This window comes from Plecotus auritus (assembly GCF_963455305.1).
Source record: "Plecotus auritus genome assembly, chromosome: 4".
Classification (NCBI taxonomy): domain Eukaryota; kingdom Metazoa; phylum Chordata; class Mammalia; order Chiroptera; family Vespertilionidae; genus Plecotus; species Plecotus auritus.
Genome location: NC_137775.1, coordinates 111,658,498 through 111,730,291, shown reverse-complemented (window position 1 = coordinate 111,730,291; position 71,794 = coordinate 111,658,498). Strand labels below are relative to the sequence as shown.

At 42.9% G+C, this 71,794-nt stretch overlaps 2 protein-coding genes across 7 annotated transcripts in view; one reads left to right on the top strand and one right to left on the bottom strand.

Annotated features, from left to right (window-relative positions):
- Positions 1 to 4,047, top strand: part of LOC308247157 (GTPase IMAP family member 5-like) — a 52,399-nt gene extending 48,352 nt beyond the window's left edge. For all 3 annotated transcript variants that reach the window (XM_080665816.1, XM_080665815.1, XM_080665814.1), the window contains 2 exons: positions 1,744 to 1,792; positions 2,997 to 4,047. In XM_080665816.1, the coding sequence (XP_080521942.1) occupies positions 1,783 to 1,792; positions 2,997 to 3,883 (897 nt within the window). In that variant the 5' untranslated portion in view covers positions 1,744 to 1,782 and the 3' untranslated portion in view covers positions 3,884 to 4,047. The remainder of the gene's footprint in view (positions 1 to 1,743; positions 1,793 to 2,996) is intronic.
- A 44,265-nt stretch (positions 4,048 to 48,312) lies between these two features.
- Positions 48,313 to 52,568, bottom strand: LOC308247406 (GTPase IMAP family member 1-like; the record flags this gene model as incomplete). 4 transcript variants are annotated; one of them, XM_080666441.1, is made up of 3 exons in its annotated part: positions 48,313 to 49,992; positions 51,441 to 51,489; positions 52,370 to 52,552. In XM_080666441.1, 2 exons carry the CDS (start codon positions 51,481 to 51,483, stop codon positions 49,115 to 49,117), a joined length of 921 nt encoding a protein of 306 aa, XP_080522567.1. In that variant the 3' UTR covers positions 48,313 to 49,114. The 4 variants fall into 4 exon arrangements, with proteins under 4 accessions (XP_080522567.1, XP_080522568.1, XP_080522569.1 ...); XM_080666442.1 differs by having other exon boundaries at positions 48,747 to 49,992; positions 52,457 to 52,568; XM_080666443.1 differs by having other exon boundaries at positions 48,747 to 49,992; positions 52,183 to 52,552.
- Between the last annotated feature and the right edge of the window lie 19,226 nt (positions 52,569 to 71,794).

The following is a 71,794-nucleotide window of genomic DNA, read 5'->3' as shown; positions in this document are numbered from 1 at the left end:
CAGGAGAACTACTACCCTGCATCGTGGCTAATGTTACCTGAATTTGATTAACTTTTCTGTGTCAGGCAACTCGCTCCATTTGGATCACACTGATAAGTCAGTTAAACACCAGATTGTTTTACAATGAAGTGTTCAAATTCAGAACAACTCCGGCCCCCTACTGCCTTTTCTTTGAAGAATCTTTTTTTGGAAAAACATGTACTGAAGATTTTGCAATACAATTTTCTTTGATGATTTCAGGACAGGTTTACAGCATGTCACCTTTAATTTATGTCCTGAACATGAGATGGCCACATTGAATGTGTGACACCAAGAGGCTGTGGACTTATTTAGAATAATCAGCTTTCTTTCTGTGGAATAAAGGAGAAAACACCAGCAAAAAGAGCCTCTTTTTTGGTCTTAGCTCCATGGCGATTCTGTGACCTTGGGTAGATTATTTGTTGCTTAGTTTCTAAACATTCTAATCAAAATTTTAAGATTTACCTTAATTATGGAGAACAATTAAAATAATGTACATGAAAGAACTTAGAAAGCTATAAATGGCCACACAGAGAATTTCGACAACAATGAAGTTCACAATCAACATGGTCACCACTGTCATTATCATCTTTTCCACATCGATAGATTGATTCCTACATATTATCTGAGGTTTCCAAATCTCACAAAAGGTCATCTAAAATAGAAAAGGTGTCACAGAATTTGAGCAGGTTTAGCAAGATCTAGAGTATAATTTCCCAGAATCAAGGACAGCATATGGAAGAGGGTGGTGCTGAGCTTAAGAAAGAGAGGAAGGATTGAAAGGGAAGGAAAAGCAAAAAGAGAGGATGAAAGGAAGGAAGGAACTTGTCTTAGTATATTCTAATAGTGTGAAAATTTGAGGTTTTCTTAAAAAGGGCCAAAAAAAACCTCATTAAATTAATAGAAAAATGTCATGTCTATATAACAGAAGCAACCTGCTTAACAAACAAACTATAAAAACCATTCTTGAATTCAATGCTAGTCAGTAAAATGAAGTGTAAACCATTTAAGACATCCATATTTATGCCCATAAGGGTGATGAAAACATGGAAAGTCCAATATCACCAAGTGCAAGTGCAGATTTGGGGACTTCTCACACATGGCTGGTGTTAGCAAGAATTCACACAGTGCTCTTTAGTCACATGGGACCTGTCAATATCTAGTCAGATGGGACCTATCACAGATAATTCTTGCACATGCGCACAGAGACATACAGCATATGGGGATTATTTTGCAACAACCATGTATTTGAAACGGCTTAGATGTTTGTTAATAAATAATTGGAGCCTGGCTGGTGTGGCTCAGTGGTTGTGCACCGACCTATGAACCAGGAGGTCATAGTTCGATTCTGGGACAGGGCACTTGCCCTGGTTGCAGGCTCGATGCCCAGTAGGGGGCATGCAGGAGGCAGCTGATCAATGATTCTGTCTCATCATTGATGCTTCTTTCTCTCTCTCCCTCTCCTTCCCTCTCTGAAATAAATAAAATTGTATTTTAAAAAAACCCAATTGGACAGAATGTTTACTCAAATAATGTGTTAGGATCCCAAGGTTTGCTTAAAATTATTTATAGATGTGTGCAGGTATAATGTGAGTTAGAGATTAGCCACGGAAATGACTTCTCAATGGAGCATTAGTCTTATGAGTCTGAACTGGAGGTGTCCTCAGGCCTTATCAACTCCCATGTGGACACTTACTTTTTATTCTTTTCCTGTTTTTATTCCAGAAGAGAATAGAAGAACTTCCAAAGACCAGATATGGAACTATGACTGAAGGTAAGAAAGCCTCATGTTCTTAAGAGACACTGTCCCTCACCTCAAACACAGTCACATAAACCTAGTGATTTTAAACTGAAGAAGAAAAAGAAAGTGCTCATTTGTTCTTTACTTTCCCCACCATCATCACGTCCCCACCCAACTGACACCTACAATATGATGCTCTCCGTGCATGTGATGTGTGGAAATGTGGAAATGAAACTTCAAGTCAGAAGTTGGAGGATTTTGAACTGAATTATGAATAAAATTTCTGTTTCCTTGTCTGCTCTCAGCTGAAGAATAGAAAAGTTCCCCAGAGAGATTTAGTAATTGTGTTTGCTGCAAAACTTTCCAGAATACTGCTGGAAAGGAAGAATCAACACAGAGTAGAAGGGTTAAAATACTACATTTTAGGAGCCTACAATGAACTTGGAATCCATTTGGGCTCATAAGGACTCTAGGTCTCCTCAGGTTCTCACCCTCTAATGCTTGACAGCTTTAATTCTTGGGTCAGTGTCATTCTCTTCAACACCAGTTTTGTTAACTTCCCGTAATTCAATCAGCCAAGTAGGTGAACTTTTCAACACATGTACTACTAATATTCTTAAATTCCAGTCCTCTTCAGCCACACATCCAGGATCATCTCCTGTACTTTACCTTTGACGTTAACTATGACTTTTCTGTTGTCTCAGTTTCAGGCATCTAGCTCCCCACCCTAAGAGCTGTGACCCAGGGACCCTCAGTTGACATTTCCTTTTCTCACAAGGTTTAGGTGAATGTGTTGAGCACTTCTACACATGTGTGCCTGGGAAGTTGTCAGTGAAAAAGAGGTGGTAATATTTTCCCACGTGTGACTTCTCATTCTCTGCCTCCTTCTAATCTCACATTTATTTAGCATGAAACTGGCCTAAGCACCATCCCGGGAAACATACGGACCACTTTTCTTTCAGAAAAACTGTATATTCCCTCATCTGGGTGAAGGACTTGGATCATCCTCTTCAGTGTAGCAGTTCTTTCTCTTGACTATGTCTCTAAAATGGGATTCTGATGTGGATTTTCTGACTCATGAACCTCCTGAGGTTGCCAGGCAAACATTTGTATGTATTTAGATACGACTGTTTCCTGGGAGGGAGGTCCATGGCTTTTATGAGATATCATGAGTGTCCATGACCAAAATATCTTAAGCATCACTAGCTTAGTAAGATACACAATTTTTCTCTTTCAGGCAGTGTAGAAGATAACCGGTTTGCATCATCCTCCTCACTGAGGCTGGTCCTGGTGGGCAAATCTGGCTGCGGGAAAAGTGCCACTGGAAACAGCATCCTCTGCCAGCCTGTGTTTGAGTCCAAGCTGGGGGCCCAGACTGTGACCAGGAAGTGTCAGGTGGCCACAGGCATGTGGAATGGCAGGAACATACTGGTGGTTGACACACCCTCTATCTTTGAGGCAAAGACCCAGGACCAAGAGATGTACAAGGACATTGGGGACTGCTACCTGCTCTCAGTCCCAGGGCCCCACGTGCTGCTGCTGGTGACGCAGCTGGGGCGCTTCACTGCCTGGGACACAATGGCAGTGAGGAGGGTGAAGGAGGTCTTTGGGGCAGGAGCCATGAGACATGTGGTGGTCCTCTTTACCCACAAGGAGGACTTAGGGGATGGGTCCTTGGATGAGTACGTAGTCAACACGGACAACCACAGCCTGAGGAGCCTGATCCAGAAGTGTGGGAGGAGGTACTGTGGCTTCAACAACCGGGCCACTGGGGAGGAGCAGAGGGAGCAGCTGGAGGAACTGATGGCTGTGGTCGAGAGCCTAGAGAGGGAGCACCAGGGTGCTTCCTATACAAATGACCTCTACTTTGATGCACAGATGCTCCAGGAAGGCAAGGGAAGCACTCTTGGAGAAGAGCACAGGTGCTACCTGGCAAAGGTGCAAGCATACATTGAAAAGCAAAGGGGAGACCTGAAGGAGACCCGGAGCCACTGGGTGTGCAGGGTGCTCCTCAGAGTCAAAAGGTGGATGCGTTCTCACATTGGGTTAACTGCCTTTTTTGTGATATGCATTCTGATTTTTCTTGCTGTTTTAATTAATGTGTGTATTACTCATGGATGCTGAGCACTTTCAGCTGACTTCTACAATGGTTTCTCACCCCCCACCCCAGAGTCACCATCTTTGTATGTTTCCAAGGTACTTGACTTGATTTTTGCTTAGATTCAGTTTCAGTTTCTCTCCCTTGTATCAGATATGTCATATGCTTCTAGATAAATAAAATCTGAAGGAAAAATATTTATTTTTTGTGTGTGTTCTGTTAAAAATCGTGGAGGTAAATAAACTAACTGGATACCATCCTGAAATCTCTTGAGTGGGGTTGCAGAAGGAAGGTGAGTGGACTGTGCTATTACACATTGAGGGAAGGAGAATGTTCTATTAGAAGCAGGCAGTAGAATTCCTTATTTTATTAAAAAGGGGCTCTGATTTCATTGTAGGATGTAAGGATGACACCCTGAAATGTTGGTGAGGATGTTCTGGGGGTAATTCTGGAGGTGTGAAGGTGCTAGAGAGGAAGGTGGGAGGGGAAATGGACATGTGGGACGTGAGAAAACAGGCCACAGAGGTGGGATGGGGTGAAGCCTTCAGGAAAGCAGAGTTAGTGGCTGGGAAATAAAGGAAATGGGATTCCATAGAGCAGAGCCAGATAATGAATTAGCCTCAGCAAACTACATGATTTCAGTCACTGTAAGTGACTGAAAGGACAATACATAGTGATGTGCTGTATTCCCATAAAACTTTGTGAACACTGAAATTTGAATTTCATAAATGGAGATAAACATTATTCTTTGATCCCTTTAACCTTTTATAACATAAAAGCCCTTCCTTCTTAGCTGGGAGGCTATAAAACTGGCGGCAGGCCAATGTTGTCCCACTCCCTTTACAATAAATTTCTATTGTTGGTTGAGCTGTGTTGTAACGCAGCCTCTTTAGTCCCAAAGTCAGCACAATCATTTGTGATGTCTTCTGGGAAATCAGGGAGGGAGGGGTGTTTCATACCTCCATGGCAGCAAAGGGAAGAGGGCAGGCATTGGGATGGCATCTGGGTAGAGGTCATGAAGTCAGTGGAAATGGGAAGCCAGATGAAGTCCTCAGGTGGCCCCTGCTCCACCATCTCCTTCTTTTGGTAGCTGTCCCCGCTTCTCTGCTCATTAGTACCCTGTAAGAGAGAGCTGCAGTTGTCCCAGGCATCCTGTGACTGGGTGGGTAAATGACTAAATCGGGGGTCAGTCTTAGATAATCCAGATGATGAATCACCTTTGATATCAAGGGGGTGTCAAGCTGGAGAGTTTCCCAAAGATGTTTTATGGCAGAGGAGAAAGGGTCACATTAACCCTTTACTCACACATGAATGTTCCCCTAAGTAATTCCTTGGAAAATGTTGAAACATGAGCTCTATTTCTCTGCTGAGCAGAACAGAAGTGCAGACACCTGCCTGGAGATGATCACCTTTCCTCCACCCTTGCTCACTGTCATTCTTCAATAATAATGCCACTAAAAGATTCCATTTTATTCAGGATTCAGTGAATGTCTCCTATGCAGTAGGCACTTTAATAGTAGAAGGTGGTCTTTCCTAATTCATGGAACAAGAACAGAGAAATCATTTATTCTACATGCCACTTCCTCAGAGTATTCATGTAATGAGCACAGGGAAGTCCTGGGAAAGTTAATAATTTTTTAAAGGAATATGAAGAGCACTTCACTAGTTCAAATGTTTTCAAATGCAGTGAGAAAAGACTGTAAACTCAAGTTGCTTAAACTGCTAGGGAGGTCACTGGCTGAAGGCTAGAGATGGGTAGCCTTCTGGGCTGGGTGATTCAGGGGCTCATCTTTGTTCCAACTCTGCTCTGAGGCTGGTGGCTGGAAGGTGGCTTGAGTTCCAAGCACCACAGTCAGACCCAACCATGGCCAGAGGAGCAGGGGAACTGTGTCTCTCTGTGGATCTCCCAGGAAAGCAGAAACCTCTGCCCCCACCTCTGCAGACCTGGACGCCCTTCTTGTTCTTCCTGTTTCTATCACTAAGGCTGCAGACAAAGTGCACACAGCAACGGTTCTCACTCAGAAAGCCCTGGCCCTGATGCTTCCTCCCACTTCTTGCTTCTCCACCCACAGCAGACATCTGCTTTTCCTAGAGAAGTTCTTCTCTGGGCTTTGGGTCACATTTTGCTGAAAAATAGCAAGGTTCTCTTTCTCTTCCAGGGCCTACAGTGGTTTCTTCCACTTCTTCTAATCAAAGTCCCCAGATGTCTATATCCATCAGCCCCCAAAGGAGAAACCAAGAACTCACAGGAGCCTATGGTGCTGGTAGGCAGGGAACATGGCAATTACTCTTGTCCAACAGCCAGTAAGTGGGTTAAGTCTAAGAGTGTGGGTGAGTGTGTCCTTATGTGTTTATTTGTGTTCTGTTTGCATGTGTTGTTCTGTATGTATGTTTGTGTATATGTTATGCTTATGAGTATATGCTTGAGAAGTATGTTTTGTTTGTGTATTTGTTATGTTTGTGTGTTTCTATATTTTAAGTGTGCATTGTGTGTGTATTTGTGCTTGTGTGTTATGTTTTTGTAAATGTTGTGTATGTCTGTTTTTATGTTGTCTTTCTGATTGTATGTCATAATTGTGTGTATTATGGTTTTGTATGCTATGCTTGTGTGTTTGTATACACGTGAGTGTGTGTGTTGTGTTTGAGTGTATATGTGTGGACAGTGTACAGTATCATGTTTTTGTGTATGCATATGTGTTGTATATATGTGTTTGTATGTTTGTGAGTGTGTGCTGTGGATGTGAGCCTACTGTGTGAGTGGTGTGTTTTGTGTGTGTTTAATTTGTGTGTATGTGTGTATATATGTATTTGTTTTTTTGTGTTATGTTTGTGCATATGTTGTGTGTGCCGTGCCAGCACAGCCAAGGGTTTGGTGAGCCTGAGGGAGGGTGGCGAAGGATGTAGAAAAGACAGACAAAGAGAATAAGCTGGGTCCAGGTGGATCTTCCTGTGCCTGGCTGAGGCCACAGAGAGAGATCCAGAAGGCAAGCTGATGCTTTATTTTATAGTCAGAGGTAAACAAGGTAGTGGTCAACATGGTTACAATGTTCTTGTGAGTTTCACTTGTTTTGGCAGCACTTGCTGCACCTCCCACAGCCCATTAGCTACCCAAGAATGATCTAGGGAGTGTCATAAGGTCAAGCTTAATTATGCTAACAGGGCTGTGCCCTCTAAGCTGGGACTTGTTTGTAGCTTTGTCAACAGGTCAGTCTGAGGCTTAACCCTACAGCTGCTCCCTACAGTTGTATATGTGTTGTGTTTGGAAATATGGGTGCATTGTGCATATTATGCTTTGTGTGTGTTATGTATTTTTATGTTTGTGAATGTATGTGTGTATTGTGTGAGTGGTGTGTGTGTCATATGTGTATGTTGTGAATATGTATGTTTGTTGTATATTAGAATGAGCTGTGACTAAAAAATCAGGAGAACTTTGTATGCTTTGTGCCCTGCCTCAATCTCCCAGTTTAAATTGGGGAAGATTTGTCCATGAGTTTTACTTTTTTCCAGAAAAACATATCAGTGCAATGTGCCTACTCCATGTTGTATATTGGAGACAAAATTAAAAAGTCTGGCAAAGGTGTGAAGCACTGCTCAGGGCAGGATCTACAGAGGGCACAGGAGTCAGGTGTCCCCACACCCCAGAGCCTTCATCTGGAGATGGTCCTGACTGTGAATGTCTCAGAGTGTCCAAGTGTCCTGCCAAATAGTCCTGGGGCCTTTCACTTTCCTTCCCAACCCCACAGACCAAGATGGACTCGAGGAACAGGGAACGATGTTAGTCTGCGAGGTGAAGCGGTGCAGGTGGTAGAAGGGTGCACTGCCCTCTCGCCAGAAGGATGAAGGGAGTTTCTCACCACAGCCCTCACCACAGTTTCCTGCCCCCACCCTCCTGAACACTCTACCACATCCTTCCACTGCTCCCAGGACACAGTATCAGACCTGCTTCTGTATCTCTGCTCCTTTCCCGTCACATGACAGCTCCAGGACCCTCACCTCCAAATGCCATCTGTTCCTCAAGCTAAAGGCTGACTGCACTTTCTTCATGAAAGTGGGCTGAGGAGAGCATGGTGAGGACTTTCGATCTGGATGTGCTGGCCTCGATGCCTCTTGGGTCATCATCCTGTCCTCCAACAGGCAATGGGTGAGCTCATCTCCCTCCAGGGAAGGCATCGGACAAGCCATAAACTTGGACCAAGAAAGTTTTAGGGAGCAGGGCTGCAGGAAAGCTCCTTCCAGGTATGCAGGGGGGCCAGGCCCAGTCCTCCCAGTCGGGTGCAGAGTACCAACAAGGAGTCTCTTTCACCATGAGCAGTGTCACCTGGTAATCCAGATGGCATTCCCCCTTCATCAATGTAGAGGGGAGGCAAGCTGGGGAGTTACCCAAGGATATTTTAGGGTAGAAAAGGAGAAAGTGTCTTGTAAGCCCTTTACTCACACATGAATGTTCCCCAAAGTTATTCCTTGGAAAGTGTTTGAACATGAGCTGTTTCTCCACTGAGCATGAAGGAAGCACAGATACCTGTCTGGAGGCAGTCACCTTTCTTCCACTCTCTCTCACTGTCATTGTTAAAAAAAAAAAATAAATAAAAAATAAAAGCCAGTAAAATATTTTCCTCTTTATTGAGGATTCAGTGAATGTCTACTATGCAGCAGGCACTTTAGTAATGGAGGGTGGTCCTTCCTAATTCTTGGAACATGAATGGATAAATTATTCTCCATGCCACTTCCTTAGAGTATTAATGTAATGAGGGAAGTTCTGAGAGAGTTAAGGATTTTTAAAAAAGAATACGGAGAACTAGTTCAAATCTTTTCAAACCCAGTGAAAAGAGACCTCAAATTCAAGTTGTTTAAACTGTTATGGAAGCCACTGTCTGAAGTCCAGAGTTGGGGTAACCTTCAGGGTTGGATGACTCAGTAGCTCAGGTTTGTTCCAACTCTGCTCTGCTTTGAGGTGTTGCTGTCAACCTGAGGCTGGTGGCTTGATGGTGGCTGGAGTTCCAAGCATCACACTCAGATCCAACCATGCCCAGGGGAGCAGGGAAACTGTGTCTCTCTGTGGGTCTCCTGGGAAAGGAGAAACCTTTGGCCCCACCTCTGCAGACCTGTACTCACTTCTCTTTGGCCTGAATTGGGTCTTGGGCTCATTTCTGAACTAGTCACTGGCAGAAAGAATGGGATTGCAGTCATACTCATCAGGTGTCCCTGTCACTCAGCTACTGTCACCATCTCCTGAGGCCCATGGCTTCATCAGACAGGTGAAGGTCTGAACCAAACAAGTTGATCTATAGAAAAGAAGAGATAGGAGCTCATACACACCAAACTGTGTCCTCTAGACCTTGAGAATTTATATCTGAATTGAGGACCCATAGAACAATGAATCCATGAGGTGATACTTAGGAAATACTCTGACATATAGACAACACATAGAAGTAAAGATGATACCAGATGACTAGTAATATAATAAGAAGTAAGCTGCACCCAACTGGACTAACACAGAGCTCATAATGCAAAAGGATTCTACTTTTTTTACTCTGAGGAGCACCTTGGACACACAGTGACTCTGTGTCTCCTTCAGGTCTCGCCTTTGCTTTTCAATGTGAGCTTGCACCTTGGCCAGGCAGCACCTGTGCTCTTCTCTAAGGGTGCCACCTCCACTTCCCTGGAGCATCTGTGCATCGAACATGAGATCTTTTGTGTAGAAAGTGCCCTGGTGCTTCCTCTCCAGGCTCTGGACCACAGCCATCGGCTACTCCATCTACTCCCTCTGCTCCTCCCTGTTGGGCCAGTTGTTGAAAACAGTACCTCCTCCCACACTCCTGGACCAAGCTCCACAGGCCGTGGTTGTCTGTGTTGACTATGTACTCATCCAAGGACTGCCCAAATCCATGTGTCTCATGGCTCTTTTGCCAAAGATCTCATTTATCCTCCTCACTGCCACCATGTCATGGACCCTTGTGGTATCTCATAAAAGCCATGTAGCTCCCTCCCAGGAAACAGTCATATCTAAATTCATACAAAAGCTTCCAACAACTTTACGATTTCTTGGGTCATAGGAAGTCTACATAGGAAGTCTACTCTGGACCCATAGTCAAAAGTAAGAACTGCTACACTGAAGACAATGCTCCAAGCCCTTCATCTAGACCAGGGAAGAAACAGTTTTTCTGAGAGCAAATTGTCCCTGTGTTTCCAGGGTTGGTGCTTAGGCCAATTTCATGCTAAATGAATGTGAGATTAGAAGGAGGCAGAGAATGAGAAATCACACATGGGAAAATATTGCCTCCTCTTTTTCACTGACAACTTCCCAGGCACACATGTGTAGAAGTGCTCAACACATTCACCTAAACCCTGTGAGGAAAGGAAGTCTCAGCTGTGACCTCTACCTGAAAACTCTTGGTGCATTGGAAGATGCTCAAAAAACTGAGCCACTTTATTAACAAACATTTAAGGTGTCTCAAAATGCATGCTTGCTGCAAAATAATTTGCACTTACTGCATATCTCTGTGCAGTAATTGATCTGGTATTGACAGCTCCTATCTGACTAGATATTGCCACTATTACTCTAGAGCACTGTGCAAATTCTCACTGGCACCAGCTATGTGTGAGAAGTCTCCAAATCTGCACTTGCATTTGGCGATATTTTATTTTATTTTTTTAATACCCTATTGGGCATACAAAAGGATGTCTTCATTCATTTACACTTGCATTTTACTAATAACCACTGAATTAAAAATGGTTTTCATGGTCTGTTTGCTATGCAGGTTGCTTCTGTTTTATAGAAAGAACTAGAGGCCTGGTGCATGAAATTTATGCATGGGGGTGTGTGTCCCTCAGCCCAGCCTGCACCCTCTCCAATCTGGGAGCCCTCAAGGGATGTCCGACTTCCCGTTTAGGCCTGATCCCACAATCCAGGACTGTTGGCTCGCCTGCCTGCCTGCCTGATTGCCCCTAATCGCTTCTGCCTGCTAACCTGATCACCCCCTAACCACTCCCTGCCAGCCTGATCGATGCCTAACTGATCCCCTGCTGGCCCAATTGCCCCCAACTGCCCTCCCCTGCTGGGCTGGTCACTCCTAACTTCCCTCCCTTGCCAGCCTGGTCACCTCTAATTGCCCTCCCCTGCCAGCTCGATTTCCCCTAACTGCCCTCCCCTGCCAGCCTGGTCACCCCTAACTGCCCTTTCCTGCCAGCCTGGTAGACCCCAACTGTCCTCCCCTGCATGCCTGTTCCCCCCCAACTGCCCTCCCTGCAGGCCTGGTCACCCCCAACTGCCCTCCCCTGCAGGCCTGGTCCCCGCAACTGCCCTCCCCTGCTGGCCTGGTTGCCCCCAACTGCCCTCCCCTGCTAGCCTGGTCCCACCAACTGCCCTCCCATGCAGGCCTGGTTGCCCCCAACTGCTCTCCCCTGCTAGCCTGGTCCCCCCCAACTGCCCTCCCCTGCTGGCCTGATCATCCACAACTGCCCTCCCCTGCTGGCCATCTTGTGTTCACATGGGGGCAGCCATTTTTGACCACATGGGCGTGGCCATCTTGTGTGTTGGAGTGATGATCAATTTGCATATTACCTCTTTATTATATAGGATTATTATATAAGATGTTTGCATGCATTTTCTATTCATTTCATGAATTTTTTTGGTCCTCCTTAGGAAAACCATCCATTTTGACATCATCAGAATATACTAAGAAACTCCCTTCTTTTCTTCTTTCCTTCCTTTTTTTTCCCCTTTCTTCCCACTTCCTACCTTACTCCCTTCATTTGCCTTAAGCTTAGAGAAGAGCATTTCCTCACCACTCTCTTCCATATGCTGTCCTGGACTCTGCGAAATTATACTCTGGCTCTTGCTAAACCTGCTCCAATTCTCTGATACCTTATCTATTTTAGATGACCCTTTGTGAGATTTGGAAACCTCAAAAATATGTTACAATCAATCTACTGATGTGGTAAAGATGATAATAACAGTGGTATGAACTTCATCATTGTGATAATCCTCTGTGTGGCCATGCATAACTTTCTAAGTTCTTTCATGTTCATTATTTAAATTCTTCTAAATTAAGGTAAGTTTTAAAATTTTGATTAAAATATATGAAAACAGAGCAACAAATGACACACCACATTTACCATGGAGCTAAGATCGAAAGGCAGCTCCTTTTGCAGGTGTATTTTTCTTGATTTTGCAGGAGGGAAGGTGATTATTCTAAATACATCCATAGCCTCTTGGGCTGCACATATGTGTCTGTCCCATGGTAAGGACCTAAACCTACATAGACAGGCTGGAAGCCTGCATTGAAACCAACATAGGCAATTGTACTGTAAAATCCTGAGTGCATGTTTTTCATGAAAAGATTATTCAGAGAAAACTGCAGGGAACAGGAGTTGCTCTGCATTTGAGCATTTCATAGTAAAAACAATCTGGTGTTTTACTGACTTGATTATCAATGTGACCCAAATGGAGCAAGGTGCCTGACACAGAAAGTCAATTAAACTCAGGTTACATTAGCCAAGATGAAGGGTAGTAGTTCTGGAGCATCTTCTGAATGTGTCAGGCATCAGGGGAGACATATGTCCACAGGGGAATGGGCTTTCAGGCAGATATTAACAAATAACAAAGTCCTGGGAGAATGACAAAGAATATTGATGGAGATGCTAAAATGAGTCACAGACAAAATATTAACAGGACTGAATAAAGCCTAGGAAAAGACTGGGGGAAGCATGGCAGACCTGCAGGAATGTGGTGCAGGGTCAATCTCAGAGCAGGCAAAGGTGACAGAGTAGGCAAAAATGTGAGGATCAAGAACGGAGGCAGATTCCTTCTCTAAAAGGAAAATTTTACTAACCTTCTCCGAAATGGGGCCAAATATCACGAGAGAGTGGCAGGCGAGCTGATGTTGGAACAGCATTGGCAGGACAATAGGGGGGTCTAGTTCAGGCAAGGGGTTGAAGGAAATGAATATAATGTACCTTCTGATTTTACATGAGCCTGATTTTATCATGATGATAACTTATTTTATCAAACCATGAGAAAGCAGGCTCCCTCCTGCTGTTTTAGGAAAATCAAACTATTTCTTGTCTGCCGTGTTCATAAGTGTCTCCTTCACTTATCTGTCACAGTTTCCATATATCCTGGCATTATGGTCCCTTGTTTTGTAGTTTAGTTCTTATGATTTCTGGATACTTCTCTCACATAAGGTTCAGCAGACAGAGAGATTGTCCTCATGCCTGATCATGAGTCTGTTTGCTATTCAGCCAAGCCCTACGTCATGTCAGAAGTAAGGATGTGGGCTACTTGGGGGAGAATGGAGTGGTTTCCAGAAGGACAAGGTCATGAGACAATGTGTACTCAGGGGTCTCTGGTGGAACAGGTGCACAGTGGGGTGATGTTAAGAAGTTAAGATGGACAAACTGAGAATCTCCCCTCCTTCCCCCAGCTGGGCACCTGAGGGGGCTCAATTTTCTCATCCATCAAATGGCAGGAATATTCCTGCAGCTGCATGAAACCTGTGAGACTCCAAGAAGATCCAATGGGCTAAGCAGTAGGCAATTAGTTGGAAAGCCCTGAGCACTGTGGAATGTGCTAGGCTGTGGGCTCAGGACTAGTGCTTCCTATATCTGTTTTTCTCACTATATACTAGGTGTTGCCCCAGCAACACCATCATAGTCCCCTTTATTCCATGGGTGAGCCCAGAAGTAGGGTAACCTGTGTGAGGTCACACCAGCAATGAGTGGCTGTGACTAGGCCTGTGTCCTCTTACCTGGAGTGGTGCTGTGGGTGTTGGGTGGCCTTGGGAAGGTGGGATCTGGCCTCTGGAAGTATGAGCTTTCTGTACAGCTGGAGCACAGGAAGCCAGGTGGATGCAGTTAAACAGGAGCCCACTGGAGGCCTAATGTTCCAGGGAAAGGGACTTCTGAGAAGGAAAAAGACAGGGGAGTGCCAAGCGAGCCCTGTGCCCCACCTTCTGCAGATTGGGTTTACTGTCTTCCAGGGGGTGGACAGTAAAAGTGCTGTAAACAGGACCCTGAGATCAGCAGGGGGTGGTGTGCTGTGTCCCATTCCTCTGTATTGTTATGCCCAGATTTTGTGATTCCCCAAAGACCACCAGGGAGCCGAGTCCGATGCAAAAGCAAAGAGCCTTTATTCGAGCTAGCTCGAGCTCAGTCCCACACACACACACTGGCGCAGCGGCGAGGTGGAGAGAGAGAGAGAGAGCTTCAACAGGACAAAGGTTTTATAGGGGTCTGGGGCAGGGGGAGGGTCCCCTGAGTTGGCTGACCCCGGTTGGTCAGTTCCAGGTCACCTGAGGGGACTAGCAAGGCTGTCCCCTACCCACACAGTTTTCCCAGGCTTGTTTGGATGGCAGTTATCAGTAGAATGAGAGAACATTTCATAGCTTACCAAGAAGTCTGTAACTATTTACTGAGATTTGCTGTACTGAGAATTTGTCCTTCTGCTCTGTATCTCCCTTAGATATTAAGAGGAACAAAGAATACATTCCTCTTGACAGACCTCCTAGTCAGTGTTTTGTGCACAAAAGGCATTACGCAGTTAATAAACTTGCTGCAGTCTCTTGATGACCTGTAGTCCTCCCGATCCGGCTCTCCTGTCTTTCTTTCTTTTCTCAATTCCCACATCCCTACCTCAGCCCGGTTCAACCTGTCAGGCTGGCCCTGGCACCTGATGGGTGAAGGAGCATGCTACGGTATAGCCCAATTTGGGCCTAGCTGCTTTCTTGTAGTTTTTCTCGGAAGGGAGGTTATTCTGGGGACAGGATGAAAGGCCTAGCACAAAAATGGAGTCTCTGCCCTTTCAGTATGACTTGTTAAAAGAAGCAATATTTAGGGGAAGAGGCTATGCAGGCAGTGATGGGCCCCCCAGATTCAGAAACAGCCCCTGTGACACAAGAAAGTTCCTATGGCAACAGCCACCCCCCTCAGCACCCATTTCAGAAGCACCTCCCTAGCCCTACTCCCCAGGGCCCTTCTCTAGGCTCTGCTTCTAGAATGTTCCTGCTTACTTGGTACAGACAGGCACTGCTGGTTCACAGAGGGCCTGGCAGACGAACTCTAAAGACATGACTTTGATGGGCAACCCAGTTGTGGGTGCTGGCTGCCCCTTCTGTGTCATTGAAACTGTGTCCAAAGCTACAGGATTCCTTAATGAATGAGGTTTTATTTCTGTTCAGCTCCACAATTCCTTTCCTGCCAGGTTACTTGCATTGTAGACCTGTGCTGTGGGGCCTGAGCCTGGGAGCAGGAGGCAGAGCAGGACCAGGGCTTCCAGCAGCTGGGCCACACACCATCCACTCTTCAGCCGGCCCAGCAATCCCAGGTCCTGTTTTGCCTGGCCATCTAGGTTTTTGATCAATAGGTGCCACAGCTCCATCTGGCAGAGGAAGCCTCAGACTTCCCTACAGATCAGACATTTGAAAGGGAAAGAGAAGAGGGGGCTGGATAGACAAAGAGATCCTCAGACCTGACAAAGTCTGTGCCAGCTCAGCAGAGAGTTCTGGGTACAAAGACTGACCCATAAGCCATGTTCTGCTGGGGCAGACACTGGGAGCTCTGCTGAGCTGGGCTTGGGAGGGCATGGCTTTGGCTCAAAAGCTAAGGTGGGTTCTGACAGTGTTGCCGCTGAAGGCTGTGAGCCAACTGTACAAAAAGCCAAATTTTCTTTTCTTCTTTTGCTTTTTATGCTGTACATTCAGTTCCTAGAAGGACACAAACTACTGAAAATGACTCAAACAGAAATAAAATCTGAATATACATATAACAAGCGGTTACATTAGTAATTAAAATAAAATACTACCACCAAAGTAAAGTCCAGTGCCAGCTGGCTTCACTGGTGAATTCTACTAAATTTTTAAGGAATTAATACCAATTCATTGTAAATACTTTATAAAAATAAGTAAGATGGAAGTATTTCACCATTCATTCCATGAGATCAGTATCCGTCAAAGATATTACAGGAGAAGAAAACTTCAATTGATATCCTTTATGAATATAGACATAAAAATTCTCAACAGAACACTAGCAAATTGAATATGGTAACTTATAAATAGAAGAACATATGTGAGAACTACTATGTACCATATATAAGTATAGATATCTGGGATTTATAATATAGTTTACTTATTGAATTGCATCTCGATAATCATTATGTCCAAGGCCCTCAATGTATAATTTGTCAGTCATATGTCAGTTGAGTGTCCCCCATTCCTTGGTGACTTGGTGAAATTGGTCCAAACTATCATTACACACCATGGAAGACTTCATAGTCCTCCCCCCTGTTTATAAGAGTTCCCTTTCCTTTCTCTCAGCCTTTTCTGTTTCCTCGTTCCTGTGACATTGTTTCTACTTCAGCCTGTGACTCTGAAAGCCCCAAATGCAGCAGTTTTACTCTTTTTTAAAAACTTGTATTTATGCTCAATTATTTCTTTTTAAAATCTTTATTATTGAAAGTATTACACAAGTCCTCCTTTTTGCCCCATTATCCTCTTCCAGCCCACTTTGACCCCCATCCTGAGGCCTTCACCACCCCATTGTCTGTATCCACAGGTTATGCACATATGCATACAAGTTCATTGGTTGATCTCTGCCCACTCATCCTCTCCTGCCTTCCCTTTGAGGTTCAACGATCTGTTCATGCTTCCAGTTTTTCTTTTCTTTTCTTTTTTTTTAGTTTTAGAAACTTGACTGGAGATGCTGCAGAGTACAAGAATTGGCACAAAGACTTCCTTTATTTTAATCACTCTCTTCTCTTTGCTCTTCCCTCTTTATTTTTTCCTAAACTTTAAGATGCTTTTATTTCTGTATATGAAATTCTGTCCCTTAGTGGATAAAAATGAGATCTCTCTTTTAGATTGTTCAAATTTGGTTTAAACATCCCCCCACAAAAAAAAAACAAAACCAACAACAACAACAGCCTTACTGCTCCTCCTCACCACTTTTCATTGAACAGTAGGAATAGTAAATTTAACAAACATTTTAAATTTTCCCACATATTCAGATTATTGGACAAAGTAGAGACAAACATCAAATATATTTGTGCTTATTTGCAGCATCTAGTTTGTTTTCTTCTTCTTTATAAAATTGATGTTAGAAAAAAGAGGGAATATGGCTGCCAACGGAAAGGCAGGCTGCAAGATAGTGTGTGAGTGAGAGAATGAAAGGAGAGAGTGTGGATGTGAGGGGAGTGTCTGTTCATGAGTGAGGGACAGCTGTGTTCCAAGGGACAGTTGGGGACTGCCAAACCAGGCTCCCCTGACTGAGCAGCCTCTACTGCTGCTGAAATCTCTCCCAGTGCGGCCAGCTCTACCACAGAGATCGTGCTATCATGAAGGAGAGAGTGGCTGTGTTTGGAAGCCTAGCCTTACCTTCAACCTGGAAGAACTCGGATACCTTCCGGGACCCTACAACCACAACACCCAGGGACCAGCTGCAAACCCACAAACACTAGGTCTCAAGCAGTGTGAATACGCGAATGCAGATGAGCCTTGCACCTTCTCACAGAAAGGTCAGATATTGCCAGAGGTCTGTGATCCAGGCAGGAGGAAGAAACGTGCACAGTGGGATCTAGAGTTTCAGAAGAAGTCTGCGCCCCACAAAATCCGCAGCCATTTGGGTCAGCATACCCCACGAATGTGGAAGGGGGTCCACAGGGTTGCTGGCAGAAGGGAACTCTAGAAATCAAGCCATAGCTGGGCTAGGTATAGAAAGGCAGCCTGAAGTTCTACCAGTATACCAGCTGCGCAGTGCCCGGGGAAAAAGATGCGCTCAGAGACATGTGCAGCGTTGCATACAGTGCCGAGGAGAAAAAGTCGCATGTTTGTGCACTTACTCTGGCTCTTTTTTTTCTCTTTAAATCCTTGCTTTTGATTACTAAGCCCAGTACATAGGATCTCCCAATTGAAAAACAAAAACAAAAACAAAAACTCTCAGAGACTGCAGGGGAAAGTTGTTTTTGTAGAACATGGGAATCAGAGTGGGGAGAAAAAATCAGCAAACCAGCTCTGGTGCAGTCCATTCAACCAACCCAGTATTAAGTTCAGCAAGGAAAATAAAATCTAAATACTGGGTAGAGAGGACTTATAGCCACAGATGTCAATACAGAAACACTGCCACCCAGGGATGAATCACAAATTGACTCTTGTGTAAATATAACTAAAGGCAGGCTGAGAAACAAAGAAATACAGCCTGCTTGAAAACAGGATTGTGGCTTATGACACAGAGGAGTAGTGGAACGCAGGGAACTTCAATACTGTCCTGAATACCTGACAGGAAACAGGCCTGCCAAGCAGAATAGTAGAGGAAGAGAATGACCTTCACTACTGCACATTTTTATTTTTTATCTTTTACTCAATAAATTAATTTTTTTCTTCTTTTCTCACTTGATTTTATCTTTTTAATTATTATATTTTTATTTTTAATTAGTATTATTACTACTATTATTTTACATTTTTTAAAAGTTTCATTTTATTTCATTTTATTTTGAGATTAGTGTCCTACATTCTATTTTCATTTTTCCTCTGGCCTCATTTTACTCTATCTCAACTTTACCTTTATGCCAACACTCTCTTCCTCAATTTCCCCCTTTTGTTGTCCTGTTTCTCTTACCCTATTCCTGCTTTAGATTTTCCCCATTCTTTCTTTTTACCCTCTGTTAAAAATTCATCCTACTTATATATCTAATTTCTGCTCCCCTGCTCCAAGTCCATACACACTTCTCTCTTTTCTATCTTCATTATCCATTTTTTTTCTCTCTTCCCTTTTTACTTTTTGCTTTTTTGTTTTATTTTGCCCTTCTTTTTCTCTGTCCTATTATTATTGTTGATTAGTATTTTTTTGTTTGTTTGTGTAATTTTTTTCTCTATTTTTGCTTCTGTTTTCCCTCTCCTTGCTGGTTATTAGTTGTTGTTTATAGTTTGCATTCATCTCTGGGTGTTTGTTGTTTGCATTTTTTTGATTAGTTGTTATATTGGAGTTTTCTGCCCATATAAATAGTCCCCCCCCTTTTTTTTATTCTATTTCTTTTTTTCTTACTTTTTTCCTTTTCTCAATATCATTTTTGCACTTTTGTTTTAAACCCCTAATTCTCTTTTCTCTGGTGGTCACCTATATTTTCAGTTATTAGTATCATGAATACATTTGTGTTCAGTGCCTTGTGCATTGTGCCCTGTTGTGTTGTATTGTGTGCCTTTAAGTCAACACAGGAGAGAGGGAGCTACATACCAAGACACCTAGAGAGGAGCTATCATGGGGAGACAAATAAATAGGCCGCATACAAAAGAACAGGCATCACCAGAAAAGGAAACAAAAAAAATGGCGGCAAGCAATATGTCATAGAACGAATTCAGAGCAATGGTCATAAGGTCGCTGAAAAGGTTGGAAGACAAATTCAACAATATGTGTAAGAACCAAGAGGAATTGAAGAAGAACCAAGAAGAAATGAAAAATGACATCCCTGCAATAGAAAGCATCAAGAGTAGACTAGAAGAAGTGGAAGACCGCATCAATGAGCTAGAAGAAAAGGTAGGAAACAATACCCAAGCAGAGCAGCATCTAGAAAAAAAAAACTTAAAAAAACAGGAGCAGAGCCTAAGGGAACTTTGGGACAATACAAAACAAAACAGCATCTGCAAATAGGGGTACCAGAAAGAGAGGAAACTGAGCAAGGAATATAAAACCTGTTTGAAGAAATAATGACAGAAAACTTCCCTGATATAGGGAAGAAAAAACTCACACAAGTCCAAGAAGCTCACAGAGTCCCAAACAAAATGAACCCCAAAAGACTGACACAAAGGCACATTGTAATTAAATTGGCAAACACCAAGGACAAAGTAAGAATCTTAAAAGCCACCAGAGAGAAACAGAAAGTTACCTACAAAGGATCCCTCATCAGACTATTGACTGATTTCTCAACAGAAACACATCAGCCAGAAGGGAATGGAATGAAATATACAAAGTCATGCAAAGGAAGGGTCTGAATCCAAGAACACTGTACCCAGCAAGGCTATCAATCAAAATTGAGGGTGAAATCAGGAGCTTCATAGACAAAAAAGGACTAAAGGAGTTTATTACCACCAAACCAGTGATGCAAGAAATGCTAAAGAGTCTGATGTAAAAAGAAGAAATATGAAGTGAAGAATAAAAATGGTGACAAACAAGAACTTATCAATAATAACTTTAAATGTAAATTGATTAAATGCCCCAATTAAAAGACATAGGGTAGCTGAGTAGATAAGAAAACATGACCCATATATCTGCTGTCTACAGGAAACCCACCTCAGTAAAAAGGACTCACACAGACTGATGGTGAAGAGATGGACAAAGGTTTTTCAGGTGGATGGAAATGAAAAAAAGGCTGTGGTAGCAATACTTATATCTGACAAATTAGATCTCAAAGTAAAGGCCATAACAAGAGATAAAGAAGGCCACTTCGTAATACTAAAAGGAGCAATTCAACAAGAAGATATAACTCTGGTAAACATATATGCACCCAATACAGGAGCATCCAAATACATAAGAAAACTTCTGGAGGATATTAAGGGAGAGATTGAAAGCAATACAGTCATAGTAGGGGACTTTCATATCCCACTAACAACATTGGACAAATCCTCTAAGCAAAAAATTAATAAAGAAACATCAATCCTAAATGACTCACTAGATCAGATGGAATTAATCAACATCTTCAGAACATTAAACCCCAAAACCACAGAATATACATTCTTTTCAAGTTCACATGGGTCATTTTCAAAGACAGACCACATATTTGGACACAGGCAAAGTCTCTTCAAATTCAAGAAGTTAGATATCATTCAAGCATCTTCTCAGATCACAATGGAATAAAACTAGAAATCAACTACAATAAAAGCAATAAAAAATTGAAACACCTGGAGGCTAAATAGCATGCTATTAAACAATGACTGGGTTACCAAAGAGATCAAAGAAGAAATAAAAAAGCAACATGGTAACAAATGACAATGAAAACACAGCAATCCAAAATCTATGGGACACAGTGAAAGCAGTCTTGAGAGGCAAGTTCATAGCTCTACAGGCCTAGCTCAAAAAACAACAAAACATGGTAATAAATTATCTAACCTACAACTCAAAGAGTTAGAAAGAGAGCAACAAGAAAAGCCCAATGTTAGAAGAAGGAAAGAAATAACAAAGATGAGAGCAGAGATAATGACATAGAGACAAAAAAAAAAAAATATGCGAAAGATCAACAAAACCAAGAGCTGGTTCTTTGAAAGGATAAACAAGATTGATGAAACTCTAGCCAGGCTCACCAAGAAGCAAAGAGAGAGGACCCAAATAAACAAAATCAGAAATGAAAGAAGTGAAATAACAACTGATCCCACAGAAATGCAAACGATTATGAAAAAATACTATGAACAACCTTATTCCAACAAAATGGACAACCTAGATGAAATGGACATATTCCTAGAAAAATACAAGCTCCCAAAACTCAACCAAGAGGAATAAAAAAAAACTTGAATAGGCCGATAACTACCAAAGAAATTGAAAGAGCAATAAAAAATCTTCCAGCAAACAAAAGCCCTGGTCCGGATAGCTTTACAGGGGAGTTCTACCAAGCATTCAAAGAAGAACTAAAACCTATCCTCCTCAGACTATTCCAAAAAATTAAAGAGGAAGGCACATTTCCAACCTCTTTCTATGAAACAAGCATCACCCTAATCCCAAAACCAGATAAAGACACCACAAAAAAAGAGAACTAGAGGACAATATCCTTCATGAACATAGATGCTAAAATCCTCAACAAAATCCTAGCAAATCGGTTTCAGCAATACATTAGAATGATCATACACCATGACCAACTGAAACTTATTCTGGAGATGCAAGGATGGTATAATATCTGCAAATCAATAAATGTGATACATCAGATAAACAAACTGAGAGACAAAAATCACATACTCATATTAATTGATGCAGAAAAAGCATTTGACAAAATCCAACACCCTTTCTTGATAAAAAAAACTCTCAGCAAAGTGGGAATAGAAAGATCATACCTCAACATAATCAAAGCCTTATATGAAAAACCTATAGCCAACATCATACTCAATGGGCAAAAATAAACTCATTTCCCCTAAGAACAGGAACAAGACAAGGATGCCCACTTTCACCACTCCTGTTGGACATAGTACTAGAAGTACTAGCCATAGTGATCAGAAAAGGAAAAGAAATAAAAAGCATCCAAATTGGAAAAGAAGAAGTAAAACTGTCCTTATTCACAGATGACATGATACTATACACAGAAAACCCCAAAGACTCCATCAAAAAACTACTAGACCTAATAAATTAATTTGGTAATGTAGCAGGATACAAAATTAGCATCCAGAAATCTATGGCCTTTTTATGCAGCAATAATGAACTCAAAGAAAGAGAAATGAAAAAGACAATCCCATTTACCATTGCACCAAAAAATTAAGATACCTAGGAATAAACTTAACTAAAGAGGTAAAAGAACTGTACTCAGAAACTTCAGGACATTGAAAAAGGAGATAGAGGAAGACATAAACAAATGGAAGAACATACCATTTTCATGGATTGGTAGAATTAAAATCATTAAAATGTCCATACTACCTAAAGCAATCTATAGATTCAATGCAATACCTATTAAAATACCAACGGCATATTTCAAAGATCTAGAACAAACCCTCCAAGAATTCATCTAGAATAAAAAAAGACCCTGAATAGCCACAGCTGTCCTAAGAAAGAAGAACAAAGTTGGCGGGATCACAATACCAGATATCAAGCTATATTACCAAGCCACAGTTCTCAAAACTGCTCGGTACTGGCACAAGAACAGAAATATATACTAATGGAACAGAACAGAGAACCCAGAAATCAACCCAAGCCATTATGCTCAATTAATACTTGACAAAGGAGGCAAAACAGTCTCTTCTATAAATGGTGCTTGGAAATTTGGTCAGATAGATGCAAAAGAATTAAACTAGACCACCAACTTAAACCATACACAAAAACCAAATCAAAATGGCTAAAGGACTTGAATGTAAGATGGGAAGCCATAAAAATCCTACAAGACTCCATAGGCAGTAAAATTGCAGACATACAGTATGCCATAGCAATATCTTTACATACACAGATCCTAGGGCAAGAGAGACTAAGGAGAAAATAAACAAATGGGACTACATAAAAAAAAAGCTTCTGCACAGCAAAAGAAACGATCAACAAAACAACAAGAAAGCCCACTGCATGGTAGAACATATTTGCCAATGTTATCTCCGATAACGGTTTAATATCCAATATTACAGTGAACTCATACAACTAACAAAAGGAAGATAAACAACCCAATCAAAAAATGGGCAAAGGACCTAAATATACACTTTTCTTTTTTTTTTTTTTTTGGCATGCTTTTATTTTATTTTATTTTATTTTTTTTAAATAAATCTTTATTCAGATTACAATTATTTCTCCTTTTTTCCCCCATAGCTCCCCTCCACCCATTTCCCACCCCACCTTCTGCCCTTACCTACCCCCCACTGTCCTCATCCATAGGTGTATGATTTTTGTCCAGTCTCTTTATGAACCCCCCCATACCCCTTTCCCCCTGAGAATTATCAGTCCACTCCCTTTCTATGCCCCTGATTCTATTATATTCACCAGATTATTCTGTTCCTCAGGTTTTTAATTCACTTGATTTTTAGGTTCACTTGTTGATAGATATGTATTTGTTGTTCATAATTTTTATCTTTACTTTTTTCTTCTTCCTCTTCTTTAAGAATACCTTTCAGCATTTCATATAATACTGGTTTGGTGGTGATGAACTCCTTTAGCTTTTTCTTGTCTGTGAAACTCTTTATCTGCCCTTCAATTCTGAATGATAGCTTTGCTGGGTAGAGTAATCTTGGTTGTAGGTTCTTGCTATTCATCACATTGAAAATTTCTTGCCACTCCCGTCTGGCCTGCATAGTTTCTGTTGAAAAGTCAGCTGACAGTCGTATGGGTGCTCCCTTGTAGGTAACTATCTGTTTTTCTCTTGCTGCTTTTAATATTCTCTCTTTGTCTTTTGCTCTTGGCATTTTAATTATGATGTGTCTTGGTGTAGTCCTCTTTGGATTCCTTTTGTTTGGGGTTCTGTGGGCTTCCTGGACTTGTAAGTCTATTTCTTTCACCAGGTGGGGGAAGTTTTCGGTCATTATTTCTTCAAATAGGTTTTCAGTATCTTGCTCTCTCTCTTCTTCTGGCACCCCCATAATTCTGATGTTGGTACGCTTGAAGTTGTCCCAGAGTCTTCTTACATTATCTTCAACTTTTTGGATTTTTTTTTTTGCTTTTTGCTTTTTCGGTTGAGTGTTTTTTGCTTCTTTGTAATGCAATTCTTTGACTTGATTTTTGTGTTCCTCTTGTCTGTTTTTGGGTCTCTGTATAATATTTTTTATTTCAGTCAGTGTATGTTTAATTTCTAGTTGGTCCTTTTTCATCTCTTCGAGGGTCTCGTTATATTTATCGGCCTTTTCTAGGATATTCTTAAAAAGCCTTATAACCGTGGTTTTGAATTCTATATCCAGTCGTTTGTTTTCCTCCATTTCTTTTGTTTGTGATCTGATTCTTAGACGCCGCATTTTCACTGCTTCCCTGAGTTGGTAGATTTGTGTGCTAGGTTTCCAATTTGGCCCAGTGGGTCTGCCTCCCCAGTTAACCTGAGGTGGACACTCTTGGTGCACAACTTTGTGGACTGTGTGTACAGCCTTGTTGTAATTAAGTCTTTATTGTTGTTGGTATCACTGGGAAGAATTGACCTCCAGGCCAGTTGGCTGTAAGGATCAGCTGTGTCTATGCTGGGAGAAGTCCGGTGCTGGAGACAGCCTTATAGGATTAGACTTGCCAAATTGCAATAGCCTCTGTGCTCAGCTTGGATGGGGTGGAGTCTCAGTCTTGGCTTCCCGTCAGCCTTGCCCTTGCGCGCACGTGTGTGCCTTCAGTCCTCTGCTTTCCCGGCTCCCGATTCTCCGCCCGAGAGTCCAGACTCCCCCCACAAGAGCGTGGGTCCCCAGGGGCTCACCTGGAACTGGGGTTCACTGCAGTCAGAACTGGGGCTCACTTCAGTCAGAACTGGAGTTCAGTGCCGTCAGTAGCCTCTCACTCCCTTCTGCTAGGGAAAGCCTGTGGCAGCCTCCGCAGCCTTTGTGCGCACTGGCGCGAGCGGACTTTCAGTCCTCCGCCTTCCCCGGCTCCTGAGTCTCCGCCCGAGAGTCCAGACTCCCCCCACAAGAGCGTGGGTCCCCAGGGGCTTGCCTGGAACTGGGGTTCACTGCAGTCAGAACTGGGGCTCACTTCAGTCAGAACTGGAGTTCAGTGCCGTCAGGAGCCTCTCACTCCCTTCCGCTAGGGAAAGCCTGTGGCAGCCTCCGCAGCCTTTGTGCGCACTGGTGCGAGCAGACTTTCAGTCCTCCGCCTTCCCCGGCTCCCGAGTCTCTGCCTGAGAGTCCAGACTCCCCCCACAAGAGCGTGGGTCCCCAGGGGCTCGCCCGGAACAGGTGTTCAGTGCAGTCAGAACTGGGGTTCAGTGCGGTCGGGGGCTCCCTTCCCCCTTCCGCCAGAGAAAGTCAGCCAGGCTCTCAGCCGCCCTTCCTCTCTGCGCGCACAAAGACCCTTTGCCGTACCTCCAATTCTCTGTGAGCTTTTCTCTATCCTTCTAGTTGTAGAATTTTCACTCAGCCAGCTTTCCTGTGGTTCTGGATGGTGTCCGTTCTGTCTTTTAGTTGTAGTTTTGAAATTGTTGTGCGAGGCAGCAGTTTAGGTGTTTACCTATGCCGCCATCTTGGTTTCTCCTAAATATACACTTTTCAAAACAGGACATTCAGAAAGCCAAGAGACATATTGAAAACATGCTTGAAGTCACTAATCATCTAAGAGATGCAAATCAAAACAACAATGAGGAACCACCTCACACCTGTCAGAATGGCTATCATAAACAAATCAACAAATGACAAGTGCTGGAGAGGATGCGGAGAAAAAGAAACCCTCTTTCACTGCTGGTGGATATGCAGACTGGTGCAGCCATTGTGGAAAACAGTCTGGCATTTCCTCCAAAATTTAAAAATGGAACTGCCATTTGACCCGGTAATACCACTTCTAGGAATATATCCCAAGAAAACAGAAATACCAATCAGAAAGGATATATGCACCCCTATGTTCACAGCAGCACAATTTACAATATCTAAGATTTGGAAACAGCCTAAATGCCCAATTGCAGATGAACGGATTAGAAAACTGTGGTACATCTACACAATGGAATACTATACTGTGGTAAAAAAGAAGGAGTTCTTACCATTTGCAGCAGCATGGATGGAACTGGAGAGCATTATGCTAAGTGAAATAAGCCAGTCAGTGAAAGATAAATATCACATGATCTCATTCATTTGAGGATTATAATGAACAACATAAACTGATGAACAAAAACAGATCCAGAGACAGAGAAGCATCGATCAATTGCTCAAACATCAGAGGGACGGTAGGGGAAGGTGGGGACAAGGGGGAGAGATCAACCAAAGGACTTGTATGCATGCATATAAGCATAACCAATGGACACAGACACCAGGAGGGGGTGAGGGCATAAATGGGTTTTTTTTGGGGGGTGATGGTGTGATAAGGACACATGTGTAATACCTTAATCAATAAAGAAAAAAAAATAGAGGCCATTCTTTCATAAATAAATTTGTGTGTGTGTTGTATTTATTTACTAGAGGCCCAGTGCATGAAATTTGTGCGTGCAGGGTGGGGGTCCCCTCTGTCCAGCCTGCACCCTCTCTAATCTGGGACCCCTTGGGGGATGTCCAACTGCCTGTTTAAGGCCCAATCTGGAGGATAGGGCCTAAACTGGCAGGCAGACATCCCTCTCACAATCATGGACCTGCCTGCCTGCCTGGTCACTCCTAACTGCCCCCCACTGCCAGCCAGGTCCCTCCAACTGCCTCCCTGCCTGCCTGATCACCCCCAACTGCCGCCCTGCAGGCCTGGTTGCCCCTCACGGCTCCCCTGCTGGCCTGGTCACCCCACGCAGCCTGCTGTTCAGTCATTTGGTTGTCCCTCACTAATCCCCCTGCCGGCCTGGTTGCCCCACGCAGCTTGCTTGTTCAGTTGTTTGGTTGTCCTTCATTAACTCCCCTGCTGGTCTGGTTGTAGGCAGCCATCTTATGAGCGTGTGAGGATTAATTTGCATATTACCTTTTGATTATATAGGATTGTCTAAAGTTTTACATATGTCTCCTTTTTCCCTGATTGACTGACCCTTGCCCTCCCAGCAATTCCCACCCCGGGTAAGCCCCCACTGTCCCAGTGTCTGTGTCCATTGGTTATGCTAATATATATGCATACAAGTCCTTTGGTTGCTCTCTAACACCCCCCTCCCCTGACATTTGTCCTGGATCTATTCTTGTTCATCAAATTATGTTGATCATTATATCCCACATAGGAGTGAGATCATGTGATATTTATCTTTCTCTGACTGGCTTATTTTGCTTACCATAGTGCTCTTCAGTTCCATCCATGCTATTGCAAATGGTAAAAGTTCTTTCTTTTTTATAGCGGCATAGTATTCCATTGTGTAGATGTACCACAGTTTTTTAATCCACTCATCTGCTGATGGGCACTTAGGTTGGTTCCAAATCTTATCTATTGTAAATTGTGCTGCTATGAACATAGGAATGCATATGTCCTTTCTGATGGGTGTTTCTAATTTCTTGGAATATAGTCCTAGAAGGGGGACTAGGTCAAATGGAAGTTCCGTTTTTAATTTTTTTCACTTTTATTTTATTTTATTTTTTATTGTCTAAAGTTTTAGGTAAGTCTCCTTTTTCCCCAATTGTCCTCCCTCCCCCCCCCCCCCCCGACAGCCATTCCCACCCCAGGGGCAAGCCCCTACTGCCCAAGTGTCTGTGTCCATTGGTTATGCTAATATGCATGCATTCAAGTCCTTTGGTTGCTCTCTACCCACCCCCCCACCCCGCCATTTGTCTCTGGATCTATTCTTGTTCATCAAATTTTGTTGATCATTATATCCCATATATGAGTGAGATCATGTGATATTTAACTTTCTCTGACTGGGCTTATTTCATTTAGCATAATGATCTCCAGTTCCATCCATGCTGTTGCAAATGGTAAAAGTTCCTTCTTTTTTATAGCAGAATAGTATTCCATTCTGTAGATGTACCAAAGTTGTTTTTAATCCATTCATCTGCTGATGGGCACTTAGGCTATTTCCAAATTTGGCTGTTGTAAATTGTGCTGCTATGAACATAGGGGTGCATATATCCTTTCTGATTGGTGTTTCTTGTTTCTTGGGGTATATTCCTAGAAGTGGCATTTCTGTGTCAAATGTAAGTTCCATTTTTAACATTTTAAGGAAACACCATATTGTCTTCCACAGTGGCTGCACCAGTCTGTATTCCCACCAGAAGTGCAGGAGGGTTCCTTTTTCTCCACATCCTCACCAGCACTTGTCGTTTGTTAATTTGGTGACGATAGCCATTCTGACAGGTGTAAGATGGTTCCTCATTGTCGTTTTGATTTGCATCTCTCTGATGATTAGTGTCTTTGAGCATGTTTTCATATGTCTCTGGGCCTTCTGTATGTCCTCTTTCAAAAAATGTCTATTTAGGTCCTTTGCCCATTTTTTTATTGAATCATTTATCTTACTTTTAATTTGTATGAGTTCTCTGTAAATTTTGGAGATTAAACCCTTTTTGGAAATATCATTGACAAATATGTTCTTCCATGCCGTGGGCTTTCTTGTTGTTTCGTTGATGGTTTCTTTTGCTCTGCAGAAGCTTTTTATTTTGATGTAGTCCCATTTGTTTATTTTCTCCTTAGTCTCCATTGCCCTAGGAGCTGTGTCTGTAAAGATATTGCAAAGATATGTGTTGCTATTTTGCTGCCTATGGAGTCTTGTAGGATGTTTATGGTTTCCCATCTTACATTTAAGTCTTTTAGCCATTTTGAGTTTGTTTTTGTGTATGGTGTAATTTGGTGATCTAGTTTCATTTCTTTTTTTTTTTTTTTTTTTTTTTTTTTTGCATGTATCTGACCAAATTTCCTAGCACCATTTATTGAAGACTCCATTCTATGCTCTTGCCTCCTTTGTCAAATACTAATTGAGCATGATGGCTTGGGTTGATTTCTGGGTTCTCTGGTCTGTTCCATTCGACTATATGTCTGTTCTTGTGCCAGCACCAGGCAGTTTTGAGAACCGTGGCTTGGTAATGTAGCTTGGTATTGTGATCCCTTCAACTCTGTTCTTCTTTCTCAGGACAGCTGTGGCTATTCAGGGTCTTTTTTTTATTCCAGATGAATTTTGGAGGGTTTTTTCTAGATCTTTGAAATATGCCATTGGTATTTTAATGGGGATTGCATTGAATTTAAAGATTGCTTTGGGTAGTATGAACATTTTAATGATTTTCCCATCCAAGTACTAACCAGGCCCGACCCTGCTTAGCTTCCGAGATCATAGGAGATCGGGCGCGTTCAGGGTGGTATGGCTGTAGACTAATGATTTTTATTCTACCAATCCATGAACATGGTATGTTCTTCCATTTGTTTATGTCTTCCTCTATCTCCTTTTTCAATGTCCTGAAGTTTCCGAGTACAGTTCTTTTACCTCCTTAGTTAAGTTTGTTCCTAGGTATCTTAATTTTTTTGTTGCAATGGTAAATAGGATTTTTGTTGTTGTTTCTCTTTCTGTGAGTTCATTATTGGTGTATAAAAAAGCCATAGATTTCTGGGTGTTAAATTTGTATCCTGCTACATTGGTGAATTCATTTATTAGGTCTAGTAGTTTTTTGATGGATACTTCGCGGTTTTCTACATACAGTATCATGTCATCTGTGAATAAGGACAGTTTTACTTATTCTTTTCCAATTTGGATGTCTTTTATATCTTCTTCTTGTCTGATCACTATGGCTAGTACTTCCAGTACTATATCGAACAGGAGTGGTGACACTGGGCATCCCTGTCTTGTTCCTATTTTTAGGGGAAATTAGTTTAGTTTTTGCCCATTGAGTATGATGTTGTTTTGTAAGTTTGTCATATAAGGCTTTGATTATTTTGAGGTATGATCTCTCTATTCCCACTTTGCTGAGAGATTTTTATCAAGAAAGGGTGTTGGATTTTGTGAAATGCTTTTTCTGCATCAATTGATATGATCATGTGATTTTTGCCTCGCAGTTTTTCTATGTGATTTATCATTTTTATTGATTTCTGGATATTATATCATCCTTGCATCCCCTGAATAAATCCCACTTGGTCATGGTGTATGATCTTTCTAATGTAATGCTGAAACCGATTTGCTAGGATTTTGTTGAGGATTTTAGCATCTATGTTCATCAAGGATATTCTCTTTATTTGTGGTGTCTTTATCTGGTTTTGGATTTAGGGTAATGCTGGCTTCATAGAATGAGCTTGGAAGTATGCCTTCCTCTTTAATTTTTTGGAATAGTCTGAGGAGGATAGGTTTAAGTTCTTTTTTGAAAGCTTGGTAGAACTTCCATGTAAAGCCGTCTGGACCAGGGCTTTTGTTTGCTGGAAGATTTTTGATCACTGCTTCAATTTTTTCAGTAGTTTTTGGCCTATTCTGGTTTAAATTTGTGTTTAAACATCCCCATGTTTTTTATATAGTTTTATTGAATTCAGAGATGAAGGGAGAGGGAGAAAGAAATAGAAACATCAATGATGAGAGGGAGTCATTGATTGTTGCCTCCTGTAGGCCTCCAATTGGTTCCAAGTATGCAACAAATCAAACCCGGGACCCTTCAGTCAGCAGACTGAAGCTCTATCCATTGAAAAAAACAAACTAGGGTCCTACCTGCATTTTAAATTTAGGATCACAAAGCAAGTAGTAACAAGGGAATTGCTGCCTTGATAAGAGTTTGGCTAAAAGGCCAAACTCATCATAAATGGGGTCATTTTTGGGTAATTGCACTAAAGAACTTTTTTCATTTGTTGCAAGTAAAAGAATGTTCATTGTCTACAGCTGGAAACTATTGTTTTGTTGCAATCTGTACTAGCTATTGTTACCTCACCATAACTATTAGATCCTGTATCTCTGAATCTGTCTTGGTCCGAGACACTTTTGTGGCTAAAGTTTCATGCTGTTACTAAATGAACTCCAGGAGTGTTCTATACAAGAACAAGACGTGCTTGTCCCAAGGTAGTTTTATTTCCTTCGGAAAGTAAAGGAGTTGGGGGATTCACATCCACAGCTCTGTCTCCACAAAAGGAGGCTTAGCCATTGCTTTTCTACAGTATTTGGTCTATTACAATTTGATTTCTTCCTTGCAGTTGGCTACACTGGTGGGGTTGTGTTGGGTTCCTGTCAAACTCATCTTGTTTAGATTTATGCTTGCAAAATACTGCACTACATTTAACATTTATCAAAAATGCATTTAGCCCTGAATGGGTAGCTCAGTTGGTTAGAACATAGCACCAATATGCCAAGGTTGCAGGGTCCATCTCCTATCAGGGCACATACAAGAATCCCTCAATGACTGCATAAATAAGTCGAACAACAAATTGATGTTTCTCTCTCTCTCTCCCTTAACATGCATTTACTAGGAGTTGTCAAGACCTTGAGATACTTGTCCTAAAAATTATATCCACCAAAGTTTCAGGTTTACTCTAATAAAAGGGGGCACACCCATATTTAAAACCCACTTGATTTTGGGTATGATCCTTTTAATGTGTTGGTGAGTTCAGTTTGCTAATATTTTGTTGAGGATTTTTGCATTTATATTCATCAGGGAGATTATCTGTAGTTTTCTTTTCTTGTAGTGCCCTTGTCTGGTTTTGATATCATGGTTATTTTGGCCTCATAAAATGGGCTTGGAAATATTCCTTCCTCTTCAAATTTTGGGAGAGTTTGAGAAGAATAGGTATTATTTTTTCTTCAAATGTTTGCTAAAATTTACTTGTGAAATTATATGGTAGTAGAGCCCCAGTGCACGAATTTGTGCACTGGTATGGTCCCTCGGTGTAGCCTGCAGGGATCAGGTTGAAACCAGCAGTCCAATGCCACCTGCTTCTCCTGTTTATCCTGACCCCACTGTACCTGCTGCTTCCGCTGCTCAGTAGGCTCGCTGCCACTCCACTGCGGTCTCCAGGCTGGGGCAGCCAGCTGTAAGCCCTGCGTCTGGTGCCTGTTGGTCAGCTGAGCAGTGTTTCCACTGTGGTAGCACATGGACTACCAGGGGGCAGCTCCTGCATTAAGCATCTGACCCCTCGTGGTCAGTGTAGATCATAGTGACCAGTCATTCAGTTGATATGTCGTCATATATATAGATGGGCTTTTATTTGACTCCTGCTTCAATTTCTTTACTCATTATTGGCCCTTCAAATTCTCTGTTTCTTTATGACTCAGCCTTGGTAGGTTGTATGTTTCTAGAAATTTTATCAATTTCTCTAGTTTATCCATTTTTTGGCACATGATTGTTCATAGTTGTCTCTTATGAGCCTTTTTATTTTTGTGATATCAGTTGTAATGCCTCCTCTTTCATTTATGATATTATTTATTTGAGTCTTCTATCTTTTTAAAATAATAATTAGTCTAACTAAATGTCTGTATATTTTGTTTATTTAAAAACAAGCTCTTAGTTTTGTATATCTTTTCTATCATTTTCTGTTCTCTATTTCATTCCTCTGCTGACTTTGGATTAGTTTCTTCTTTTTTTCCCCTGGTTCCTTGATATAAAGTTAAGTTGTTTATTTGAGATCTTTCTTCTTTCTTAATGTAGCATCTATCATTATACCCTTCCTCTTAGAATTGCTTCTGCTGTATCCATATGTGTTTGCATGTTGTGCTTCCATTTCAGTTTGTTGCAAAATATTTTTATTTCCTTTTTTTATCCTCATCTGAGTATATTTTTTTCCATTACTTTTTAGAGAGAGTAGAAGGGAGGGAGGGTGGTAGAGAGGGAGGAAGGGAGAGAGAGAGAGAGAGAGAGAGAGAGAGAGAGAAACATCTATGTGAGAGAGACACATAGATTGGTTGCCTCCCACATGGGCCCTGAACAGCCTGGGAATCAAACCTGTGACCCTTCAGTACACGGGCCAATGCTCAAACCACGGAGTGATAGTGGCCAGAGTTTTATTTCCTTTAGACTTCTTCCTTAGCCCATTGGTTGTTCAGGAGTGTATTGTTTAATATTCATTTTTTTTTGTGAGGTTTTCAGTTTCCCCCCTTTTAGTGACTTCTATAGTTGCATAGTATTGTAGTGAGACAAGATACTTGGTGTTTTTTCAATATTTTTAATTTTGCTAAGACTTGTTTATATATAAACCATTTCAAGACACTGAACAACAAGCTGCTCAGGACTGATCTAGAGATGAGTCAGGTGTGCAGAAAATAAAAATGGGTGACAGCTGGAACCTCCACAAAGGATTGAGCCACCTAAAATAGTGAATAGGTGGATGAACACAAAAGATTCTTTTTATCATTTAAAAATTTCTTCAAAAGGTAATTGATTCTTAAAAGCAAAATAATAATATTATGGTTGTGTTGATATTTTACATACATGTTCAATGTATAACAAGAATAATTCACAAAGTGGGAGGAGGAAGGAATAATATAATGTTATAGAGATCTTACAGTATTTGTGATGTGATAAAATATTCACTGAAGGTAGATTGTGACTATTAAAGGAGCATATTGTAAACTGTGGAGCAACCATTAAGAAAATACAATGAGGTACAGCTAAAAAGCAATATTTGAAATGAAATGGAATTTAAAAATTCACCAAAAAAGCAGAAAAAAGGGACAAAAGTAAAATAAGTAGCAAGATTATGAACTTAAACAGAACCATATCGATAATCATATCATACAGAAATTGTCTAAATGCTCCAATTGTGAGACAGTAAAATTGGATAAAAAAGCACGATTCCCCCTAGCTGGTTTTGCTCAGTGGTTAGAGCATCAGCCTGTGGACTGAAGGATCCCAAGTTCGATTCCAGCCAAGGACACATGCCCAGGTTGCAGGTTTGATCCCCAGTAAGGGGTGTGCAGGAGGCAGCCAATCAATGATTCTCTCTCATCATTGATGTTTCTATCTCTCTCTCCCTCTCCCTTTCTGTCTGAAATAAGTAAATTTTTTTCTTTTTTTTCTTTTTTTAAATAAATCTTTATTCAGATTATTACAATTATTTCTCCTTTTTCCCCCCATATCTCCCCTCCACCCATTTCCCACCCCACCTTCTGCCCTTACCTCCCCCCACCACTGTCCTCATCCATAGGTGTATGATTTTTGTCCAGTCTCTTCATGAACCCCCCATACCCCTTTCCCCCTGAGAATTATCAGTCCACTCCCTTTCTATGCCCCTGATTCTATTATATTCACCAGATTATTCTGTCCCTCAGGTTTTTAATTCACTTGATTTTTAGGTTCACTTGTTGATAGATATGTATTTGTTGTTCATAATTTTTATCTTTACTTTTTTCTTCTTCCTCTTCTTTAAGAATACCTTTCAGCATTTCATATAATACTGGTTTGGTGGTGATGAACTCCTTTAGCTTTTTCTTGTCTGTGAAACTCTTTATCTGCCCTTCAATTCTGAATGATAGCTTTGCTGGGTAGAGTAATCTTGGTTGTAGGTTCTTGCTATTCATCACATTGAAAATTTCTTGCCACTCCCGTCTGGCCTGCATAGTTTCTGTTGAAAAGTCAGCTGACAGTCGTATGGGTGCTCCCTTGTAGGTAACTAACTGTTTTTCTCTTGCTGCTTTTAATATTCTCTCTTTGTCTTTTGCTCTTGGCATTTTAATGATGATGTGTCTTGGTGTGGTCTTCTTTGGATTCCTTTTGTTTGGGGTTCTGTGTGCTTCCTGGACTTGTAAGTCTATTTCTTTCCCCAGGTGGGGGAAGTTTTCGGTCATTATTTCTTCAAATAGGTTTTCAGTATCTTGCTCTCTCTCTTCTTCTGGCACCCCCATAATTCTGATGTTGGTACGCTTGAAGTTGTCCCAGAGTCTTCTTACATTATCTTCAACTTTTTGGATTTTTTTTTTTTTTTGCTTTTTGCTTTTTCGGTTGAGTGTTTTTTGCTTCTTTGTATTTCAATTCTTTGACTTGATTTTTGTGTTCCTCTTGTCTGTTTTTGGGTCTCTGTATAATATTTTTTATTTCAGTCAGTGTATGTTTAATTTCTAGTTGGTCCTTTTTCATATCTTCGAGGGTCTCATTATATTTATCGGCCTTTTCTAGGATATTCTTAAAAAGCCTTATAACCGTGGTTTTGAATTCTATATCCAGTCGTTTGTTTTCCTCCATTTCTTTTGTTTGTGATCTGATTCTTTGACGCCACATTATCACTGCTTCCCTGAGTTGGTAAGGTAGATTTGTGTGCTAGGTTTCCAATATGGCCCAGTGGGTCTGCCTCCCCAGTTAACCTGAGGTGGACATGCTTGGTGCACCCCCTTGTGGACTGTGTGTACAGCCTTGTTGTAATTAAGTCTTGATTGTTGTTGGTATCACTGGGAAGAATTGACCTCCAGGCCAGTTGGCTGTAAGGATCAGCTGTGTCTATGCTGGGAGAAGTTCGGTGCTGGAGACAGCCTTATAGGATTAGACTTGCCAAATTGCAATAGCCTCTGTGCTCAGCTTGGATGGGGTGGAGTCTCAGTCTTGGCTTCCTGTCAGCCTTGCCCTTGTGCGCACGTGCGTGCCTTCAGACCTCTGCCTTCCCGGCTCCCAAGTCTCCGCCCGAGAGTCCAGACTCCCCCCACAAGAGCGTGGGTCCCCAGGGGCTCGCCTGGAACTGGGGTTCACTGCAGTCAGAACTGGGGCTCAGTGCAGTCAGGAGCCTCTGACTCCCTTCCACTAGGGAAAGCCTGTGGCAACCTCCGCAGCCTTTGTGCACACTGGCACGCGTGCGCTTTCAGTCCTCCGCCTTCCCCAGCTCCCAAGTCTCCGCCCGAGAGTCCAGACTCCCCCCACAAGAGTGTGGGTCCCCAGGGGCTCGCCTGGAACTGGGGTTCACTGCAGTCAGAACTGGGGCTCAGTGCATTCAGGAGCCTCTGACTCCCTTCCACTAGGGAAAGCCTGTGGCAACCTCCGCAGCCTTTGTGCACACTGTCGCGTGCGAACTTTCAGTCCTCCGCCTTCCCCGGATCCCGAGTCTCTGCCCGAGAGTCCAGACTCCCCCTGTGAGAGTGTGGGTCCCCAGGGGCTCGCCCGGAACTGGGGTTCAGTGCAGTCAGAACTGGGGTTCAGTGCGGTTGGGGGCTTCCTTCCCCCTTCCGCCAGAGAAAGTCAGCCAGGCTCTCAGCCGCCCTTCCTCTCTGCGCGCACAAAGACCCTTTGCTGTACCTCCAATTCTCTGTGAGCTTTTCTCTTTCCTTCTAGTTGTAGAATTTTCACTCAGCCAGCTTTCCTGTGGTTCTGGATGGTGTCCGTTCTGTCTTTTAGTTGTAGTTTTGAAATTGTTGTGCGAGGCAGCAGTTTAGGTGTTTACCTATGCCGCCATCTTGGTTTTCTCCTCCATGTAAATTTTTTTCTAAAAAAACGATATACCATGCACAATTAAACGCATGAAATCTGCATTCTGTTGAATTAATATAAGCCAAAATGGGTTTCAGAGCAGTACCATCTTTATACCCAGAGCTATCCATATTTTATGGTGTCCAGGGCCTCTGCAATACTTCAGATTCCAGCCCTTGGAAGATGGGCAGGAGTGGGCAATAAGCCTCGGTGAAGGGCTCTCTGGAGTCCCAGACACCTTGGGCTTGACTCACAGCCCTGCCATAGGCCAGCTGGGCCACCTTGGAAGTTGCTTAATCTGAGTGTTAAAACTTTGTGCAAGAATGGGAATAATAGTTCAGAGTTGTTTCTCCAGGGGTTGCTGAGATCATATTGGATCAACTCTTTTCTTCTCTCCCTTGCTCCTTCCTGCTTAATCCCCTCCTTCTCAAACCTGCTGCCTGCTAATAACACACCTGTTTAACTCTCCATCCTGGTTCTCTAACATTCAACCTGGTGAATCTCATTCCCTCTAGTGTATGACCTGATACCCTCTACATCCTCTTCTGTGGAGATCAGAGTAGGTTTATTATGCTCATTTTACACTTGGGGAATGGAAGTATAGGCTAGTCAAAGAAGTTCATATCTCACAGCATGGTAGGGGCAGAGACCCAGCTAAAATACACATCAGGGTTCTTTCTGTTTCACCCCAGACACCTTTGGGGTTGTCTGTTCAGTCCTGAGTTCGCCCATTCCCTTCACTACCTACAGCTTACATCTGGGGGCAAGTATGAAGTTCACATGTCCTTCCCCCAGGCACTTCCTTCATCACTTGCCATCTTTATTCCTGGTTACCTGAAACAGTCCCCAACACAATTCGTTCGTTCATTCATTCATCAAATAGGAATAACTGCCTACAATGTGTCTGCCAAACGCAAAGTGACACCACAATGACAAAGTCATGGTTCCTGATTCCCTTGAACATCAGAATAGAAGGAAGAACATTAGAAGGGCCTGGGCTGGGGTTGAAATGGTACTGTGAGAGGGTTTGCTAAGTGTGATTTTGTCTTTTCAGGGACATTAAATGCAAAAGGCAGAGGGGAGATTGTAACACTCTGTGTCAGTGAGAAAGCTTTAGATATTAATTTCCCAGGTAATTTCTATGTTGGTGACCTAAACTGTAGATAATCAGTTTTCCCAGGAGATTCAGCAGCCAGGGGAGACTTTGGAAAACCATGAAAACTAGAAAATTTGCTCAGTGACAAGGGAAGTACTTAGGGTGGTTGGTCTGGGAGACAGATAAGATAACTGAAATATTGGCTTTGGAAATTGGAAAAGAAATTTGTCCCAGGTGATCTGGAGCCTCTGACTCTGCTCTCAGGAAATCAACTCACTGTCCATTCTCAATGTGTTTAAATATGATCAGTGTCCTGGAGAGACTGGAACCTTCCCCTCCAACTCCTGACAACCTGCCCCCAAGCTGAGGCTTCTCCAAGTAAAGTGGCTCCACCCAATCAGTCAGTATTTAACACAATCAAACATTCTTTGCTCACCAAGTCCCTGGGCACAATGCAGTCTCTCCTCAGTCTGCCTCTCCAGCCTCAGGACAACTAAGCCCCTTGCTCACATGTTCCCCAGAGCAGAATCCAGCCTTTGCCAGCTGCCTTGGGCTCTGAGTCCTGTAACTGTTCCAGCCTCCCCCACACTCTGTCTGAGTCCTGTCTGCGTTTCTTCTTCCATTTCTAATGCAAACTCTTCTCATTGTCCACCTGGTTACCACAGGTGACTGTTCTCTTCAGTTGGCACCGCACAAGGAGAAGCCAAGGGAAAGTGGGCTGAATACCTTGTCTCTAGGCAAAGGACTTGGATGACGGGTGGGCCTGCTCCTCAATCCATAGATGTTCATGTCTCTGAAGGAACTTCTCTTCCCCCACCAAAGCCTTCATAATGTTCACACCACCCCCTTCCCAGCATTATGTGATTAGTTGTTTTGTGTGTAGAAATCAACACACTCTCAAGACTGACACCAGAGCAGAAATGGAGAAAGAGCCACAGATGCAAAACAAAGACCAAGAATTTAGCTAAAGTGAAGTGTCCTGGGCAAAGGTGGAGATGAAAAGGTACAGGGAACTCACAGTACCTGTGGGTAAGCCCTCTAGAATTTCCCACAGAGTTTAGAGTGGGATTCAGAAAGTTTTGGTAAAGGTCCAGAGAGCTGAAATCTGGGGTTACAAGCAGTGTCATTGAGGAATGGAAAGTACGTAGGATCCTATATGTTAAACCTCCCAAAGAGCCAAGTCTATTCACCGAGTCCAGGGTGTCCTGAACCACCTGTCTTATGCTCTCCAATTCCATTCATGCTGTTGCAAATGGTAAGAATTCCTTTTTTGTTTTTACTGCAGTGTAGTATTCTATTGTGTAGTTGTACCACAGGTTTTTAATCCACTCATATGCTGATGGGCACTTAGGCTGTTTCCGAATCTTAGCTATTGTAAATTGTGCTACTGTGAACATAGGGGTGCATATGTCTTTTCTTAATGGTGTTTCTGATTTCTTGGGATATATTCCTAGAAGTGGGATTGCTGGGTCAAATGGGAGTTCCATTTTTAATTTTTGAAGGAAACTCCATACTGTTTTCCACAGAGGCTGCACCAGTCTGCATTCCCACCAGCAGTGCAGGAGGGTTCCTTTTTCTTCACATCCTCCCCAGCACCTGTCCTTTGTTGATTTGTTGATGATAGCCTCATTGTTGTTTTCATTTGCACCTCTTGGATAATTAGTGACTTTGAGCATCCTATCTAATAAAAGAGTAATATGCACATTGACCATCACTCCAACACACAAGATGGCTGCCCCCATGTGGTCAAAGATGGCTGCCCCCATGTGGACACAAGATGGCCATCACAAGATGGCCAGCAGGGGAGGGCAGTTGGGAGGGACCAGGCCTGCAAGGGAGGGCAGTTGGGGGTGATCAAGCCTGAAGGGGAGGGCAGTTAGGGGTGACCAAGCCAGCAGAGGAGGGAAGTTGGGGCGACCAGGTCTGCAGGGAAAGGCAGTTGGGAGGGACCCAGGCCTGCAGGGGAGAGCAGTTAGGGGTGATTAGGCCTGGAGGGGAGGGCAGTTAGGGGTGACCAGGCCTGCAGGGGAGGGCAGTTGTGAGGGACCCAGGCCTGCAGGGGAGAGCAGTTGGGGGGGACCAGGCTGGCAGGGGAGGGCAGTTAGGGGCAAACAGGCTGGTAGGGGAGCAGTTAGGCATCAATCAGGCTGGCAGGGGAGTGGTTAGGGGGTGATCAGGCTGGCAGGCAGAAGCGGTTAGGGGCAATCAGGAAGGCAGGCAGGTGAGCAGTTGGGAGCCAGCAGTCCTGGATTGTGAGAGGGATCCCAGATTGGAGAGGGTGCAGGCTGGGCTGAGGGACACCACCCTCCCGTGCACGAATTTTGTGCACTGGGCCTCTAGTATTTTCATATGTCTCTTGGACATCTGTATGTCCCATTTTTGATTGGATTGTTTATTTTGCTTTTGTTAAGTTGTATGAGTTCCCTATAAATTTTGGAGATTAAACCCTTTTCGTATATAATATTGGCAAATATGTTCTCCATGCAGTGGACTCTCTTGTTGTTTTGTTGTTGGTTTCTTTTGCTGTGCAGAAGCTTTTTATTTTGATGTATTTTGTCTTTAGATTCCATTGTCCTAGGAGCTGTATTGGTAAAGAAATTGCTATGACATATGTCTGATATTTTGCTGCCTATGGATTCTTCTAAGATTTTTATAATTTCCCATTAATATTTAAGCCTTTTGTTTATTTTGAGTTTATTTTTGTGTATGGTCTAAGTTGGTGGTCTAGCTTCATTTTTTTTTTTGCAAGTATCTGTCCAATTTTCCCAACACCATTTATTGAAGAGACTGTCTTGACTCCATTGTATGCTCTTGCCTCCTTTGTCAAATATTAATTGAGCATAATGGCTTTGGTAGATTTCTGGGTTCTCTGTTATTTTCCATTGGTCTATATGTCTGTCCTTGTGCCAGTACCAGGCAGTTTTGAGAACCATGGCTTTGTAATATATCTTGATATCTGGTATTGTGATCCCTCCAAATTTATTCTTCTTTCACAAGATTACTGTGGCTATTTGGGGTCTTTTTTTTATTCTAGATGAATTTTTGGAGAGCTTGTTCTAGGTCTTTGAAATATGTCATGGGTATTTTAATGGGGATTGCATTGAATCTATAAATTGATTTGGGTAATATGGACATTTTAATGATGTTGATTGTACCAACCCACCCATGAAAATGGTATATCCTTTCATTTGTTTATGTCTCCCTCTATCTCTTTTTTTTCAATATCCTGTAGTTTGCAAAGTACAGGTCTTTTACCTCCTTAGTTAACTTTATTCTTTGGTATCTTAATTATTTTGTTGCAATGGTAAATTGGATAGTTTTTTTAGTTTCTCTTTCTGTGAGTTCATTATTAGTGTACAAAAAAGCCATAAATTTTAGAGTGTTAATTTTGTATCCTGCTACATTGCCAAATTCATTTATTTTTTATTTTTTATTTTTTAATAAATCTTTATTGTTCAGATTATTACAGGTGTTCCTCTTTTTTCCCCCCATAGCTCCCCTCCACCTGATTCCCCACCCCACCCCATGCCCTTACCCCCTGCCACTATCTTCATCCATAGGTGTAAGATTTTTGTCCAATCTCTTCCCGCACCCCTCACACCCCCTTCCCCCTGAGAATTGTCAGTCCACTCCCTTTCTACATCCCTGATTCTATTATATTCACCAGTCCATTCTGTTCTTCAGATTTTTTATTCACTTGATTTTTAGATTCACTTGTTGGTAGGTATGTATTTGATGTCATTTTGTTGTTCATAATTATTATCTTTACCTTTTTCTTCTTCTTCCTCTTCTTAAAGAATACCCTTCAGCATTTCATGTAATCCTGGTTTGGTGGTGATGAACTCCTTTAGCTTTTTCTTGTCTGTGAAGCTCTTTATCTGACCTTCAACTCTGAATGATAGCTTTGCTGGGTAGAGTAATCTTGGTTGTAGGTTCTTGCTGTTCATCACTTTGAATATTTCTTGCCACTCCCGTCTGGCCTGCATAGTTTCTGTTGAGAAATCAGCTGACAGTCGTATGGGTGCTCCCTTGTAGGTAACTAACCGTTTTTCTCTTGCTGCTTTTAATATTCTCTCTTTGTCTTTTGCTCTTGGCATTTTAATTATGATGTGTCTTGGTGTGGTCCTCTTTGGATTCCTCTTGTTTGGGGTTCTGTGTGCTTCCTGGGCTTGTAAGTCTATTTCTTTCACCAGGTAGGGAAAGTTTTCAGTCATTATTTCTTCTAATAGGTTTTCAATATTTTGTTCTCTCTCTTCTTCTGGCACCCCCCAAAAATTCGGATGTTGGTACGCTTAAAGTTGTCCCAGAGGCTCCTTACACTATCTTCATATTTTTGGATTATTTTTTCTTTTTTTTTTCTGGTTGGGTGTTTTTTGTTTCCTCATATTTCAGATCTTTAGTTTGATTCTTGGGGTACGTTGATCTACAGTTGAGTTTCTGTATGTTCTTTATTTCAGACAGTGTATGCTTAATTTCTGACTGGTCCTTTTCCATTTTTTTGGCATTCTCATTAAGATCCTTAAAGGTCTCACTAAGTTCCTCAGCGGTTTTTAGAAGATTTTTGAGTAACCTTATAAATGTGGTTCTGAACTCTATGTCGTCCAGTAGTTTGCTTTCCTCCATTTCTTTCATTTGTGATATGTTTCTTTGTCTCCGCATTTTGCTGCTTCCTTGTGTTGATGGAGTGGCTTTGTGTGGTAGGTGACCTATAGGGGCCAGTAGCTCAGCCTCCCCAATCACCTGAGGTGGACGCCTTTGGTACACCCCTTTGTGGGCTGAGTGCAAAGTCTTGGTGTAGTTAAGCCTTGATTGCTGTTGGTACACTGGGAGGAATTGACCTCCAGGCCAATTGGCTGTGAGGACCTGCTGTGTCTATAATGGAAGAACTGCTGCGCTGGAGACACGCTTATGGTGCAGGACTTGTTTCAGTGGGGCTTTGGTGCTCACTGAGTCTGCCTCTTGAATGTGTCACTTATGGATGTGAGGAGTTGAAATCTGGTGTCTCACACTGACCACTAGGTAGACTGGCTTCTGGATCTCCAATGGGGTGCAGGTCAGCTACTGTCTGAGGCCACCCAGCAGGTGCTACAGCGAGAACTAGTTTTCTCCTCTTTGCTTGGGGTTTGGAGGTTTTGGAGCTGTCTGACCTGGGCTGCAAGTTTGCTAGGTTAAGCTGCGATAGGGCAGGTCATTCATATGCTAGAGCTGCTGCTTGGAGCTTGGGTGGGTATGTAGATTGTGCAGGGCGGGGTCTCAGGGCCTGACTAGGTTAGGGCGTGGCAAACAGCGATGGCTGCCAGTTAGCCGGCTCTGCATCCTGTGCCCCAGCACAGTAAACAATTATTCCTGTGCGCAGCCCTGCAAGCAAGTCACCTCCACTTTCCGACCCGACAGCAGACAGTCCAGCTTCTCCCCGTAGGAGTTTGGGTCCCCCGCGTCTCCCCAGAAACTGGAGTTCAGAGTAATCAGGAGCTTGTCTCCCTTCGGGTTGAAAAAAGCAGCACTCCCAGTCGCCTGTCGCCAGCCCGATTGGCACTCCTTGTACCTCAGCTTTTCAGCGCTTGTGCACCCCTCAATGCTCTTTGCTCTTTCCTTCTAGTTGTAGAACTTCCACTCAGCCAGCTTTCCGGTGGTTCTGGGTGATAGACATTTTGTCTTTTAGTTGTAGTTTTGAAATTGTTGTGAGATGCAGCTGTTTAGGTGTTTACCTATGCCGCCATCTTGGATCCTCTCCTCCCAAATTCATTTATTAAGTCTAGTAGTTTTTTTTTTATGAGTTTAGGGTTTTCTATGTATAATATTATATCATCTGAGAATAATGACAGTTTTATTTCTTTTCCATTTTGGATGCCTTTTATATCTTCTTCTTGTCTGATCACAATGGCTAACACTTCCAGTACTATGTTGAACCAGAGTGGTGAAATTGAGTATCACTGTCTTGTTCTTGTTCTTAGGGGAAATGGTTTTAGTTTTTGCCCATTGAATATGATGTTGGCTATAGGTTTGTCATATAAGGCTTTTATTATGTTGAGGTATGAGCCCTCTATTCCCACTTTTCTGAGGGTTTTTATCAAGAAAGGGTGTTGGATTTTGTCAAATGTTTTTTTCTGCATCAATTGATATGATCATGTGATTTTTGCTCTCAATTTGTTTATGTGATGTATCACACACATTTATTAATTTGCAGACATTGTAACAGCCTTGCATCCCCAGAATAAATCCCACTTGGTCATGGTGTATGGTCTTTAATGTAATGCTGGATTTGCTAGAATTTTGTTGAGGATTTTAGCATCTGTGTTCATCGGGGATATTGGCCTGTAATTCTCTTTCTTTGAAGCATTCTTATCTTGTTTTGGTATTAACGTAATGCTGGCTTCATAGAAAGAGCTTGGATGTGTACCCTCCTCTTGAATATTTTTAGACTACTCTGAGAAGGATAGGTTTTAGTTCTTCTTTGGATGTTTGGTAAAACTCCTCTGTGAAGCCATCCAGATCAGGGCTTTTGTTTGCTGGAAGTTTTTAGATTACTACTTCAATTTAATCAATAGTTATCAGCCTATTCAGGTTTTTTTATTTTTCCTGATTGAGTTTTGGAAGGTCGTATTTTTCTAGGAATATGTCCATTTCTTCTAGTTTGTCCAGTTTGTTGGAAGTGTTGTTCAGTATTTTTTTTTTTTTTTTTTACTATCCTTTGTATGTCTGTGGGGTCAGTTATTACTTCACATATTTCATTTCTGATTATATTTATTTGGGTTCTCTCTCATTGTTTCTTTGTGAGCCTGGCAGGAGGCTCATCAATCTTGTTTATCCTCAAAGAACCAGCTCTTGGTTTTATTGATCTTTTGTATTTTTTTTTTTTTTTTGGTCTCTATGTCGTTTATTTGCACTCTCATCTTTATTATGTCTTTCCTTCTGCTTATTATGGGCTTTTCTTGTTGCTCTCTTTCTACTTCTTTAAGTAGTAGTGTTAGATAATATATTACTATTTTTATCTTGTTTTTTTTGAGGTAGGCCTGTAGAGCTATGAACTTCCCTCTCAGGACTACTTTCACTCTGTCCCATAGATTTTTGATTTTTGTGTTTTCATTGTCATTTGTTTCCAGGATGCTTTTTATTTCTTCTTTGATCTCTTTGGTTACCCAATCATTGTTTAATAGCATGCTATTTAGCCTCCAAGTGCTTGATTTTTTTCATTGTTTTTATTATCGTTGATTTCTAATTTTATGGCATTGTGATCTGAGAAGATGCTTGATATGATTTATATCTTCATGAATTTGAAGAGACTTTGCCCATGTCTGAATAGATGGTCTATCTTTGAAAATGTCCCATGTACACTTGAGAAGAATGTATACTCTGTAGCGTTGTGGTGACATGCTCTGAATATGTCAATTTATTCCATCTGATCTAGTGTGTCACTTAGGATTGCTGTTTCTCTGCTGATTTTTTGTTTAGAGGATTTATCCAGTGGTGTCAATGGGGTATTAAAGTCCCCTACTATGATTGTATTGCTCTAGAACTCTCCCTTGATACCTTCCAGAAGTTTTTTTTATGTATTTGGGTACTCCTGTATTGGGTGCATATATGTTATCAGAGTTATATCCTCTTGTTGAATTGTTCCCTTTAATATTATGAAGCAGTCCTCCTTATCTCTTGCTATGGCCTTCACTTTGAGGTCTATTTTGTCAGATATAAGTATTGCTACCCCAGCTTGTTTTTTTCATTTCCATTTACCTGAAAAAACTTTCCCCATCCCTTCACTATCAGTCTGTATGAGTCCTTTGTTCTAAGTTGGGTCTCTTGTGGACAGAAAATATATGGGTCATGTTTTCTGATCCATTCAGCTACCCTTTGTCTTTTGATTGGAGCATTTGGTCCATTTACATTTAAGATTATTATTGACTAGAGGCCTGGTGCATGAAATTCATGCATGGGGGGATGTGTCCCTCAGCCCAGCCTGCACCCTCTCCAATCTGGGACATCCCTCTCACAATCCAGGACTGCTGGCTCCCAACTGCTCACCTGCCTTCCTTCCTGATTGCCCCTAACCACTTCTGACTGCCAGCCTGATCACCCCCTAACCACTCCCCTGACAGCCTGATTGCCCCTAACTGCCCTCCCTTGAAGGCCTGGTCACCCCTAACTGCCCTCCCGTGCAGGCCTGGTCCTCCCCAACTGCCCTCCCCTGCAGGCCTGGTCACCTCTAAATGCCCTCCCCTGCAAGCTTGATTGCCCCCAACTGCCCTCCCTTGCAGGCCTGGGCCCTCCCAACTGCCCTCCCCTGCTGACCATCTTGTGGTGGTCATTTTGTGTCCACATGGGGGCAGCCATCTTTGACCACATGAGGGCAGCCATCTTGTGTGTTGAGTGATGGTCAATTTGCATATTACTCTTTTATTAGATAGGATAGGTATTGTTGCCATTTTTATTCTTTATGCCTGTGTTCCTTCTTTTCTTTTTATTTCTTCTTTTTACAGCAGTCCCTTTAGCATTTCTTGCATTGCTGGCTTGGTAGTAATAAACTCCCTTAGCCCTTTTTTTGTCTCTGCAGCTCCTGATTTCACCTTCAATTTGAATGATAGCTTTGCTGGTATAGTATTCTTGGAAGCAGTTATTTGCTTTGCATCACTTTGTATATTTCATCCCATTCCCTTCTGGCATGATGTGTTTCTGTTGAGAAATCAGTTGATAGTCTAATGGGAGATCCCTTGTAGGTAACTTTCTGTCTCTCTCTGGAAGCCTTTAAGATTCTTAATTTATCATTGATGTTTGCCAATTTAATTATGATATGTCTTCTTGGGTTTATCTTGTTTGGGACTCTGTGTGCTTCTTGGACTTGTATGACGTTTTTCTTCCCCAAGTCAGGGAAGTTTTCTGTCATTATTTCTTCAAATAGGTTTTCTAATCCTTGCTCCTCTTCTTGTCCTTTTTGGCACCATTATTATGTGGATGTTATTTCATTTCGTGTTGTCACAAAGCTCCATTATGCTGTTCTCTGGATTTTTAAGGTTTTTAAAATTTTTAAAAATTTTTTCCAGTTGCTGCTCTGCTTGGGTGTTTTTTTATACATTTTCTTCTAACTCGCTGATGCAGTCCGGTCCTTAGCTTCTAGTCTACTGTTGAAACTTTCCATTGTGTTCTTTATTGCATTCTTCATTTCTTCTTGACTCTTCTTAATTTCCTCTTGATTCTTACACATGTTGTTGAATTTATCTTCCATCCTTTTCAGTGTCCTTATATCCATTGCTCTGAATTCATTCTCTGAAAAATGCTTGCCTCCATTCTATTTTTTTCCTTTTTTGGTGATTCCTCCATTTCTTTTGTATGGGGGTTTTCTTTGTCTCCCTATTTTTGCTGTTCCTTTGTGATAGTTTCTAGATCACACTTCTATTTCACCAAGATTTTTTGAGTTTGTCTTATAGAGTAGATGTTCTGTGGGACCCCGTGGTACAATCTCTCAGGTCTTCTGAGATGGGTATGCTGGGGATGCCCCCTACTTTGGAAATTTGGGTTCTCTTGGTGTAGTACATACAACTTGAGTGTTATTGTTCCATTCATGGATGGAGTCTCCTCTCAGGGTGTCTGGTTATGTGGCTCACTCTCTACCCATTCTCCAGGCATCCTCTGCCCTTCCTGGCTATGAATTTTCTCACCAGATGTGTCTAATTTGCCAATTCTGAGTGGATGTTATTCCATTTAGTTGCTCCTTCTATCTGCTCTGGGGCAAGACGCAGAATACGTCTGCCTATTTGGCCCCCATTTTTTCTCTTTTGTCTATTTCTTGAAGCCCCTCCTCACCACAGAGCTGCACATCTGCTGCTCCACTGCTTGCAGGACTGCCTTGCCAAGCACAGTGCTCCCCTGCACCCCTTTCTTATCTGAGAAGTGGGGACTCTGTTTTGTGACAGCAGTAGGCTCAGTGAAGTCAGGCTGTGAAACAGTCCCTCAGCCAGCTCGGTGCCCCACAAAGCTTGGGTCATGTGTTTAATCTACTTTGACAATATCTGTCTTGTAATTAGTGTATAGTCAGTAAACACACTCTCTTCCTTAAAGTGTCCTGATTGCAGCCTTATTGGGGTGGGCCTGCCTCTAACACTCATGCTTCTTCATACATTCCACAGCTCAATCACTGTCCCTTGGGGACTCTCTGGGCTTCATTTCTTCCCAACCAAAAAGCAATATTCAAATGTTCCTTTGCTTACACTGAACATTGCTAAGCTTATTTCCCCCCTTTATTTTCATTAGCGACCGTTGCCTTTCTTAGCAAGTGATAATGGTAGAGTTTTCCTGTTTGTTCCTTGCAAAATGATATTAAAAAGTAGACAAGACCAAAATCCAGATTCCTTATCAGTGCCTCTGCTGGGACCTGTGCACAACCCTTAAACCACAATGACCTTGGCAGCAGAGGAAATGTCCAGTCTCAGCATTTGGCTTTCCCCTTTGTGTTCACAATGGTTTCCAGGCAGGACTGTGGGCCTTATGCTCCAATATGCACTCTGCTGTTGCAGATTATTATTTCCCCCTTTTACATGTCTCTTTAGTGATGTGAAGGCACCAGGGACTTGGGAGACTTTGTCTGTAAAGACACAAGACAGAGGATACTGTAGGGAAGAGATCTGGAATTACCCAGAAGTTTTGGAGGTGAGCTTGAGTTCGTTTGTGAGCGTAGAGGCACTGGGGGCAGAGCAAGTGTGCGTGGACAGGTGAGCCATGCTAACCTGCCTCATTTAACTGAACTAGAGAGCTGTCTCCTCCAGATCTGCATGGAATAGAGGGGATGACTCTTTATCCCACCTTGTATCACCAGTTCTCAGCCCATGAAGACCTGCTTGCCCTTTATTTTGAGATTGAAATAAAAACATCCAAACCTCTCAATTTCTTTTTATTTTCCTATGACTTGAAAAGCCTATGCTCACCCTATCAGTGTGTCAGCCAGTGAGAAAACTCCTTTTTGGAAGTAGACTTTCTGCAGGCCTCAATGGCTCCTAGGAACTCGAGTCTTTAGTTAAATCTAGGTAAATTTTCCTTGGACTTGTAGAAGCCTCTGCATTCAAGTTGTGAAGGGTCTGAATGGAGATGCAGGAAAGACGTCCCTTTCTGAAACAGATGGGCAATTCTTCAGCGATTTGTATTATTATGAGCATATACCCCAATATGTGTATGTGTGTGTGTGAGTGTGAGTGTGTGTCTGCACTTGGGTGTGTGGTTTTTGCAGAGTGGTTAGGAATGACAGAGCAGTGTCTTGTTCAATGGACATATATGGCAGATGAACAAATATCTACAAATATTGATTTCCATTAAGATAACGTAAGTGTTCAAGGCATTTATTCATGCAATTCAGATTCAATTGAAATAAATGGGTCTGGACTGAGGCTGTGTGTTGGCTCTGGCTCTTGGTCCCCTGGGGAGACCAGGGATGATTCCAGGACCCCAAGGCATCCTGAGGTCAGTGGAAAACAGGAAAGAGCAACAAGTTGTTGGGCTTCAGTAAGAGAAGAGCTCAGATAGGGCCAAGTCCATGGGCAGGTTTCGGGAGAGATGGGACGGGGCTGGATTTTTGTCTTTGGGTTGGTAGGTTACTGCCAGGTGAGGGACACAAGGAAAGCCTGTGGGTCCTGGAGGCACAGGCACCAGGGAAAAATGTGATTGTCAGGTGATGGGTCCAAGTCCTACTTAGATATACTCTGTGACTCAGGCAAAACCTCGTCCACAACCTGGTACCTGGAGAGCAGTACCCAAAGCAGTAACAGGACGCCCAGCACAGCCGCTGTGAGCATCTTTCTAGCCATCACCCAGTCATACAATCGGCCCAGCAGCCCGCGCCTTTGTTGCCCCCACACGCGGCCTGCCAGCCTCTCTGCCACCCTTCTCAGCTGCTCCTCAGGGCTGGAGAAGGCCAGTTCCTGCACCAGGTGATACATGTCGTTGGAGTAGGGGGCACCCATGTGGTCCCGCACCAGGCGCTCCACCAGCAGCAGCAGCTCCTGCACCTGGGCCTCCTGCTCCCTGCCCACTGCCCTGTTGTCAAAGGCGCACACTCGACCCCCACACTCAGACACCAGAGCCCTTAGCGAATGGTTGTCAGTGTGTCGCACGTACTCCTGCAGAGAGACCCCACCCAGGTCCTCCTTGCGCGTGAACAGCACGATGGTGCGAGACACCACTTTGTCCCCAAACAGGACCTTGAGCGCTCTCACAGCCTGCTGGTCCTGCGCAGTGAAGCGGCCCAGCTGAGTCACCAGGAGCAGCGTGTGGGGCCCAGGTGCCGACAGCAGGTAGCAGCGGGCTCGCTCCTGGCACCCCGGGTCTGTCTTGGGTACCAGGGAGCTAAAAAGGTCTGGGGTGTCCATGACTTCCACGTGCCATCTGTCCCACCTGCGGCTCCCCACCTCGCAGGTTCTGGTCACTGAGGTGGCTGCGAGTCTGGAGACGAAGGGCCTATCTCCCAGGATGCTGTTCCCAGTGGCGCTCTTCCCAGCCCCTGTCTTCCCCACCAGGATGAGCCTCAGCCGGGGCTCCTGCAGGGCCTGCGTGGTGTCTTCAGAACCTAGAGGACAAGTGATCTGTGAGTTTCCAAACCTTAGAGCAATATATCCTGGTTACCTGGACCCCCGAGGCCTTTGAACAAGAACAGCAGTGCCTCAACTCTGCTTTCCAACCAAAGCCTTACTGAGGTCATTGGTCAGAGCTTTCTGAACTCCAGGGGCTCTTCACCACCTTTTCCTGGTTTCCCAACATGCATCTGTAGATGCTCAACACCTGGTGGGCTTTACTCTAGAGCAGGGGTGGGGAACCTTTTTTCTGCCAAGGGATATTTGGATATTTATAACAACATCCAGTTAATATAATTCACTTAATATAAATTTATGTTGCTATGAAAAAAGCTCCTAGATTTATTGAATTTCGAGTACTGCCTGCTGTTTCCTTGGCAGGGCCTGATCAAATGATTTAGCAGGCCTTAAACAGCCTGAGGGCAAGATGTTCTCCAACTTTGCTCCAGAGCAGTGGTGGGCAAAGTCATTAGTCAACAGAGCCAAATATCAACAGTATAACTATTGAAATTTCTTTTGAGAACCAAATATTTTAAACAAACTACTTCTAACACCACTTCTTCAAAATAGACTCGCCCAGGCTGTGGTATTTTGTGGAAGAGCCACACTCAAGGGGCCAAAGAGCCGCATGTGGCTTGCGAGCAGCGGTTTGCCGACTGCTGCTCCAGAGGATGCCCCTTCCTAATTCCAGGCATGGCCTCACCCATTATCCCTGCTCCCCCACAACCTGTGAGCTGGCCCTATTTGAGGCTTCAGTGGCCTCTGCCATACTTCTCCCAGATTGCAGTCAGCTTATGGAAGAAAGGCATGAGGGGCAGTAGGCCTGGGGTGAAGGGCTGTCTAGAGTCCCAGACACCCTGGGTTTGATTCACTGCCCTTTCATGGGCCAGCTATGCCATCTTGGAAGTTGCCAATCAACTGTTAAACCTTTGTACAAAAATAGGGATAATAGTAAAGTTGTTTCTCCTGGGGCTGTTGAAAGGATTGAATGAGATCACCTCTTTCCTTCTTCCTTCTCTCCCTCCCTCCCTCCTCCTCTTTCCCTCCCTCCTCTTACCTCCCCTATCTCATAATCCTGCTGCCTGCTAATAAGACACCTGTTTAACCCTCCACATTCTCTAACATTCTACCTGGTGTATCATGTTCCCTCTAGTGCATGATATGATACCCTCTACATCCTCTTCTGTGGAGATCAGAGGAGGTTTATTATCCTCATTTTACACTTAGGAAATGGAGGCCCAGGCGAGTCAAGGAAGTTCATATTCAATCCCAGCTTGACAGAGGCAAGGACCCAACTAAAATGCACATCTCAGGGCTCTTGCTGTTTTACCTGAGACACATCAGAGACCTGTTTGGGGTTATCTGCTCAGTCCTGAGTTTGCCCATTTTTATCATTATCCAGGGCTCATACCTGGAGGTAAGTATGCAGTGCACATGTCCTTACCATAGACACTTTCTTCATCTCTTGCCATCTTCCGTCCTCCCATGCTTACCTGAAAGAGTCCCAAACACTGTTCATTCATTCTTCAAATAGGTATAACTACGTTTGATGTGTCAGCTCAACTTCAAAGAGCTGGTGACACCACAGTGACAAAGTCATCTTTCTTGCTTAGCCTGAGCTGAAGGAAAAACACTAGAAGAGTTGGGAAGGGTTGGGAATAATAATGTGAGGGCATTTCATGAGCTTGATTTTGTTTTTTTCAGAGACATAAAATCCAAAGGGCAGAGTGGAGATTTAACACTCATGCCAGTGAGAAAGCTATAGTTATTATTTTCCCCTGGTAATTCTATGTCTGTGATAAAATCTGTAGATACTAAAATTTTCCAGGAGATTTAGAAGACAGGGGAAACTTTGGAAAACCATGAGAACTCGAAAATTTGATCAGTGAACTAAGGATCCAATTAGGGTGGATGGCCTTGGAGATGTACAAGAAGAGAACTGGAATTTTTGTTTTGAAAATTAGAGAAGAAACATATGTCTCAGGTGATCTGGAGCCTCTGACAATGTTCTTGGGAAGTCAACTCACTGTCCTGTCTCAATGTGTCTAAATATAATCAGTGTCCTGGAGAGACTAGAACACTCCCCTCCAACTCCTGACATCCTGCCCCCAAGCTGAGGCTTCTCCAAGTAAAGTGGCTCCAGCCAATCAGTCATCATTTAACACAATGGAACTTTCTGTGCTCACCGAGTTCCTGTGCACAGTGTACAGTCCCGAGTAAGACAGTGGGCATCCAGGCTGGAGGAGTTATTTGCTGTTGCTCCTGAACCTACTGTGTGTGAAATGCAGACATCCTTACACACCTTGGAGTGTGGAGTTACTATTTCTAGGTCCCGCTCCCCTTCCTGGTACTTACTAGAACCAAGGTACTCACTCAGCGAGCTTCTTACAGGCACTGAATTCTTCCAGGTCCTCACAGCTCCTACTCTCTGGTCCACTCCCTTCCCCTGCAGGGGCTCACCTTTCCTGCAGAATTGGTGACAGGCTCTGACGCTGGCCCCAGAAGCCCCTAACCTACTGCTGTCCTCTGGTTGTGAGTGCAGCAGGCTCTTCCTCCCAGCACACAGGGAAGTGACTTGCCTCTCAGACCTCAGAGGGCAGGAAGCCCCAGGGGGTGGGGCCCAGGGGTGACAACTTAAAGAGACAGGAACATTCACCAGTGAAGCATTGGGTTGGGAAGTTCCCACTGTGAAGCCCTGCTTGGGGCTGTGGTTATGTCCTAAGAAGGCCCCTGTGACACAATAGCCTGTCCCACACAGGGGCTATAACCTCAGAGAAGAGCATTTTAGCTTTCTGGGCCCTGTTTTAACTTCTAGCCTGGATCACTAATCTTAACTCCTTTTGCTTTTAGGTCTTTACCTATAAACTGGCCTCTTGAGACCCTTCTTCCTTGGGACAGTGCCACTAAGGTGGTCCTTGTGCCAGGAATCACATGAAAAGTATCATCTTTCTCAAAGGAAAGGACCGTTTTTCCAACTATTAAAAATGGAACAGCAGGGAGAGTGTGAAAACTTTCCTTCAGGGCTTACTCTGGCCATCTTTGTAGGTCTCTCCTACCAGAAGGCCATAAGAAAGGTGAGGAAAATTGCCAGTTACTGCATGGAGGGAGGGACACTACCACAGGCGGGCACCTGACCTGGTTAGGTCATTAACAAGGATGTGACCTTGCCTAACTCATACACACTCCTGGAGTTGATTTTGCCCATATAGTGAAGGGTTTAACTTAATCTGAAGCTAATAGCCTGGGGTCTGATTTTCACCCATTCTTGCCAGCTCCTTATCTCTAGTGAAGAACCCAGCTCCCACTGAACTCCACCTCGTTTTTCCCCATCAGCTTTATTGAGATATAGTTGACGAGGTGCCATTGTATAAGTTTGAAGTATACAATGTGTTGATTTGATACATTTATATATTTTAAAAATAATCACTTTCATACTGTTTGTTAACACCTGCATTAGGTGCCATAATTACTATATCTTTTCAGTATTGAGAACATTAAAGATCTACTCTCTTAGCAACTTTCAAGTACATAATACAGGTGGTTAACTATAACCACTATGCTGTGCATTCAATCCCCAGAATGTGTTCACCTCTAACTGGAAGTTTTTACTGTTTGACCAACACCTCCCCATTTCCCCTATCCATCAGCCCTTGGAAACCACCATTCTACTCTCCATTTCTATGAATTTTGATTTTAAAAGTCCACACACACACACACACACACAAAGGACATCATGTAGTGTTTATTTTCCTCATTAAGACTAATGTTACTTAACAAGTGCCCTCAAGTTCCATCTGTAAATGGAAAGATGTCTTCTTATTCTCATGGCAGAACACACACACACACACACACACACACACACACACACACTGACACACACACATGGGCAAAAGTATGTTTACAGTTATGAGTCCTCAAAACACAAAATTGAATCTTGTATTTTTTATTAATTATTATATGATTTATTTTGTACACTAACAACTATAAAACTACTTTTGCCCAACTGTGTGTGTGTGTGTGTGTGTGTGTGTGTGTGTGTGTGTACTAGAGGCCCGGTGCATGAAATTCGTGCACGGGGGAGGGGGAATGTCCGTCAGCCCAGCCTGCACCCTCTCCAATCTGTGACCCTTCGAGGGATGTCCGACATCCCTCTCACAATCCAGGACTGCTGGCTCCCAACTGCTTGCCTGCCTGCCTTCCTGATTGCCCCTAACCGCTTCTGCCTGCCAGCCTGATCATCCCATAACCACTCCCCTGCCAGCTTGATTGATGCCTAACTGCTCCCCTGCCAGCCTGTTTGCCCCTAACTGCCCTCCCCTGCAGGCTTGGTCACCCCTAACTGCCCTCCGCTGCAGGCCTGGTCACCCCTAACTACCCTCCCCTGCAGGCCTGGTTCCCCCCAACTGCTCTCCCCTGCAGGCCTGAGTCCCCCCCCAATGCTCTCCCCTGCAGGCCTGGTCACCCCTAACTGCCCTCCCCTGCAGGCCTGGTCTCCCCCAACTGCTATCCCCTGCAGGCTTGGGTCCCTCCCAACTGCCTTTCCCTGCAGGCCTGGTCGCCCCCAACTTCCCTCCCTTGCAGGCCTGGTCCCTCCCAACTGCCCTCCCTTGCTGGCCATCTTGTGGTGGCCATCTTGTGTCCACATGGGGGCAGGATCTTTGACCACATGGGGGCAGCCATCTTGTGTGTTGGAGTGATGGTCAATCTGCATATTACTCTTTTATTAGATAGGATAGAGGCCTGGTGCATGGGTGGGGGCCAGCTGGTTTGCCCTGAAGGGTGTCCCTGATCAGGGTGGGGTTCCCTTGGGGTGTGGGGTGGCCTGGGCAAGGGGCCTGTGGTGGTTTGCAGGCCGGCCATGCCCCCTGGTGACCCAAACAGAGGCCCTGGTATCTGGGGTTTATTTATCTTCTACAATTAAAACTTTGTAGCCTGGAGTGGAGCCAAGCCTTCTTCTTGCTCCGTGGTGGCAGCCATTTTTGGGGGGATTTATGTATCTTCTATAATTGAAACTTTGTAGCCTTAAGCGGAGGCCTGGGCTGGCCAGGGTGTGCCAAAAGCTTGGCTTCTTCCATCACCGGGGGCAACCCTAGCCTCCTGCTCTTTCCAGCTCCATGGCTGCCGCCATTTCTGTTTGGGTTTATGTATCTTCTATCATTGAAACTTTGTAGCCTTGAGTAGAGGCCTAGGCTGGCAAGGGCTGGCAGAAAGCTTGGCTTCCTCCATTGCCGGGGAAACCCAAGCCTCCCTCCTGCTCTCTGTGGCCGTAGCCATCTTGGTTGGGTTTATTTGCATATTCTCTCCTGATTGGCTGGTGGGAGTGGCTTGTGGGTGTGGCTTGTGGGTGTAGCAGAGTGATGGTTAATTTGCATATTACTCTTTTATTAGATAGGATATATCACATCATCATCATCTATTCATCCATAGATCCATAGACAGGAAAGATTTTCATATGGATCATATGGTGGTTCGATTTTTGATTTTTTTGTTGACACTTCATACTGTTTTTCATAGAACCTGTACACTTACATTCCTAGGGACAGTGTACAAAGTTTCCGATTTCTTCCCATCCTCACCAGACTTGTTACATCTTATTTACACTAATAAAAGAGAAACATGCAAATTGACTGTCCCTCCGCTATGCCCATCAGCCAATCAGGAGCAAGCATGCAAATTAACCCAACAAAAATGGCAGAGGCCACAGAGCTGGAGCGAGCAGGAGGCTTGGGTTGCCCACGGTGACGGAGGAAGCCAAGCTTCCCACCGGCCCTGGCCCCCACTCAAGGAGTGGCTAAAACAAATAAACAACAAAAAAAGAGTGGCTGGGAGAGCCCTGGCCTCTGCTCAAGGAGTGGCTGGGGGCCTGGGTCACCGGGGGGTGTGGCCAGCTTGAAAATTACCCTCAGCCCTTTACCCAGGCTGGCTACACCCCCATGGGGTGAGGGTCCCCGCTGGGGTGCCTGGCCAGCCTGGGTGAGGGGCTGATGGCTGTTTGCAGGCTGTCCAAGCCTCCCAGCGGGGTCCCCTACTCTGAAGGGGGTGTTGCCAGCCTGAAAACAGCCCTCAGCCCCTCACCCAGGCTGGCCAGATATCCCAGCGGGACCCCCCACCCTAAGAGGGCTGTGGCCAGCCTGAAAATGGCCATCAGCCCCTTACCCAGGCTGGCCATGCCCCCATGGAGTAAGAGTCCCCACTGGGGGGCATGGCCAACCTACAAACAGCCATCAGCCCCTCACCCAGGCTGGCCAGGCACCCCAGCGGGAATCCCCACCCTGAAGGGGCTGTGGCCAGCCTGAAAATGGCTCTCAGTCCCTTACCCAGGCTGGCCACACCCCCATGGAGTAAGAGTCCATGCTGGGGGGCGTGGCCAGCCTGCAAACCACCACAGGCCCCTCGCCCAGGCTGTCCCACACCCCAAGGGAACCCCCACCCTGATCCGGGACACCCTTCAGGGCAAACCAGCCAGCCCCAACCTGTTCACCAGGGCTCTATCTATACTAATAAAAGGGTAATATGCTAATTAGACTGGGAGACCTTCCAGGAGACCTTCTGGACATTCTTCTGGACAAAGCCATGGTTGCGGGGCCAAGGTAGAGGCGGTTAGAGGCCAAGAGGGGAGGGCAATTGTGGGTGATCAGGCCAGAGGGAGGTGATAGGGGATGATCAGGCCAGTCGGGGGACAGTTGGGGGTGAGCAGACCAACAGGGGGGCCAGTTGGGGGCGAGCAGGCCATCAGTGGGGGTCAGTTGGTGGCAATCAGGACAGCGGGGGGACAGATTGGAGTGAGCAGGCCAGAAGAGTGGGGCAGTTGGGGGCGAGCAGGCCAGCAGGGGGGGTAGTTGGGGGTAAGCACACTGGCATGGGGGGCAGTTGGGGGTGATCAGGCTGGCAGTGGTTGGCAGTTGGGAGTGAGCAGGCTGGCAGGCAGAGTGGTTAGGGGCAATCAGGCAGGCAGGCAGGTGAGCAGTTAGGATCCAGCAGTCCCGGATTGTGAGAGGGATGTCCAACTGCCGGTTTAGGCCTGATCTCTGTAAACTGGCAGTCGGACATCCTTTGAGGGTTCCCAGATTGGAGAGGGTGCAGGCTGGGCTGAGGGACACCCCCCCGCCCCCGTGCATGAATTTTGTGCACTGGGCCAATAGTTTTTTTAATAATAGCCATTTTAACAGGCGTGAGAGAGGTGATATCTCATTAAGGCTTTGATTTGCATTTCCCTGATAGAGATGTTGGGCACCTTTTTTGGTTGTCCATTTATATTTCTTCTGTGGAAAAATGTGTATTCACTTCCTCTGGCCATTTTTAAAAATTGGATTGCTTGTGTTTTTGTTTTTGCTATTGAGTTATATGAGTTTTCTATATATATTGGATACTAATCCCTTATCAGATATATGACTTGCAAATATTTTTACTCATTCTACAAATTGCCTTTTAATTTTGTTGATAGTGTCTTTTGCTGTGCAAATGCTTTTTAATTTGACATAATCCCACTTATTTATTTTTGCTTTTGTTTCCTTGCTTTTGGTATCAAATTCAAGAAATCACTGCCAAGACCAATGACAAGCAGCTTACCCGTTTGTTTTCTTCAAGGACTTTTATGATTTGCAGCCATGTGTTCAATTCTTAAACCATCTGCAGTTCATTGTTGTGTACGGTGTCACATAGGAACCCAATTTCATTCTTTTGCACCTGGGTATCCAGTTTTTGCAGCAAAATTTATTGAAGAGATTATCCTCTTCTCATTGTTAATTATTGACTCATTTGTTGTAAATTAATTGACCATTTATTTCTGGGGTCTCTATTTTGTTTCATTGATCTACATGTCTGTATTTATGATAATACCATAATATTTTGATTAGTATAATTTTGTAATATAATTTGAAATCAGGATGTGTGTTGCCTCCAGCTCTGTAATTCTTTCTTAAGACTGCTTTGGCTATTCAGAATCTTTTGTATTTCTATAAGAAATTTAGGATAGTTTTTTAAAAATATATGTAAAAATGCCCTTTGAATTTTTATAGGAATTGCATTGAATCTGTAGATTGCCTTGAGTAGTATGGACATGTTGGGTATGCGTCCCTCTTCTAGGGACTGGACCTCCTTGGATGCTGGGTATCTGATGGAGAAGACATGAGAAGTTGTGGGCATGTAAGAGAGTCGTTATTGTAGCCCAAGTAGCCATTGCTACTAAGGAGCCATCAGATAAAACAGTTCTTCAAAGTAGCCTCACACAGTAGTTTTTCCTAAGATAGCAGCTATTGTAAACACAGTAGCCATAGGAGCCATCACAGTAGCCCAGCCTTACATAAAAGCAGCCTCACGCTGGCTTGTCAACAACATACTTTATACCAACTTAGACAAAAGAGGCTTCTTGCCCAAATAGTGACATCAGTTTTTTGGGTTATAGAAGGGCATCATTGTGTAGTACAATAAGATTGCTGTGTTCTTGCTTTTGCACCTGCGTCTGGGAAATTGGCCTTGGCTTTGAACATCCAGCATACTCTGATTAGGATTCCCACACTCAGATTGGCTTTGAACGTCTGGTGTAATCTGGACAGGGCCCCCACAGGACATTAGAAAAATATTAATTATTCCATAAGGCTAAAATATTTTACATTTATTTGTGCCTGCTTCAATTTCTTTCATCAACATCTTATAGTTTTCAATATAAGGCTTTTCAACTTCTTGGTTAAATTTAATCCTAGGTATTGTATTCTTTATGTTGTTATTGTAAACTAGAGGCCCGGTGCACAAAATTCATGCACTGGGGGCAGGGTGTCCCTCAGCCCAGCCTGCACCCTCTCCAATCTGGGACCCCTCAGGGGATGTTCAACTGCCAGTTTATAGGGATCCGGCCAAAACCAGCAGTCGGACATCCCTCTCACAATCCAGGACTGATGGCTCCCAACAGCTCGCCTGCCCGCCTGCCTGCCTGATTGCCCCTAACTGCTTCTGCCTGCCAATCTGATCACCCCCTAACCACTCTCCTGCCAGCCTGATTGATGCCTAACTGCTCCCCTGCTGGCCCGGTCACCCTTAACTGCCCTCCCCTGCAGGCCTGGTCACCCTTAACTGCCCTCCCCTGCTGGCCTGGTCACCCTTAACTGCCCTCCCCTGCTGGCCTGGTCACCCTTAACTGCCCTCCCCTGCTGGCCTGGTCACCCTTAACTGCCCTCCCCTGCTGGCCCGGTTACCCTTAACTGCCTTCCCTTGCTGGCCTGGTCACCCCTAACTTCCCTCCCTTGCCATCCTGGTTTCCCCAACTGCCCTCCCCTGCTGGCGTGATCACCCCTAACTGCCCTCCCTTGCCAGCCTGGTCACCCCTAACTGCCCTCCCCTACAGGTCTTGTTTCCCCCAACTGCCATCCTCTGCTGGCCTGGTCACCCCCAACTGCCCTGTCCTACTGGCCTGATTACCTACAACTGCCCCTCCCCTGCCGGCCATCTTGTGGTGGCCATCTTGTGTCCACATGGGGGCAGCCATCTTTGACTGCATGGGGGCGGCCATCTTTGACCTCATGGCGGCAGCCATCTTGTGTGTTGGCATGACAGTCAATTTGCATATTACTCTTTTATTAGATAGGATGGTATTTTTTTTCTTAAATATACTTCTTTATTGACCTCAGAGAGGAAGGGAGAGGGACAGAGAGACAGAAACATCAATGATGAGAGAGAATCATTGATCAGCTGCCTCCTTCATGCCCCCCACTGGGGATTGAGCCCACAACCCGGGCATGTGTCCTTGGCCAGAATCAAACCTGGGACCCTTCAGTCTGCAGGCCAACACTCTATCCACTTAGCCAAACCAGCTAGGGCGGGATTATTTTCTTAACTTCTCTTTCTGGTAAATCATTATTAGTGTAGTAGCATATAAACTATATTTTATATAGATTTTGTTTCCTGCAAATTTACTGCATTTGCTTACTATTTTTCAGTGATATGTGTGTGTGTGTGTGTGTGTGTGTGTACATGTGTGTAGAATTTACAATTTACTGTATATAAGATCTGTCATTTGCAAGTAGAGACAATTTTAAATTTTCCTTTCTGTTTTGGATGCTTTTTTTAAATGGCCAATTGCTCTGGCTAGGACTTCTAGTACTACACTGAATAAATGTGGTAAAAGTGTGCTCATGTATTTTTCCTGATCTTAAAGGAAAAGCTTTCAGCTTTTTACTGTTGAGTATGATCTTAGTTGTGGGCTTGTCATATATGGCCATTATTATGTTGATGTACATTTCCTTTGTACCCAATTTCTTAAGAGTTTTATGATGACAGGATGTTGAATTTTGTGAAATGATCTCTCTTTATCTATTGAGATTATACAATAATTTTATCTTTTATATTGACAATGTGTTGTATTATATAAACTGACTTCTGGATGTTGACCTTTTCTCATTTCTTAACTTGTCTTTTCTTGCCTTATTGCCCTAGTTAGAACCTCCTGTACAAAGTTGAAATGAAGTGACAAGAGCCGATATCTTTGTCTCCCTTCTAAGAAGCAGGAAGAAGACAAAGCTTTCAGTGTGTCATTATTAAATATGGTAGTAGCTGTGCATTTTTCATAGAAGCTTTTTAACAGGTTGTGTAAGTTTCTTTTTCTTCCTAGATTCTTGGGTGATTTTATTATGAGAGGGTGTTCAATTTTTTGACATGTTATTTCTAAATCTGGTGAGATTATCATGTGTTTTTTCTACTTTATTATATTGATACTAGGGGCCCGGTGCATGAAATTTGTGCACTGGGAAGGGGTCCCTCAGCCCAACCTGCCCCCTCTCACATACTGGGAGCCCTCAAGGGATGTCCTCCTGACGGCTTAGGCCCGCTCCCCCTGGAGCCTCCCTTTGCGGGAGGCCACCGGGCTGATCAGGGGAATTTGCCAGCCCCATCACCCCGCTGCTGCAGTTACTGCCAGTCACCACAGCCACCAAGGTATTTTCATCAACACGGACTCTAGTCCCTTCACCATGAAAAAATGACAACTTTCTTTAGGCATTTTCAAGATGTGTCTTTCATAGCATATGACATTTCTTTCTTTCTTTTTTTTTTATATCCTCACCTGAGGATATGTTTCCATTGATTTTTTTCCCCTTCCCTCCGATCGCAGGCTCGGCCCCTTCCCAAGCCTAAAGCCTCCACTGCAGGCTTTAGGCTTGGGAAGCGGGTACCCCCCGCACCTCCGATCACAGGCTCAGCCTCTTCCCAAGCCTAAAGCCTCCACCCCAGGCATTAGGCTTGCAAAGTGGACACCCCCAGCCCCTCTGATCACAGGCTCGGTCAGCTGGGAGTGACCTGGGTGCCAAGGAGGTTCCCAGGACCCAGGTATGTATGCAATTTAACTGCCATCTTTGTTGGGTTCATTTGCATACTCACTCTGATTGGCTGTGGGCATAGTGGAGGTATGGTCAATTTACATGTTTCTCTATTATTAGGTAAGATACTGATTACATTAATTGATTTATGAATGTTAAACTAATATTGCATTCCTGGGATAAATTCCACTTGGTCATGGGGTGTACTCATTTTTATATACTGCTGGATTATTTCTGTTAGTATTTTGCTGAGGATTTTTGCATCCAGACCCACAGGAAATACTGATCTGTAGTTATTTATTTATTTATTTATTTATTCTGATGTCTTTTTCTGGTTTGGCATCAAAACAATACTGGCATCATGGGATGAGTTGGAATGTATTTTTCCTCTTCAATTTTTTGGAAGAGCTTGTGAAGAATTGATATTAATTCTTTAATATTTGGTAGACTTCACTAGTGAAGCCATGTGGGCTTCAGTTTTTCTTTGTAGGTAATGTTTTATATCAGTAACATAAATCCCATTATGTATTTTATATCTATTTAGGTATTCCAATTTTTTGTTGAGTCAAATTTGGTAGTGTATGGATTTTTCTATTTCATCTCTGCTATCTAATATGGGGGGACATAAAATGGTTTATAATATATACTTATAAGAGTTTTATTTTCATAAACTTAGTAATAATGCTTCCTCTTTCATTCCTGATTTTAGTAACTCTATGTTTTTTATTAAAGTAGCATTGATATGAGAAAGACACAATGATTGGTGCCTCCCACATGTGCCCCGTCCAGGACAAGGGATTGAGCCTACAATCAAGGTACATGTCCTTGACCAAACTGTTAAGTTTGGGGAGTGATGCTCTATCTTCTGAGCAAAACCAGCAAGGGAAACATCTTCTCATCTTTGTAGATCTTCTGATTAGTTGTCCTATGCATTATTCAAAGCACAGTGTTAGAATGTACAACTATTATTATTATTGAATTGTCTATTTCTGCTTGACCTGCTATTTTTTTCATTCATTGATTTTTTTCTTTTGTACCATTGAGCCCCTCTAGTAAAATTTTCATTTCAGTTATACATTTCAATTACATAATTTCTATTTTTTTAAATTTTTTATTAAGGTATTATATGTGTACATATCTTACCATTGCCCCCCCCACCCCACTCCCATACATGCCTTCACCCCCCAATGTTTTGCATCCATTGGTTACTCTTATATGCATGCATATAAGTCCTTCAGTTGATCTCTTATTTCCCCCACCTCTCCCTAAACTTCCCGCTGTAATTTGACAGTCTGTTTGATGCTTTACTGCCTCTGTATCTATCTTTTTGTTCATCAGTTTATACTGTTTTTCATTATCCCCAAATGAGTGAGATCATGTGGTATTTTTCTTTCATTGACTGGCTTATTTCACTCAGCATAATGTTCTCTAATTCCATCCAGGTGCCTACAAATGGTAATAATTCCTTCTTTTTTATGGCAACATAGTATCCCATTGTGTAGATGTACCATAGTTTTCTGATCTAGTCATCAGCTGACGGGCACCTAGGCTGTTTCCAAATCTTAGCTATTGCAAATTGTGCTGCTATGAACATAGGGGTGCATATATCCTTTCTGATTGGTGTTTCTAGTTTCTTAGGATATATTCCTAGGAGTTGGATTACTGGGTCAAATGGGAGTTCCATTTTCAGTTTTTTGAGGAAACTCCATACTGTTCTCCACAGTGGCTGCACCAGTCTGCATTCCCACCAGCAGTGCACGAGGGTTCCTTTTTCTCCGCATCCTCGCCAACACTTTTCGTTTGTTGATTTGTTGATGATAGCCATTCTGACAGGTGTGAGATGGTATCGCATTGTCGTTTTGATTTGCATCTCTCAGATAATTAGTGACTTTGAGCATGTTTTCATGTGTCTCTTGGCCTTCCTTCTGTCTTCTTTCAAAAAGATTCTATTTAGGTCTGTTGCCCATTTTTTTATTGGATCATTTATCTTCCTTTTATTAAGTTGTATAAGCTGCCTGTAGATGCTGGAAATTAAACCTTTATCAGTGATAACATTTGCAAATACGTTCTCCCATACAGTGGGATTTCTTGTTGTTTTGTTGATGGTTTCTTTTGCTGTGAAAAAGCTTTTTATTTTGATGTAGTCCCATTAGTTTATTTTCTCTTTGGCTTCCGTTGCCCTAGGGGCAGTATCAGTGAAGAAGTTCTTTCGGCATATGTCTGAGATTTCGCTGCCTGTGGATTCCTCTAGTATTTTTATGGTTTCCCATCTTATGTTTAAGTCCTGTATCCATTTTGAGTTTATTTTTGTGTATGGTGTAAGTTGGTGATCTAGTTTCATTTTTTTGCATGTATCTGTCCAATTTTCCCAACACCATTTATTGAACAGACTGTCTTGACTCCATTGTATGCTCATGCCTCCTTTGACAAATATTAATTGCGCATAGTGGTTTGGGTTGATATCTGGATTCTCTATTCTATTCCATTGGTCTCTATGTCTGTTCTTGTGCCAGTACCAGGCTGTTCTGAGGACAGTGGCTTTGTAATACAGCTTGAAATCTGGTATTGAGATCCCTCCTACTTTATTCTTCTTTCTCAGGATTGCTGAGGCTATTCGGGGTCTTTTTTTATTCCAGATGAATTTTTGGAGAGTTCTTTCTAGGTCTGTGAAATATGCCGTTGGTATTTTAATGGGGAGTGCATTGAATCTATAGATTGCTTTGGGTAGTATGGACATTTTAATGATGTTGATTCTACCAATTCATGAACATGGTATGTTCTTCCATCTGTTTACATCTTCCTCTATCTCTTTTTTCAGTGTCCTATAGTTTTCCGTGTATAGGTCTTTTACCTCCTTGGTTAGGTTTATTCCTAAGTATCTTAATTTTTTTGGTGCGATGGTAACTGGGATTGCTTTTTTAGTCTCTCTTTCTGTAAGTTCACTATTGGTGTATAGAAATGCCATAGATTTCTTGGCGTTAATTTTGTATCCTGCTACATTGCCAAATTCGTTTATTAAGTCTGTTAGTTTTTTGATGGAGTCTTTCGGGTTTTTTATGTACAATATCATGTCATCTGCAAATAAGGACAACTTTACTTCTTCTTTTCCAATTTGGATGCCTTTTATTTCTTCTTCTTGTCTAATTGCAATGGCTAATACTTTCAGTACTATGTTGAACAGGATTGGTGAGAGTGGGCATCCCTGTCTTGTTCCTGTTCTTAGGGAAAATGGTTTTAGTTTTTGCCCATTGAGTATGATGTTAGCTGTGGGTTTAACATATATAGCTTTTATTATGTTGAGGTATGATTCTTCTATTCCCACCTTGTTGAGAGTTTTTATCAAGAAAGGGTGTTGGATTTTGTCAAATGCTTTTTCTGCATCAATTGATATGACTATGTGATTTTTATCTCTCAATTTGTTTATGTGATGTATCACGTTTATTGATTTGCGGATATTGTACCATCCTTGCATTCCTGGGATAAATCCTACTTGGTCATGGTGTATGATCTTTCTGGTGTACTGCTGGATCTGATTTGCTAGAATTTTGTTGAGGATTTTGGCATCTACATTCATGAGGGATATTGGCCTGTAATTCTCCTTCATTGTGTTGTCTTTATCTGGTTTTGGTATTAGGGTGATGCTGGCTTCATGGAAGGAGCTTGGAAGTGTTCCTTCCTCTTGAATTTCTTGGAATAGTCTGAGGAGGATAGGCTTTAGTTCTTCCTTGAATGTTTGGTAAAACTCTCCTGTGAAGCCGTCTGGCACCGGGCTTTTGTTTGCCAGAAGCTTTTTGATGACTGCTTCAATTTCTTCCATAGTTACTGGCATATTGAGCTGTTTAGATTCTTCCTGATTGAGTTTTGGAAGGTTATATTTTTCTAGGAATATGTCCATTTCCTCCAGGTTGTCCAGTTTGTTGGAATAGAGTTGTTCGTAGTATTTTTTTACAATCCTTTGTATTTCGGCGGGATCTGTTGTTATTTCACCTCTTTCATTTCTGATTTTGTTTATTTGTGTCCTCTCTCTTTGCTTCTTGGTGAGCCTGGCTATAGGTTCATCAATCTTGTTTATCCTTTCAAAGAACCAGCTCTTGGTTTTGTTGATCTTTTGTATTGTTTCTTTGGTCTCTATGTCGTTTATCTCTGCTCTGATCTTTATTATTTCCTTCCTTCTGCTTACACTGGGCTTTTCTTGTTGCTCTTTTTCTAACTCTTTGAGTTGTTGGGTTAGGTAATTTATTACCATTGTTTCTTGTTTTTTGCAATAGGCTTGTAGAGCTATGAACTTCCCTCTCAAGACTGCTTTTGCTGTGTCCCATAGATTTTGGATTGTAGTGTTTTCATTGTCATTTGTTGCCATAATGTTTTTTATTTCTTCTTTGATCTCTCTGGTAACCCAGCCATGGTTTAATAGCATGCTGTTTAGTCTCCATGTGTTTGATTTTTTTGGGTTGTTCTTATTGTAGTTGATTTCCAGTTTTATGCCATTGTGGTCTGAGAAGATGCTTAATATCATTTCTATCTTCTTGAATTTGAAGAGACTTTGCCTATGTCCCAACATATGGTCTATCTTTGAAAATGACCCATGTGCACTTGAGAAGTATGTATATTCTGTGGCTTTGGGGTGAAATGTTCTGAAGATGTCAATTAATTCCATCTGGTCTAGTGAGTCATTTAGGATTGATGTTTCTTTGCTGATTTTTTGTTTAGAGGATTTGTGCAATGGTGATAGTGGGGTATTAAAGTCTCCTACTATGATTGTATTGCTGTCAATTTCTTCTTTGATATCCTCCAGGAGTTTTTGTATGTATTTGGGTGCTCCTGTATTGGGTGCATATATGTTTACCAGAGTTATTTCTTCTTGTTGGATTGCTCCCTTTAGTATTATGAAGTGGCCTTCCTTATCTCTTCTTATGTCCTTCACTTTGAGATCTAATTTTTCAGATATAAGTATTGCTACCCCAGCTTTTTTTTTCAGTTCCATTTGCCTGGAAAACCTTTTTCCATCCTATCACCCTCAGTCTGTGTGTGTCTTTTTTTCTGAGGTGGGTTTCTTGTAGACAGCAGATATATGGGTCCTGTTTTCTTATCCAATCCGTTACCCTATGTCTTTTGATTGGGGCATTTAATCCATTTACATTTAAAGTTATTATTGATAGGTACTTATTTGTAGTCATTTTTATTCTTTACCCCTGTGTTCCTTCTTTGCTTCCTATTTCTTTTTTTTTTACAGCAGACCCTTTAGCATTTCTTGCATTGCTGGTTTGGTGGTAATAAATTCCATTAGTCCTTTTTTGTCTGTGAAGCTCCTGATTTCACCTTCAATTTTGATTGATAGCCTTGCTGGGTACAGTATTCTTGGATTCAGACCCTTCCTTTGCATGACTTTGTATATTTCATTCCATTCCCTTCTGGCCTGATGAGTTTCTGTTGAGAAATCAGTTGCTAGTCTGATGGGGGTTCCTTTGTAGGTAACTTTCTGTTTCTCTCTTTTGGCTTTTAAGATTCTTACTTTGTCGTTGGTGTTTGCCAATTTAATTATGATGTGTCAGTCTTTTGGGGTTCATTTTGCTTGGGATTCTGTGAGCTTCTTGGATTTGTGTGGTTTTTTTCTTCCCTATATCAGGGAAATTTTCTGTCATTATTTCTTCAAACAGGTTTTCTATTCCTTGCTCATCTTCCTTTCCTTCTGGAACCCCTATTATGCGGATGTTGTTTTGTTTCGTGTTGTCCCAAAGTTCCCTTAGGCTCTCCTCCTGCCTTTTAATTTTTTTTTCTAGAAGTTGCTCTACTTGGGTATTTTTTCCCATCTTGTCTTCTAGCTCACTGATGCGGTCCTCTGCTTCTTCTAGTCTACTCTTGATGCTTTCTATTGAGTTCTTTACAGCAGCAATGTCATTTTTCATTTCTTCTTGGTTCTTCTTCATTTCCTCTTGGTTTTTCCTCATATTGTCGAATTTGTCTTCCATTCTTTTCAGCCACCTTATGACCATTTCTCTGAATTCTTTTTCTGGAAGGTTGCTTGCCTCCATTTCGCTTACTTCCTTTTCTGGTGATGCCTACTTTTCTTTCATATGCTGGCTGTTTCTTTGTCTTCCCATGGTCTCTCTTCTCTGGGTGTCTGGTTATGTAGTTCTCTCTCTCCTTATCCCAGGCGAAATCTGACCTTTCCGTGGCGGAGTGTAGAGCTCCTCTGAATCCGCGTGTTTGCGCCAATTGGGGACCGGTGTTCTCTACATAATTTCTATTTTGTTCTTAAAAAATAATTTTGTCTCAGCATTGACATTCTCTATTTGATTAGTATTGTATCATAACTTTGTTTTTTTAAGTGTGATTTCCTTCAGTTCTGTAAACATATTTTAAATTGCTGATTTGAAAGTCCTGCTTTCAAATGCAATATCTGTTCCTCTCACAAGTAGTTACTGTTGCCTGAAATTTTTTCAGGATATGGCTCACACTTCCTTGCTTCTTTATAACTCTTGCAGTTTTCATTAAAAAGTGGGTATTTTTAGTAAAATAGTGCAGCAATGCTGGTTAGTGATTTACCTTTTGCTTTTCTAGGGCTCAATTTGCTGTTCTTTGCATGTTTGTTTAGTGATTTGGCTGGATTCTTCTGTGGAAGTCTATTTTCCCTGCAGTGTGATGATGCTCCTCAGAAGGTGCAGCTTTGGGATGTCACCTGGGATGACAATAGTCTTAGCAGTGCTCTCCTTGTTTGTCTCTTTCCTTAATCTTTCTATTAATCTGTGTGTCTCTATTGGTATTACATAGAGCTGTTAGGCCTATAATCACCAGCTGTAGTGATTGCTCTATTGTTTTTTACAATGTCTTTGGGCATAAGTTGCTCCACTGTCTGATATAATTATATTTAGTTTCCTTTGTAGGGGTGTTTTTTTGTGGCCAGTCTTTCAGGTTTTCTCTGATGCCAGAAGGACCCTTGGTAACTATGTTTTTTCCTAGTTTTGTTGTGTAAAATTGCTGGCCTATGGTTTCTCTTATAACTCCAGTCCCCTCTACATTACTTACCATTTAAATTTTCACTGTTTTCAAGAGAACCCTTTGAACTTCCCACACTCTGCTTCAAATAAAGTCATTTTCTTTGAGGAGAGATTTGGTTTCTCTTTAATTATGGACTTTTTTTCCTCCTGAACAAAGTCTCTGAGGCACAGCTCTGGGCTCTGTGCAGTGGATATTAGCCTCTGGTCTTCTCAACCTGCCTCTCCCAGCATGAACCCTTCATCAAATGAGGGAGCTGGAATGTGGGCCACTGGGCTCCCAGTATTCTTAGGGTGTGGTGGCTGGCATAGAGCCTCTATGCTATGAATAGAGAAGCAGTAAGTTGGTGTTGGCTGCACTCACCAATTTAGTCCTGCAACTCAGATTTGTAAAGGATGAGAAATGTTGCCAGCCTGTCACTGTTGGTAAGGTAGCATACGCTTGATGGGTAAATAAGTGGTGAAGGAGCCCCATATTCATGACCACACTTGTCCAGAAAGGAGTTTCCTCCAAACTGAGCTGAAGGTGATTTTCAGAGGGAAGAAGGAAGTCATGGCTCAAGTACTACACAGATTCTCACTCTTATTAAGATTTAGTATATTTTTTTTAAAAAAATTAATATTTCTTCATTTGCTATATGACCTTAGGGCAACTTTTTGAGATTTTAATTTAAAAAATTCACCTTTAATGGTTGTTCCACCAGTAATATGTTTGCAGGGTTCATTAAGATGCTACCGACAAGTGGAAAAACTGTCAGTAATTTTAGATTAAACATTTGCTACCATGCTATCTCCCTTGTCTTCCTTCCTGCTGAGTGCATGGATCTGGAATCATTTTGCTTTCTCTTTTTACTGCTCTTTAGTAGAGTTGAATGAACTATTGTTAAATGGGGCCTAGTTGACAGCTGCCCTTGCCTTCTAGGTTTCTATGTTTATCTGAAGTCCTTGGCTTTCTACACAATGCAGATGTGTTTTACTTGCAGAGGATAGGAGGAATCATGGTGTCTCATTACATTTCCAAATAGTCATTGATGGTCTTTCACTTGGAAGTGAAAATGAGTCCTTTTCTATTGACTCATGTCAGAGTCAAAGTGCTACGTGTTGTGCCTGCTCTACAGGAGGAACTGGGGAGAGTTCGGAGACTCACAGAAAAAGTCCTCCACTTCATCCTCAGGCCAAACCAGCCTGCAAGGGGTCAGATTTGGATGATGGGCACAGTTCAGTGTGATGTCAAAAGTGAGGTTTCTTCTTGGGCCAGTCTTCTCCTCTCACCACTATGAAAACTTCAGCAGGTGCAATAACGGGACATGGGCCCTGTAACCTTGCCTTTCTAGCTTATGCTGTGACCAGAACTTTAAGAGATGAGTACTAGTAAAAGAGAATAAGAAGTATGTGAGACAGGAAGGTGCTGTGGTGGAGGCAGTATGCATGCTTTTCTGTGCACAAGTAAATTTACAATAAATCACCCTGTAGCTCATTTCTTGGAAATAGAGGGGATTATGATAAACAAGACATTTTATTGTGCTGTGATATGCTGAGCTAAACATTAACATTTCCCTTCGTCCCTTATAGCATTTATCAGTAGTGATAAAGCATTAAAGAAGATATTTTTATGGGAGAATTGGAGTAAAAGAGAAAAATATGTTAAACTAAAACTGAAAGGAAGAAATGCAGATAACAGCAGAAATTGTGCAAACCAAACTGAAAATACCAGAAAGAGAGCAAGTGACTGAATGCTACCGGATGGATCAGTCGGCCTCTGAATTCTTTCTGAGTTTCTGTTCTAAGCAGCCTCTTCTTCTGCCCCTACCATGGTGGAATGACCAAGAATTCAGAGGGCTGTCCAACAAATGAGTGGGTTTTTGAGGGAGGGATTTAAAAAAGTCTTGGCAGACAAGTAATGGAGGGAGTGAGGGGTGTGCTAAGAGTGGCAGAAAACTGGGAGAAACGCATCTGCTTCCATGCTTCCTGTCTTCTTAGATGTTGGTGCCACGTGGTAAATGAAGCTGCTCTCTGTCACTGTGTGTAACTATACATGACTCTGATGACTCCAGGGCCTGTAGTGATATTTCTTCCTTCACACAGACTCCTCAAGCCAAGAGTCCCAGGACTGGTCCCTCCATGTGGTCTTCCCTGAGGATGCCTGTTTGCTGGCACATGTTTCTCACTACAACCAACCAGCATCTGAGAAGTGTGGGTAAGCAGCCAGGGCTCATGATTCATACCAGTGGCAGAATCTCACAGGACAAGGCCCAGATATTGGTGCATGGTGGAATTCCTTGGAAGGCATCAGACTTAGATGATCTGACACTTCTCTGTTTTCTTATCTGCAGAGATACCAGGTTTCAGAGGGCTTATGATTTTGTCTAAAACCATATATGCCACTAGTGGCAGAACTAGACCTACATACTTTTCCTCTGCATTTCACATGTTAGTCACAGATACCCAGCGCTGATGTGCTAATATGACAGTCTGCTCTGAAGCTCATGGAACAAAGCAGTGTCCCTTGGCTAACAGAAGAGGACACACAGTCAGATATGTTAGCCATCCAGTGCTGCCAGCCCAGGCAGGTGGATCCTGTGTATTTAAATTCATGGAAGCTTGTTTTCTATTATTTTGTAAATGATGAAGCTCTCAGCTAATTTTAGATAAAACTATGTATTCATTTTTAAAATGAAATTTATTGGGGTGACATTGGTTAATAATATTATGGAGATTTCAAGTATATAATTCTGTGCTACATCACCTGTATACTACAAAGTATGGCCTCCTGCTGTGACCATATATTAGATCACCTTTACCTTGTACTGCCTCCACACCCTTCCCTATGGTAACTACTATACTGTTTTCTGTGTCTGTGAGTTTTAGCAAAACTATTTATTCTTGTGTGTGAATTGGGTGTTCTGTGGAAATGTGAGGTCAGTTCCTGTCTGTGGGCCTGGAGCATGCTCTCAGGCAGAGGTGATCTCAGGGTGTGCTGTGCTCACACCAGCCTGGAAGTCTGCCCACTCCATTCAAGAGTCCAGAAACCCTTCATTTACTCTGTCTCTCTTGAGAAAAACAGTGTCAAATTATTTCTTTTCTTTGGATGTTGCATATATTGTTGACAATGGCTAAGTTCTGCTTTAACGTCCTGAGTTCAGAAATGATAGAAGTAAATAGGATGGGGCAGCTCTAGGGTCTGGGAGCCCTGGCAAGGAGAAGCACCTGAGAAACAGGGTCAGGAAGAGTTTAAAGGCCTTTGTGAGAAAGCCACCACTTCACATATCAGCAGCCTCCATGGTGCACCTTGGCAGATGTGTGGGTAAGGTTTAGCCAGGGCTACTCTAGGAAACAGAAGCTCATGCAATAGGGGAAATCTCTGGGTTGTTGAGAGGATGTACCATGAAGAAGGAAGACTAGGTGGTGGAAGGAGCAAGGTGTTGTGTGAGATTCCTAGGGTTGCTCTAACAGAGTACCACTAACTATGCAGCTTAAAGCTACAGAAACTTAAGGTT